General features: G+C 41.4%; 3 protein-coding genes across 4 annotated transcripts in view; 1 reads left to right on the top strand and 2 right to left on the bottom strand.

Moving 5' to 3' along the window:
• LOC112572316 (arrestin domain-containing protein 4-like) overlaps positions 1-4,731 on the bottom strand; it is a 5,644-nt gene extending 913 nt beyond the window's left edge. The window contains exons 1-5 of the mRNA XM_025251926.1: positions 4,286-4,731; positions 2,783-3,110; positions 2,114-2,259; positions 1,693-1,841; positions 1-1,397 (exon numbers count right to left, since the gene is read on the bottom strand). The exon at positions 1-1,397 is cut by the window's left edge and continues 913 nt beyond it. Coding sequence (XP_025107711.1) covers positions 1,704-1,841; positions 2,114-2,259; positions 2,783-3,002 — 504 coding nt within the window. The 5' untranslated portion in view covers positions 3,003-3,110; positions 4,286-4,731 and the 3' untranslated portion in view covers positions 1-1,397; positions 1,693-1,703. The remainder of the gene's footprint in view (positions 1,398-1,692; positions 1,842-2,113; positions 2,260-2,782; positions 3,111-4,285) is intronic.
• A 36,246-nt stretch (positions 4,732-40,977) lies between these two features.
• Positions 40,978-47,098, top strand: LOC112572599 (tigger transposable element-derived protein 1-like). 2 transcript variants are annotated; one of them, XR_003101036.1, is made up of 3 exons: positions 40,978-41,164; positions 44,035-44,143; positions 45,294-47,098. XR_003101036.1 is itself a non-coding variant. In XM_025252342.1 (3 exons), exon 1 carries the CDS (start codon positions 41,543-41,545, stop codon positions 43,337-43,339), a length of 1,797 nt encoding a protein of 598 aa, XP_025108127.1. In that variant the 5' UTR covers positions 41,236-41,542; the 3' UTR covers positions 43,340-43,384; positions 44,035-44,143; positions 45,294-47,098. The 2 variants fall into 2 exon arrangements, 1 of the variants encoding a protein (XP_025108127.1); XM_025252342.1 differs by lacking the exon at positions 40,978-41,164 and adding an exon at positions 41,236-43,384.
• A 10,689-nt stretch (positions 47,099-57,787) lies between these two features.
• LOC112571705 (putative nuclease HARBI1) lies at positions 57,788-62,715 on the bottom strand. Its single transcript, XM_025250924.1, is given in 2 exon segments — positions 57,788-59,764; positions 60,666-62,715. Coding segments are annotated over 2 exon segments (771 nt in total). The 5' UTR covers positions 60,912-62,715; the 3' UTR covers positions 57,788-59,239.
• Positions 62,716-63,583: the final 868 nt, after the last annotated feature.

Genomic DNA, 63,583 nt, shown 5'->3' with positions numbered 1-63,583 from the left:
CAGTGAAAACATTTCCATAGGAGGAGCATCGCAAGTCGGGCAACTGTGCAATGGCCGCAAGAGGATTGTAATGTGGAGGTGGAGGGTCGGGTATGATAGAAGACTGGCAATGAAGTTATTCACACACATACACATGAACACACACACACATGCACACACACACACAAAGGAGGAGATTGAGAAGAGTTGTAACTCTCAAGGGGCTGGACCCCTATACCACCTGCTGACACTTCTCTTATATTCGTGTACAGGTCAGAGGATGAGGTCAAAGCCTCCCTTCTTTTCACGATTATCGCACTTAACCAGACCTTGATGTGCAGAATCAACAGATGCTCATTATTAACCTATGTACATATGCGATCCCAGCCTGATGGTCCATGGTGCAGGTGTGAGACTGTAACATTTCTCTCACCTGGCTAAAGGTTTCCATACTGTCATTCTTGAAACACTTTCCCACCTAACCAAATGCAGTTTTCTCAAAAAGCATGCAATAATGTTTCCTTTAAACAATTGTTTGTAGTATTTCGTTTGACTCAACCATTATGTAATGTCTGAGTCAAATGGTATTTAACAAGTTTTAACAAGTTTTTGCAGAAACCAAATACGTGGATGCCATAAATAATTAAGCTTCTCTTGATAAGTCATTGTCATTAAAGGCAATGATATACTTATACATTCATTCGGCTGTCATTTTCGATTATTATAAATGCGGAAAAAGCCAATGTTGTATTGAAGCTTAAGATGTTGTGATCATGTCCACCATTACTGACGAGGAGCTAGCTGCACTTTTGGCTGTGTCGCTTGATAAATAGAATACGATCCCTTAAACCCTCCTTCCCTTCTTTCCTTCACCTCAGTTCGAATGAATCTCCATCGACACTTTCCGATATGGTGCCCCACCCACCACCATCACCCCCGTACCAGGGCAGGTCCTTGTGGCTGACGGAGTAGGCGTCAGCATGGAAACTGTCCCTGACGCCGCTGACGCCATGCACGAGCCGCGTTTCGATTGGGTGACCTCCGACCCACAGCGGGGTGCGCGCCACCAGATCGTCCTTGCCGGCGATCTGCACGCGGTATTCGAAGAAATAAGAGATGTCGATGATGCTGCAGCCCTCGAGGTTCGAGTCCGGAATGAAGGGAGGCACGTGCATTTGAACGTTCCGCCATCGTCGCCCTCGCAGCGTCCGGACATCGAAGACGTCGACGCGCTTGTTGATGATCTGGCGGAAGACGATGGTCTTGCGGCTGTTGTGGGCGCGGTACGTGCTCTCCAGCACGATGGCCGCTTGAATGTGTGTGATGCTCCGTGGACTCCAGTTGGACACCTCGGCGTTGATGTAGATGATGTCGCCTGGGATGGCGGCGGTGCGGCTGATGTTGCACTGGAGTTTGATCTGCGGGGGAAAGTAATAGTGACCAGGTGAGTGGCGAAGGAGAGTGGGAGTGTCACCTGTGTACTGGCAGGTGATTGTGGAATTTGATCGGTGTGGAAGGATCGATGAGAGCGATGTTTTATATAAGGCTACTTCTCCACGAGTATCTGACCTTTTAGTCTCTCGGGAAAAAAATCAGCGTGGGAGAGGAGATGAGCACAGCTCACAAAATAACTGACTCACCTCACTCTCTATCCCAAAATGACAAGAGATGACTTTATACACTCTCCTACAAACATGAGTGACGTGTACTTACCTCCCCTCCTCTCAAGAAGCCCACAAACATCTTGCTGGCTTTAGGTCTTTGTCGGCGAAAGTGTCGGGGGGCAAGGCGGGTCTCCGGAAAACCATGAACGGTTCGCTGGTGACAGTGGCGCTGGCCCCGTCCTCCGGGTCCAGTATTACCTGCACAGGTGCAGTGAGTATAGCAGGTATTTCTCTTACATCAAGATGGAATGATTGGTGACAGGTTCACATGTGAAATTGAGCTTTGAATTCCATCAAGTTCATCACACGCCTACGTCACGTAGCAGGCAACTGGCCTCATCGGGTGGCCTCGGGTATGTATCAGCGAGCGCCACCTTGACAAGTGCTTCAGAATGAACCTTACTTAATACCACGTACACACTGACAAGAATAACGCCTCACGTCGTAGCAAGAGTAACACCACCACGTACCTTGGCAACGTAGCTGACGCTGCCGTAGATGCCGGAGTAGGTGGACGGCAGGTCAGGGGGCAGCTGGTAATAAAACGTGAATTCGTGGACACCCCGGTCCAGCAGCAACGGGTGGTCAGCTCCTGCGTCCACCATTTTGATGACGCCTGCACGTGACATGCTGGTCAGTTGGTGTTTTGTGAGCATGCGCAGGAGCAAATGTACCGAAAAAGGTAGAGAAGGGTTGGACGGAGAGGAGTAGCTATGTGTCTGCGTGCATGGCGGCGCAATTTCTCTCTGTTTTTGGATATTTTAAGTCTATTTTGACTATAGCTATTTAATATATTTATGCAACATCTAAACTTTTATCTAAGCAGCAAACTTCAGCTTTAATTTTTTATAGTCTTACTTTTACGTTCTACGTACGTGGTGAGAACGAAATGCATTATTAGACGTAATAGTGTATGTGAACAAGACGCAGATAGACATAAAGGTAATAGTAAATATGATGTTAGATACGTGGACAAGACAACAGTGCACGTAAATAAGAAGCAATTGTTGCATAGACAGGACGTTTATAGCGTACGTAAATAACACGTAATGGGGACGTAAGCAAGGCATAATGGCGCACTAAATAAGATATAATGGCTACGTAGACGTAATAATGTACGTAAAAGATAAAGTGCGGACCTTGCAAGTACACCTCTCGGGCGCTGTAGATCTTCTTTTTGCCAGGCACCTCCCACGACACCGCGGCCCCGCCCTGCACGTGCAGCGACATGGTGCGAACGCGCAGGCTCATGCGCAGGTGCAGGAACACCTTCCCGCGCAGGACGTCGCCAGGCAGGTAGAACTGCTTCTCGTCGTGCTCATCGTAGTCAAAGTGCAGCAGCAGGTCCTCCACGGACATGTTGACGACGGTGTGAGTGGTTAGTCGGGTCTAGGTCTTGCCGTATGCCTCGAGCTTTGAGATGTGGAGACAGAGAGTGGGGGCGGGGTTGGGAACAGGGAGAGGAGACTGGAGAGACAGAGAAAAGATAAAATAAAATGAGTTGTAAGGGACATGATGTCAGCGAAATATACTCACACACCAGTGAAATTTCCCAAATAAAGTGATGCAGTCAAGCGTAGCATGAAATAATCACTTGCGTGTTTGTCCTTGCTTGTGTGTTTTTGTAAGTGCACGTGGGTACTTGTGGGTACATAGTTACATCTGTGAGTGAGTGTATGTTTTAATTTTTGTATACGTGGGTATGTAGTGTGCATAGGTACTTCTGTGTGTGTAAGAGAGAGCGAGTATCTGTATGTGGAAGACCTGTGTATACTTCAAAGTTTTTACTTTTGTGTACGTGGGTGGTGGTCAGTGCATGAATACTTGTGTGTGTGATTGGGTATGTGCGTGTTTATGTGTTTACATACCTACAGAGGTTTTTACCTTCATATAGTCAAGTCTTACGTATGCATGCAAAACATGAACATACTTGTTTATAATTTTGAATTTTTACAATCTCACGAATTGTGGAGGAGGCAAGGCTTGAAAACACACCTCCCATTATTCTGATGGTCCTGCTCACATTTGTCTTCAATCTTAAAATCTCACTTTCCTAGGAGCGCGGGAGCCGACAGAATACATTTGATATTATTCCCATTATCTCCATTTATCTTACATTTTACGAACATTGCATTCCAGCTCACATAATATTCACATCAGTTTATATCTGGGAATACTAGAAGCACAGATGACGATGATGATGGAGAAGATGATGTAAGTGGTTCAAATACACAAATGATCTATCAGTGTTCACTACATATCATCATCACATGTCACATCCGTTTGTTTCAGCAGTCAGTAATGTAACCCTCCATTACACGTTACACATATCACACTCACTTTCTCTCAATGTTGTCATCGTCATCAGTGACCACGTGTGCATGTGATGACGAGAGAAAGTTCCTGAGCATCTGTGTGTGTGTGTGTGAAAGTGTTAATATAACTGTCTCCCCACAAAACAAATAAAGAACCCACTAAAGACACCCATGACAGTCAAAAAAAAAATTAATGAAACAGTGTTTTGCTATATTGTTATTATCAAAGTCTACCTGCCTAAACAAGCCTCTCGCCAAAAGTAAACAAACCATCTCATTAATTGCTAACTCAAGCTGTTGAGTGGAGGAAACACAAGCGCTCCCTACCTTGAGTGTCCTTCAAGTACCTGTCCACAAAACCTCAAGCACACCAACTACACGACAATCTTCACGACTAGCCGACTGTTCTCTTTAAAAGCTTTTCGTCCATCGCTGACACTGAAGGATAAGACTGGCTTGGCGTGGAGTCAGTGAAGATTTGATATGTATCCTAGGTCACAGCAGACATGAGAGCAAAGAGGCAACAACTTGCCAGTGAGAAAGGCATTCATTTGGGTGTGATCGTCATGCGTTCCCACAGGGCGACACTATCTTTAGCTCAGCCACTTTTAAACGGGGGAGACACCTACTCGCGTATACAGTTGGGGGGACAATGGCGCTCCTAGCTACTACACCCTCACACAACCTGCAACGTTTGAAAGGAGTGTTCGTGGGTGAGTTGCCGGAAGTTTTTCTCGTGTCTTCGTTTACCTCTGCACCTAGACCTGCAAGTTTCTGCCCCATTCGTAGATATTACCTCCCCTTAGTTGGTGCTTGTCTCCCTTGACTTCTACATTCTGGCGATATATCGTAAAATTCTTCTTCTTCTGACTTTAAATGAGTGGAGAGTAGAAAAAATGTCTGAACTAGTCAAAATAATTAGACAGTCTGTCTCTTTGTCATCTAACTTTTTAGAAAAGTAATACAAAAGTTTTTATTACTGAAGAGGAATTTTTAAGAAACATAAACAACAAATAAACTGTGTGATTCTGCAATCAAACGTGTGTTAGACCTTGTGTTGCGCTGGTTGTGTTGTTTGTTTTATTTTGTTTGTAAGTTACTGATCACAACACCGCCCCTGTGTGAGTGTTCCTTCCCCGGATCATGACTCGTGAACTACACTCGGTCTGCGCAACCCTGTTGACAAGGACGAAGTGTGCCCCGCCCTATTCAGGGGGTCAACTACTGAGGTAGGCAGGTATGCCTCATTGCAGTTGAGGTGTGCAGACGATAACTGTTGTCAGGGGAGACGGGAGAAGTCAGGTGTGTGAATAGTGTATAGGACGCACACGAAAGCACAAGAAGATTGAGAACTACACTCCTGTTGTCCAAAAGCTGGTTGTGCCCCACCCTGGGAGTTCCAAAAGTCACTCGACTACCACACCACGCGCCCAGACACCTCACACGTGGATGAAACTTTTGAGAACTTGACATCTCTTTCCCTCTCTTTTTTTTTGTCTCTGAAGAGCACCCACACATGAGAGGACACACACACTGATACACACGAAAACACACGCGACAACAACACACACGCACAGATACACACACACGCACGCGGAAGGCACGTTCTTTCCTTGCTGATCCACAGGAAAACCTCTTTAAGTGTATTCAAGCGGCTAATTAATACACACTTCTTTATAATGACTTTCAAACACGCCCCAGCGCTTTTAACTATTTTCGTGAGATCAGAACACCTCACGGCTTCCTAAACTTCCCGGATGTCAAGAAACTATATTAATTTACATTCATAATCCACCCTTACTTCACACACGTTTATATATGACACCAAAATAAATGAAAATTTAAGTTTATTTACTCGTTGATTCGAAAAAAATATAAATCGTAATTTTTTTTAAAGGCAATTCACACAACACATTACGCAAGAGGCCTTATGTCGCGGGGAAAAAAAATGCCAAGGGAAACAATTTTGGAAACAGTTTTTTTTCATGTCATGTTTGAGTAGAGTTTCTTCCCTTGAATTTTTCCCCTCGCTCCCATTTATCTCGCTGCATCCGTCAACACAATAATTTCTCTTTTTATCGTCGTTGGTGATAATGAGAAAAAGGAAAATGCATAGCTGCCATCAATATAATTAAAAAGTTCGAAAGTAATAAAAAATAGCTATAGGAGAGGCAGTCATTCATAAGTAAATTCTGAAATATTGTAGGTGGGGACAAGAACCCCTACTTGCAACAGTCTAGTCTGGTCTGGCCACGTGACTAGACACAGCACTTGTTGACTTTCCTTCAAGGTACCTCTGGCGTTGACCAGAGGAAGAAATGACTTACGAGCTTGGAGTGGACTGGTCGTCTGTGCAGGACCCCAGTCTGATCTCTGACATAATTATGACATGTGTGTGTTTGCTTGTCTGTCTGCCGCCATTTTGTCAGTGTGTCCTTTGCTGCTATCGAGCAGTCTGGCTGTTCGTGAAGACTTACTATAGGACTGCTTGTCTCTCCGTGTCTCAGTGTTTCTCGTCTGTGTCTGATTTTTGTTTGTATGGGTATCGTGTCTCCAAATCCCAGCGACATAGCTACTTTTTCTGGAACGTTCCATGTTTACATCCTTCAGTCTCATTGTACTGACTATTCCAGACATGGAAGTTGCTGTGGGTTGTCTCCGTGTCATTGCTGGATGTTGACACAGTGTCGAACCCCACCTCCCGCTACGATCCTCATCAAAGACAGTCTCAGCACACTTAAACACCACTAACCACCTACAACCACCAACCTCTGCCAGCAAGCACTCAGCAAACCCACAGAGCTGTTAGCAGCTCAGACAAGTAATTCAGTTGGTAACCATAGCAAACCGATCATTAATAGATGAATACTTAAAGGTAGTTTCAATTCTTAGCAATCCTGTACTGGACTTTAACCACAAATGATGCAGACCTGACTACTACAGCAAAGTAGGTAGGTAGGTCCAGCAACAAAATACAGTGATGAACTACTCAGTTTAGATGACCGATCCTTAATAGATAAATGTGAGGCAGCAATAATCGATAGTAAGAATCGTTATGGCTTATTACTGGTATTGAACTAGTACGACTACACCACTCTCAATCATGTAAAGCTGAGGCAAACACAGGTGATTGTTTGCGCGGGTTTAAACTAACACTTGCCGGGTGCACAAGCACTCAGGTGACTAGGGGCCACAGCCTGTCGATGTTTACCCCATAAATAGTCTTCGTTATCCCCCGTCCCTGCTGCTTACACGTGCTTTCAAGCGGAGGGTGCGAGAATGAACACCGGGTGTGTAGATGCAAAGGCTTGTGTATGAATGCTTTTATCGACATTTCCAATGGCGCCCAGTGTGTCCCACGTGTCATTGTACCCTGGCCTGCGTCCTCGCCACCCGGCATCTGGCAGCTTTGCTTTCCGAGGAAATGAGCTCCCAGCATATTGTGCGTGCGCGCACGTGTTATATGTAAATGAGTTGATATCTCATGTGCGCACACATTTGTGTGTGTCAATATGTATGTATGTGTGCATATATATATATTTTCATGAAACCATAATATATAAATGCGCTCTGTCTATATCTGACTATACTATATGGATTATATATATATATAAACATAGCATGTTCGTGTGTAGATGTAAACATATGTACGTGCTAATGTTATTGCGTGCAAACATTTTAGTCTGTGTGCATGCAATTATAGAAGCACGCGCGTGTGTGTGTGGGTGTGTGCGTGTGTTCCGTGAGTTGATATCTCATGTGATCATGTATGTGCGTTTTATAATGGTGTGTGCACATATCAGCATATATGTATGTGTATATATATATAAAATCATGAAACCATAAAACATATAATGATGATGATGAGGATAATAATAATGATAATAATGATAATAATAATAGATATGTGTGTATGTAGATTGTGCATGTATATGCGTATATAAACAAATCAGCATGCGTGTTGTGTGCGAAAATATCGCCATTCGAGTATTTGCGTGCGTGTGTAAACCACAAAATAAGAGTGCTGATGTTCGTTTGCATGCGTGCATATCCGTATGTTTGTGAGTGAGGAAGTGGTAGATGTGCGTGCGTGTATATATGATAACCGTTCACCCACCCATCTATATATATATATATGAAATATAGGAGTGTATGTGGATTGTGCTACACGATTAGAGGTATGTATGTGGATTGTGTATATGATTAGTATAATATATTTGGTTGATATATATATATAAATGTATTCATATTATACATGTATCTACACCTGCATATTATTCAAGTGTCTATATAAATATTTGAATATGCGTGTGCCTGCGTGCGTCAGTGAGAACCGTTTGTATTTACGCAGACAGGAAGTGACCTCTACCCATGTTTGTTTTCACCGAAGGCTTTGTAAACATTGTGCACACCTGGGGCCGCCATAAATAAAAATAATGTCATCAAAAGGTTTCCAATAGCGACAAGCTTGCCACGCAGTCGGCGCGCACTTCATGTTCAAGACCGTGAAAAGATGGCGGTAAGAACCTTGGCTGTGAAAAAATATGTTGTTGTGATTTCCTTTGTCTTCCTTGCCACGCTCGTGGAGCTCCTGTCATATCATCTTGCCACTGCCCACACAGTCATCTTGATTTCATCATAATTGGGGTTTTGTCTTTTTACACATTAGCTAGATACATTCTTACATCGATCCCCCACTCCCCCAAAAATTCGTCTGCTTCCACGCCACGAACCTTTATTTGTATCATCGTCATCATCGTCGTCGTCGTCTAGTTATTGTCCTCGTCTCACTTGCTTCTTCCAACACGAAACCTCTGCGACTTTGTCATCACTACCTTAGCAGCTGAAAGAAAGAAAGAAAAAAAACCTGTTGCCGTCTGACATGCAAACGTTTCATTCTGGGTTGGCAAGGAGTGGGAGGCATTGAAACTCTTTTAAAGGAGAGTGTGGAGGGCTGTGCAAAAGCAAGGGAACCAGTGGTTCAATACCGTAATTCTTTTTCCTGGATATCATAATTTGGCAGTCAGCCTGTGGACCGCTGATTGTGCTCGTGTCACTCACAAGTCGTTCAGACGCAGGTGAGCATGACAATGCCCACACCTTTCGAAACTTTAGTCTCTTCTCGCCAACCCTTTCCTCCTTTCGTCGACGACGCAGCCAGCATCTGTTGACCAAACTCTTCGCCCGAAGGCATACCGATAGCATCTCAGTCTCACTCCCCTCCCACCCCTATCCCCACCTCACCCCACCCCCACAACAACGACAACGACGCTATTAGTTTGCAATCAGCCATGCGGAAAGTATTGAACTTTCGCTCAGTGTAGCTGTGGCTTCTGTCTGCGCATGCGCACTAAACAATATGTTGGGAGGCTGGTGGTGGGGAGGGTCAGGCTTGAAATAAACCCTCGGACCGAAGACACGGTTGGACGCCAAGAGACTTTTCCAAAGTGGCGGCCTTATTACCTAGATTAATCAAAGGAAGTAAGGTGCGTTTCTATGCTAACAATGATTGATAGATTCCACCCTGCGTGGGCCAGGGGGATCGAAGACAGAATTTGGGGAGGAGGTGGGGAGAAAAAAGGGGGAAGAGAATGGTGGTGGGATGGGTTTGGGGGGAAGTCTCCTTGCTTAGGAAATCGATGAGTCAGTATCGCAGGTTGCAGCGGTGAGGGAGGGTAAGTTGAAGGAGATCGGAGGAATGAGGAGGTGTGAGGAGGTGTGTGTCACAGCCTGTTGGTGCGCGTGTAGCCAGATGTTGAGGTGAATACGATATAAGGCGATTATACAAGCTCCCTGTACCAGCCCCCGGGAGCTGACTGCAGCAACACAATACACGTCGTTGTTGCTCCAAGAAGAAGAAGGGGGTGCTGCGACAATTCAAGGGTGGCGAGGGGAGGGTGAGCACCCATCCTAACCACCCACCCTGAGAAAAAGTACGAAGAAGCGCGACTGTGTTGTTGAGACTGTTTTGGCCCGTTCAACGGTTCATGGCCATGTGGAAATAAATATTATGGAACAATCCTCGGCGTCTATGACTCATCATGGATAGATGGACACAAACAAGAAGACAAACATGGAAACCTGTCAACATGCATATTATCTAATAAACGAAAGTCAAGCTTCAAGTAAAAATAATTCAATCGTCTTTCTGTACGTACACACAAACATCCACTTGTCGTGTACGTTGACTAGTTGGGGGAGGAGGGTTGAATTGGGGAAGGAGTGTCGAAGGTTGAAAGGAGTAGCCGGTCTTTTTATATTATCTGACAATATTTATTTCAAATAACTTTTTACATGAAAATAAATAAATTTAGAAACTGAAATACAATAAATGACAATAAAGAAATTGTTAGTTTGATTTTTTTCTTTAATTAAATCGCGAGTAAAGATTTGGACAAAGGGAGACAACAATACATGCAAGACACACCTATAAATATCTAAACATGGTTTAATACGGGGCTAGCACACGCACACGCACATACACACATATAATTTTTTCCACATCATTACAGCAATCAGCACCAAGCCCATCTCACCAAGCTCCTGGCGTTCAGCCAGTCAAAGATATAACGATACGATCTGCAGGTCGATACCGATTCGAGATACGTAGCGTCGAACTGTTATCTGTGAGCATATCAGCCATTTGTACCAAAAAAAAAAATTATCGCACCATACACGTCAGCAAAACAAAACGAATGCCACCATGCTGTGCTATTGTCACAGTGCACGATGTCACGCGCGAAAAGGTCATCAGACTCTGCAACAAAAGAGCTCTCACTTGTCGAAGACGCGTAAAGTGAGCAGAAGATGATGGACGGAGCAAGGCAGCTGGAAATAAGATGAACATCGCAGAAACCTGCAGCAGGTGTTGCCAACCACGAACCTGCATTTCCGTGGGTACTGTTTGTAGGCCTCAGGTCCTCACAGCTTGCTGTCACGTGACTGGCGAAGACAAATGACACGCATTGCATGTGAAGTACAATGCACCCGGCATGTCAAGCTGAAGTCTGGGTGCGTGACGCTTTGTTGTCTTGCCAGCGTGACCGAGTGACTAGACTCGCCATTTGATGTCAAAGAATGTAGTTCGTTATGATGTCATCATGCCAGCGTCACGCTTTGATTGTTACTCGAGTGCCGCAGCTGAGTCACCGGCTTTCTGAGCAACAATCAAAAAATGAGCCAACACCTTTCGCACCTTCACTTGGCGAGAGTTCGGTCGTCAGCTCCATCACTCCAGATGTTTTTTTTTTTTTTCCTTCATGTCTGAGCAGTTCAATGGACACGGTTCTGCAGGTCCCCGCCTCTCGATTTTCTTCTAGCGACATGAAACGACTACAGCATAGTCAGCGAAGGAAATATTGTCCTTCTTGGAGTCCAACCTTTGGTCGTTGTCTGAAACCAATCGCATTCCAACAGACCATACTCTAAAGTTCTTAGATACCTAATGTCAGAAGCCATCTACTAAGACCTAGACCTGACACAAGACTTCAGTCGAAACCTTTATGACACAGTGACATTCACTTGAGACCTCAACTGACACAAGACCTCAGTCGAAACCCTTCGGCTGAAACTCATTTGACACAAGTCCTCAACTCAGAAAAATCAACTGACAAACAACCCTAATTGTGACTCATTTGACACAAACCCTCAACCGAAATGTTTGCGGCACAAGCCCTCAAGCTAAACTTAATGACACAACACTTCATTTCACGAAACTGAAAAGACACTTTTTCCCTAAAAGAAAAATAAAAGCTCTATCACACAATCTTCCTCCCCCGCAACATCTTCTTGCTCCAGGACATGTGCACTCCCTCTCTCTCTCTCACACACGGAAAAAACCACTGATACAATAGGTGGAACAGAAATAACATTAAACACTCGTTCATAAAGGATGTCAGCGGAAAGAAGAGCTGCTGAGGCAGTCACCACACATCACTGACCCGGCTTGTTATTCAAAAAATTAAATTATGACCTTAAAGTTTCGTGCATGACCCAATCAGCATGTCATGGCGCATGTGTAATCGAACAAAAAGTAGATGACATGTCACATTTGCATGCGAAGGAAATTTCAGAACATAATTAAGCAGACAAAGAAGGAAACCTTGTCTTAGGCGCAAAGACGCTGGAGGACTCATTCCAGCGCTGGTGCAAAAATTCCGTTAAAACTCAGGTGTCTGGGGTCGGATACAAAGCTAGTCGGCAGTTTCGCTCACCTGTCGAAATCTCAATAGCAAAAGGTTATGGTGCGAGCTTAGTGACCGCAGTAACTTGCGGGAAGCCAAGAGAAAATACCGGTGACAAACAGGTGGTAGCTGCAGGATTGGTCTTTGTGCCTCGGTGGCTGTTATCAGGCCCCGGAAGTCATATATTACGTGACAGTTAATGTCCGCCGCCTCCTTTTGATGTCGCCCCAGTAGCGCAGTGGTGAAACAGCGATGTCGTGAAGGCCGGAGGGTCTAGGTTCGAATCTCACCTAGGAGCACACTAACGCTTACCTTTTAGATGTAACACCTGATCCTTTTCGTGGTTGGAGGTTTTCTTCTGTTGTCTCCGGTTTGTGGACACTAGAACATTCACTTGCTGTATACATAGCAGTAAAAATACGGGAAGACTTATTAGTTTGTCACTTACTGTGGTTTAGGTTGGCCTGTGGATCCCTTGCTGGAGGTGCAGCACCACTCACGGCTCTCCCTGTAAACACACAGCACATGTTAGTTAGGAACCAAGCCATGCAGAATCAAGCCCTGAAAAATCGTTATCAACTTTGGTTGAACCTTCGGAACAAAATGGCAAAATGTCCTTTTGTCACATAAGATCATTAAAACTAACTGTCGGTGCTTAAAATTGATTGGCCGTTAAACGTAAAAACGTGGGATTGTGAGCATTTCTGTATATTCGGATTTAGCAGCTCTTAGTGCGCAATCCTGTCAGCCATCTACATCTGGAAGTAGATTTTGAGAAGTCCGCTAAAGCCAATCGACCTTTATGAACTTGAAACAATTCAGCTCATAACCGTTTTCTTTGCCAGTTTTTTTTTCATTTGAAGATTGATCTTACCTCATCCCTCCTCAACGAAAAGTCCACGTGTCTACTTGGATGCGGGCGCATCGTCCTCAACCTGTCTGTCCCCTTCTACCCTTCAGAGTTCAAGCCCGTTACGCAAAAGAAAGTTTGAAAACAAAATTCTCACCTGAGCACGTCAGGTGCTTTTTGTGGGGACTCTGCGCAGAATTCTAGTTGTCAGCCGACATCAGTCCTTCGTTCGCAAGGTTTAAAAAAAAACAACTCATTTTTACAGCCTTCGGAGGACTGTGCCTCAAGCTTCGTGGTCACGTGGTAACAGCGTGGGAAGTAAGAAAAAAGAAGGTTGTGACGTCACTTTATCACGTCACGTGACTAGTACACTGCTAACGTTTGGCGCTTTGCTATTTATTAATTTCTTACCCGGAAGTTGGATGGAGAGTCGGATGCACGGCTGGTCCTGCGGGAGGGGGAGAGAGGTGGGGACACACATGCGGGTGCAGCAACGTAGGACGACCGTTACGTGTTGAGGATCTCCCCGAGGGGAAACAAGCCCAAGACGAGGCGGGGTCAGGTGTGTGGCTTGTTGACAAAAGGTGAGCTGTAAAGACAGAGGTTCGGTGTCCACGTGATAGCTCTATGTGTGTGTTTGTAATAATAAAAAAAACACGTGTCTGTGTGTGTGAGAGAGAGAGAGATAAAGTGTGTGTGTGTGGAGTCAAATGAGTATTGTGTATCGTGTATCGTGTATCGTGTATGTGTAATGTGTATCGTGCACAGATTTCCATTGTCCCACGCACTTCGCGTGACTTCTCTATGACACGCCATCTCCAAATTGCGAGGTGTGTTGTTTTGTTTGTTTTGATTTTCTTTAATCTCATGTTGAAATCTGTCCGTGTAATGATTGTGCACACATCCATCTGACAGACCTGATCTCAGCCACACAATGCTAAACCTACAGCCAAACTCATTCGTCGCTAACAGCCGTTTGTCACACACGAGTGCTCTTCCCCTCACGGCATCACCTGTGAGATAAACAGCTGTCCTCTTGGCGCGTGCATGCACGCAATCCTCTGTGTGTGTGAGAGAGAGAGAACGAGAGAGACATAATGAAAGCGTGTGTTGTGTTTTGTCTGCGTGTCAACGTGTATACGTGGTTTGGTGTATGTGTATGTGCGTCATTATTGGGGGTATGCACGCACGTGCGTGAATGTGTGTGTGTGTGAGAGAGAGAGAAAGTACAAGGTTTGTCACTTTATGGCTGCTGGCAGGTTGATTGACATGTCATTGGCACACAGGTGACAAAGATCAAACACGTCCACTGTCAACAAGTGGCTTTAGCGACTGACCACAATGCTAGTCCACCACCAGTCTCCACACACACTCCGGGTGCGAGTGTACCCAACAACTCAACAATTCGTCTCAGAATATTTGTTTTACGTTTCTACTGTGGGTGGTCTCCCCTAGCTCGCCAGAGTTCCTTCTCCTTTGGCAATAGTTAAAGAAAACTGCGATCATACAATAGACAGCCTGCTTAGTCGCCACTTGAGAAGAATATCAACACCCACTAACCCACTCCACCCCAGAGCTCCAATAGAAATCGTTTTAGCAATTTTGGTTTCCTGTGGAGTGTGAATAGTGTTTAGGATATTGAGACCTTCGCCATCTGCAGCCCGGAAAGAAACCTCAGAGTAAAAGATCCGTTTTCATCTTTAAAAAGTGGACATAATACCTGCACAGACTAAACTATAAGGGAAGACAATAAAAAAAAAAAAGTCTCAGAAATAGATTGAATTATCTCCCTGGACCTCAACTTACCGTTATAGACAAAGCTCTGGAAACCTTGGATATATACTGAAACATTCCTTTTTTCCCCAAAACAACCTCTGAAGAGTTTTAGCCTTTTACGGCCCGAAACTCCAAGACTGTTACCACAGCGATTAATCTGCCCACGAGTTATTCCCCGTTTGAAATTTGTCTCCCTTTAAATACTCGTCGTTAAGAAATTTTCGAGGTGTTTTGGTGTTTGTTGTTGTCATTCTCCGCGCGCTAAAGGCTGCCGTTCACGGAGGTTTTGTGTAGGACCTTTATGTGATCAGCAATTAGTCTGCAGTCGAACAAGAGCATTCTATGTGTGATTGAGAGAGAGAGAGAGAGTGGATGTGTGTATGTGGACGTGCTTGTACTTACATGTGTATGCGAGCGCGCATGAGTGTTAATTAATTGTAAACAATAAGAACGAAAAAAGACAATAGAAGAGCAGCAGCAGCAACAACAAAAAACAAGAAGATAGGAGATAAGTATGTCGCGAAAAAACACGATGACAAAGACGAAAAATAGTAATACCAAAAAAGGGGAGCAACTCAACGATGAGTTACAGTAGTTCACAGACTTTCACCCTCATCATCCAATTCCCCATTCACCCTGTTTGCCTCCCACTCTTACTGTACCTCACAACAAGAGATGCGTGTCCAGTGTCCAGTCGTGTAGAAAGCAAGAAAAGACCGTGAAGCTTGTTTAACGAGGTCGCAGTGTGACCCCTGACCCATGGTCTAATGTCAGATGACCGGTGGTCCCTCAGACTCCAGCAGAACAGCGCTCTGCAAGAGTTTACACTTGAAACAACCACAGCTTTCATAAAAACTACTTTTCTAATATATATAGGTGTAATGCCTTCAATGTATTCATAAGCATATGCATAATTATACATACATGTAATATTGTCGCGCATAAATTTGCTTGATTTTCATATTCTGCTACATGTTTCCGTTTTATGAAAGCCTGTTGTTAACTAAACATTTATGGATAAACATGTTTGGCAAACGTTTGACGTGGCAGTTATGTACAAACTTTTCCAAATGGGATAAGACCTTTGTCCGTCTTTCTCCGATGAAGACAAGACAGGACACCTCAAGAGGAGCTAATGTCCTTTGTAGTGTACACGTGGTTCAGACTCGGGCAACTGCACTTTCGTCTCTGTAAAATAGTCTTGTACGTCTTTTTTTCCTCTCTTAATCTGTCTTTACTCTGCCTGCTCTGTCGTCCTTTTCCCTTTACAAGCCAGTCCAAATAAATCCTTCATTCAAGCAGTTATTGAGAAAGCAAATAATTAAAAAATGTGACAGGCCGCCTTGACGAACGCCCCGTTCAATCAATAATCGACACGCGAAATTCCATGGTATCTCCGCACACCGGCAGGCCCACCCCATAAAGAATAGACTAGGTGGCAGCAGCCTCCATGAAATGATGTGTTAATAATAATGCGCGATGTGAGGTGAGGACGCGCGACACAAAACGCTCGAGGCCATGACACTAAGCACACTGCGGCGAAGGATAGCCAAGGAGTATTGGCAGAGCCCTGGGGGTAACTGATGCGAATCACAACTCTCTTTCATATATATATATACATCAAACAGCCGGCGACACCACGCACCAGGTACTGTCATTATAATTTACGAAGACAAGGATATCATTTGTTTTTTGTTTCTGTTTATTGATAACTTTTTTTATAAGTGTGAGCCCTACCTCGTATCAAAAGAAAACAAAACAAAACAAAAAAAAAACAAAAAAAAATTAATGGTTTTTATGGACTTTAGTCCCAGACTATGCGATAAATGTTATGAGTTTGGAAATGAGGAATGGGTGTTACTAATTATTGCTGCTTGATTATTACAATAATTTGTGCTGTCTTTGAGTGACGAGAAAATATTATTGAGAATAAACTGGACAATGTTTTCATAAAATTACTTTTATGAAATATAACAATATTTTTAAGACTGCGGTCTTGTGAAAAAGGCAGAATGTTCACAGAAAAAAGTTCAGATAAATATAAATTTATATAAATTTTATATAATTTATATAAAATTATATAAAGATAAAAAAATAATTAAAAAAACACGAAATTTGACCTCCCTTCGATGTTATGGATACTTGATGCTAGAACCGAGTTCTAGATACTTGACTCTAGTGCAGAATAATTGATACTAGAGCACAATACTTGACACTAGAGTACAATAGTTGACACTAGAGTATAATAATTGATACCAGAGCACAACAGTTGATACTAGAGCACATCACTTGCTGCTTAGAGCGCAATACTTGATATGAAAGCACAATGCTTACTACAGTTCCAACTGATTTTCTAGCACCACTCGTCTGACACAAATGTTGGTCGAGAGACGAGCAGGTGACATAAAGAGTGTATGATCCATACCTGGGGGTAACCTCTGAGAGGGGGATACCCGTTTTGCAACACAGTGTGGCGAGAGGAGAGATAAGGAATTGTGACTGTATTCGAAACTACAGCCCAATATGTATTAAGCATTATACATTATAAATCAGTAGGTAAATAATAATAACAACAATAATAAATTGTGATTTATATAGCTCATAATCATGCTGACGAAGGAGCATGCTCACGGGAAGAGGAGAGACAAGTAGCGATGGATGAAAAGGAGAAGAGATAGAATGAAGAAATAAACGAACAAGACGACGAGCGAGGGAAAAATATAATAAACAATTGTTTACTTACATCCACAAATGGAAAGACTACAAGCACAAGTAATCTGAAGCTACAGAGGGTAACCTAAACACAGGATCTGGCGGAAGAGTTGCAACGTCCAGCGCCACGCGTGAAGGAAAGTCACCTGGCGAACAGCGCCCCCTGGTGGGCAACAAACAATCAAATCCTCAGATGCTGCTTCGACCTTGCCGGAGAGCTTTGGGGTAGGTATGGGGAGGGGGAAAGAGAGAGACGGGAGGACCAGCTCAAGTCCACGACCGCTGCTCAACTGACTCACGTCGAACGATCCTCCGACTACCTACCTCACGGTAGTCGCAAGATGGAGGACCGAGGGCTAGTGAAGGGTTGGGGGAGGTGGTAGTTGCGGTGGTGGACTAAGAACGACGAAGATGTATGATGAGGAAAAGAAAGACCCAAGAGGCTGAAGTTATTGAGGGTGGATGGGGATGGGGTAGAAATGGCAAATTGGAGGAGGAGGAGGAGGAGGGGGGGAAATACATCGCACAGTGAGATGTTGGTGGGTGGTGGGGGGCGGAAAGAAGGGGATGATGGGAAGGGAGGCTTGGCAACAGCTGGTGCTGAGAAGCGGAACGTGATGTGCGGGTGGGTTGCAATTCCCCTCCACCTCGCTCGCTCCCCCTTCCACCATCCCTTCCTTCCACCTGGACGCCAGGTAATCCTGAGCCTCTAGATTGATTTTTTTTAAAAATGCGCCACGCGGAGTCCTGACTAACCACTTCATTACTATCCGGACTGCGAGCAGAAAAGCCAAACTGTTGCCCGAAAGAATTCTGGTGGATTGATTATTATTGGGACGGGTGGAAGGGACGGGGGAGATATGGACAAGGAGTTGTTACCTCAGTGCTCTTTTCGAGACTCTCTCCCAATCTTGCTGTGACAAAGCTTGCCTAGTCCACAGGTGTGACGATGAAGATGTGGACATCCAGCAACCCCTAGTGAGGACAACAATACTCAGCGCAACATAGCATAAGAGCAGAGAAGCAATTATCTGTCTGTCAGTCTGGTCATGCTAACAGGATCACGTGACACCTGCTTCACCACTCCGTGCACACTTACTTCGTCACAAGCTTCAAAAAAGCAACGGCCTGCGAAACGGACATACTCGTAATTTCAAGATAGAGTTACTATGGTCAAAATGTCCAGACAAGCCCAGCAAAATACTCTAGTATATATATAAAAGATTACTACAGCCTTAGTCTCCAGACAAAAATTGTCTTCATACACGCCTACAATGATCTTCCAAGAAGTCTAGCAGGAAATATAGTTTGTATACAAGGTTGTCATAATCATGGTCGTCCGACAAGTTTACCCAAGAGCATAGTTCCTGTAGTCAGTATCTCCAAACAAGCCCAGCAATCTTGTGACAATAACAACTAACAATTTTCGACTATCCTGTATTTTGATGCTGGTGCCATCTAAACACCGAGGCAGACACCCTTTGAAGTGTTTGTCGTGTCGGGAATTTATTGCCGCACCACCCGGTGCAGCGCCAACGAGCTAACGGTCTGTTTCATCAGTCATCTGTGACTATACGCATCTTCAGCGATCTGAACTTTTGTCCGTTCAACCGTGCACACCCACGACAAACGCTCGTTGGAAACCCTAACATAACGTCATCATGATCTTAAAATAGAACTGAAGAACGCATACCTGGCAGAACTTCCAGTTCCTGTTGTCGTCTGCTTCGGGACTTGAGACGGGTGCCGGTCGCGCAGCTCACCTCGAAGCCACCCTGGCCAGGAATGGAGAGGGCAGTATGCATGATATGCTCGAGGTATACCCTAGACGAGTCTTAGAACACTGGACACGTGGCATATTGGCATGTCTGTGTAACCACCAGGTGACAACACATGGGCTGCAACGGCTCTGTATTGATTTCCACCCCCCTACCTTTCCCACCCTGCCCGTCTGCTCCAGGTCTACTAACCTCTACCCATCTACCCACCACCCAGTCTTAGCCCCTCACACACCTTGCTGGTCATCCACCCAGGTTGCCCCTCCCACACAAAGGCGCAACCATCTTAAGCGGTGGAGAGACTCCCGGTGGATCAATGTAGGGGAAAAAAAAGGGGATGGGAGCTTGTAAGAAGGGGAGAGGGGGAAGGTAGGGGAAGTTTTTGTTTATTGATCTGAGAGTCGCCAGGTGTACTCTCGGCGAGCGCACGTTTTCAAAAGCTGTGCGTGGACAGCTTGCTTGCAGCTCCTCCCATACCTCCTCCTCACCTCACCACCACCACCACCACCACTCACAGCGCGAAAATATATGGCTAGTCGCGACTACTCTTCGCAGTTACGATGAGTTATGCAAGGATGGAAATGTCTGGGAAGACCGCCAGTTGCAGCAAAGTTACAAAACCTGCTTTTCTCGGGTAGAATGGCGGCATCCAACGTGCTCACCCACTTGCACATGAGTCCTCGGGCCAGTCACCGCTGCTCAGAGTTGTGCAGCTGTCTAAACTTGATCATCGAGAACTTTTAATATTGAGAAGTTTATGGATCAGGCTGGAGACAGCACTGTGGCAACGAAGAAAAATGAAAAGTGGTTTTGTTAAAATTTAGACGGGACAAGCTAACATTATTTAGTATTACAAGATTTAATATTGCGAGAGTGGACTCAAAAGTTATGGGAGGCTAATGAAGCACACACACACACCCACACCCAACCATCCCACACACACACACACACACACACACACACAACACACACACACACACACACACACACACACACACACACACACACACACACACACACACACAACGCAGTGATTAGCAAGATATCTAAGACTACACAACCATCACATCCCCCAAAAGCTGGTTTTGTCCAAGCAGGTTGCTGCTATACACCACAAGCTTGCACATGTCCTGGCTCAGACAATATTCCTCATCAATTTATTCTTCGCCCATAATCTAGGGTGTGACTGCAGCTCTCACTCCGACTTCAGGGTGCGACGTCCACCCACCCGAATGAACATGCAATAAAGGTGTCACACAAAGAACTTACAGGGAAAACAAAATTGCGGGGTCCAGCACAGTTTCTATGCAGATTTCATCACTTGTCACAGTTTGTCAGCAGCAATGACAAATTGCCGGTGTGCTTACTGTACCAACACTAAGATAAGTCTGAATGTAGTTGTCAGTTGAAAATAGGGATAAAACAGATCTCCCTTGCTGGAAAAATAGTTTTCTGTTTCTCAAAAGGCCTGAGATGTGTGTGGTTGTGTGTGAGAGAGAGAGTGTATGTTGGGGTGTGTGTGTGTGTGTGTGTGTGTGTGTGTGTGTGTGTGTGTGTGTGTGTGTGTGTGTGTGTGTGTGTGTGTGTTAATGCTTGGTGAGATGTATGACTAATTTTTATTAATTTTTACCCACGTAAACAAAAGGACTAACATTGTAATGCCGTAACATACATACGGACGTTTGTAACAAAGAGGGGATAACTCACTGAGGTCGGTAATTGAAGTGGTGCATCAGTTATAATTTGAATTCTGCAATAAATCACGGATTCAATTCTCGTGACAATTGATGTATTTTTCTGAAAGTTTATATTTTTTCTCTTTGTTAGTTGTTTGTTTTGTTTGTTTGTTTTTTTGTTTGTTTGTTTGTTTGTTTTTTTGTTTTTTCACTCTGGATGTTTGTCCAACCCTACATGTAGCATTCTTGCATAAGTTATTGCTGGGATTAGGCAGGGTTAGTTTATGTTAGGCTATGGTTAAGGTTTGGATTAATGTTAGTTTGGATCAGGGATTATATTAAGGTTTGGGTTGGAGGACTATCACAACAGGTTTGTCTGTCCATAGGACTAACTTACTTATTCATTTCCTTTTAACTCACCTTCTACTGATTTATATTCTTTTTTAATTGCTTACTTTATTACTCTTAACTTCTTTTCTTTCCAACTTACTCTCTTACTCACTTATTCTCTACCTTACTAACTTTTTTCTTACTTTCATACTTCATTATTCACAAACTTATTTTCTTAATTTCTTTCCTTCTTCTGTACATACTCTCTTACTTTCATACTCATCCTTACTCACGCGCCCTGAGTGAAGACGGGTATCATTCTATCCGAGTACTAACACTTTCGTCTGACCAGAGCATATGTCGTCGTCTGATCTCTCATGGAAACATCGCCACGGCTGTTAATTTCCCCGCGGCTCTCTATTTAAACAAGTGTGTACATTTTACATATTGCAAGCTGCTTGCGATTTATAGCGGGCAGCTGTGGCCGAGCAAACAAGAGACCTGAGAGATTTTAATAGTGAAACACTCGGTAAACCGCAGCTTAGCCCTCAAAGAAGTACAAAAAAGACTGAGAGGTGAAAATATTCTGTGTGTGTGTGTGTGCGACATATTTTCGGCATAGATACCTAGAGATATAGGTGCACCAGCATATCGTGCTGGATAGTTTCTTATTTTTACTCTTAACAGTTTTTTTTTCTTCCCTTTCATTTGTTTACTTGTGTTTATTGCTTGTTTACTCGTGATAATTCGTCTTTATTCATCTCTTTCTTCGTCGTTCTTCGTGCGCCACTAGAGGAAGTGAAGTCACGTGTCTATATGTTAAGACAATAAACAAAGGCATTAGATCGACCAAAGTAATGTCCTGAACTTTTCCAAAGACTTTTTATTTAAAATATGTAAGACACAGACAATGTAATATTGAGCGTTGTTTCAAAGGTCTGACGGTCTGATACTGAAATTTATTCCGAGAATATTTACACGAGAAAGTCTACAGATGAATACAGACGGGGAGGGATGTGTGTGTGTGTTGTTGTGTGTTGTTGTTGTTGTGTGTTGTTTACTCGCGAAATACTGATTCGTAAGACGAGCAGCCTGCGCATCACAGAAGATCCAGCAGCAGACCTTACAAGGGAGATCACCGGAGGGCAAGGGGAGGGTGACATCGTTCAATCTTTTTGATATTAGCGGTCAAATGAACACAACAGCTTGCTGGAAAGACCACACACACACACACACCGATTGCACAAAGGATGGCCAACAGATGGTCAGTGAGCTGCCGTAGCCTTATAACCAATCAAAGATTGGGTGGAGCTTTTATCAGACGACCGGCTGGCGACTTATCAGAGTATGACAGAGAAGATCACTCACAGGGACTCGGAGGAAAGCAGATTTCGGAAAATGTCAGTCCAGGACATTTGAAAAGAGAGAAAAAGAAGAGAAAGAGAGAGAGAGAGATGTACGAACGCGCGCGTGTGTGTTGTGAGAGAGAGAGTATCGTGAAGTTTGTGAAGTATGTATGTTTGCAATGTGAATACTTTAACCGTATTAAAAGTAAAAAATGTTTTTTTTAAAAAAAAAGTTGAGTGAGGACTACATTCAGTTTTTAAAATGGTTTGAAGAAAAAATGAATAAAAAGAAGGAAAAGGAAGAACGAAAGAATAAAGGAAAAATGAATGAACAAAAAAGAATGACAGAACAAAGGAATTGCATTCATATGCTCTGAAAGACTGAATCATATCAAGAGGAAGAGGATTAGCCGAGGAGCAGCAGTAAACAGCATTTTTACAACTAATGAAATCGAGGCTCAAGTGCTTGACCCTCACATGACTTTCCTGCGACCATTAGCAGAAATCAGTGAAGAAAGTAAAGACTTTCACGGGAAAAAATGTTTTCCTCCACCGACCGCCATCTTGGAGTCTAACACTGCAGTCATGTTGCTCGACCAGCATTATATGTCACGTGACTTTCATTATGGCGCCAAGGTGCTTTGCACCTCGAGGTCAAAGGGTGCTATCTATAAATAACAATCAAGAGGGCTTTAGACCCAAATATACCCAAACACCAGACGTCATGCTTCGCCCTTTTCAATTTCCCCCCCCCCCCTCTATCATCAAGAGAGAGAGAAAAAAAATCTCTTAATCCCTGTGGCTGTAATGGCAAAACATTTTTATTGGAATGGTAGGGGGTGGCTCCTTATGAATCTGTGAAGCAGGTTCTTATTTTTGTGCTGCTATTGAGGTGTGAATAGCGCTCAGCGTGAACAAATGTTCAAGGGTCAACCAGAATGCATTTTTTTTTTACATGTTTGTGCTCAGGACGAGATAATATTTTAAAAGAAGATGTGGATAACATCTTCACACATACACACACATATTCCCCATCTCCGTTCTCGCGAGACAAGCCTCCAAAGATCAAAGGTCAAACTCTTGACGACACGAACGTCAACTAGTGTCCCCTAATTAACATATGATCCCAGCTTTTCCTTTGCCTGCAACCTCCACAGGTCAGCGTTTCCTGTTACAACTCCTGATGTCAGGATTTTCAGCGTTGTCAACCTTTTCTGTGGCTGGGGATATCTGTCGGCTTAAATCTTAAATGAGAACAGGAGGGAGGGTATTCAATCATGTTTGGAGGGACTTAATATCTCGCGCTGAGCTTCTTCGCGAGATTTGAACACACAAAAATACTTCTGCACTTTTTGGAGCCTTTAAAGTGCAGGGTGGGTGGATGGGCTGAGTTCAGGTGAGGGTGAGTTCAGTGCGTCACGGAAAGTCACTCCTAGAGTATAGGTCACGTGTTCATGCAGGTACGCGCGTTTCTCTTGTTCTTTTCATTTTCTCCGAATAATTCAACAGTTTCCACATGGCTGAGATCTTGCCAGTCCACAGATTATATCGTGTATTGTATGTAAGTGTGTGTGGGCATATTTTCATGAAAAATTAAAGTTTCGGCGCATGTTTCTGCGCATAAACCCTGGCCCAGTCAAGATTTTATTGCCAAGTGGATTTAACGGACACATCCTCTCTGTTTGCTCCTCGGTTATTTTAAAAAGATGAAATATAAGACATCTGCAGCCCTGGCTTATGATAAAATGTAATGAATACAGTAAATAAAACGCTACACGTTGAGATAACGAGTGAAAGCTCCCTTTCATCATTAATCACTAGCTTTTATTACACTGCGCTTCACGAGGAATGAAAAATGTTCACGTGTATAGGTTACGTTGATGCAGCGTCGTTCCTGGGTGGATTTCGTATTGATTGTGTACGTACCCGACTAACGAGCCTCCTGCGTTCAGCAACGCATGTACCCGCCATGGAAAGATGGTTGCTGGGGTACGGACAGCCCGCCGCGTGCGTAGCGGGCGTACACGTCACGGAACGCAGGATACAAGGATAACAGGTCTGACCGGCCTGCAAGTACCCGTGAAATCCAGGGTAGGTGCGCTCGTCTGTGAAGCAGTAGAGCACTGCGATTGGCTCGATCAGGCACGTGACTAGTTCACGGCTACTTGAGTAGTCAGGGCAGGTGAAAGGTCATCGCTGCGCTGCACTCCGCCCTTTCTGTGCCGAGCGTTAGACCTGGCGAACCACTTACAATTCACAGCTACTACAACAGCAAGAATGATCAATGTAAGGTCTTTATGTAGTATTCTCGATGCTAACCAGTAAGCGAATCAAGTTTCTGGAAGTATTAAACTGACATTTGAACTCTGTACGAGTGGGAGAAGGATTGACTGAAGAAGAAAACAGAAAACGAAACGAAGTGAAAACTCAGGGGTTGGGATACTGGCTGTGTGATAAAAGCAATGACAGGAAATGAAAAGAACATTAAAATGAAAGCATTGAAAAAATGGCTGTCTGTAATCAACACCTTGTTTGTTTGTTTTTTTACATGTTTGCATGCTGACCTGGTAAACAATCAAACACACGTATAGAAAATATGCAAAGAGACGCTAAAACAAACAGAAAGACAGGCGTGGCAGATGACCTTCCTCTAAGGCTCCTTCCACAGAACCAAAAACAGATATGTCTCTCTCTTTCTCTCTCTCTCTCTCCACACACACGAACTTACACGCACACACGCACGAACGTACACACAAGAAAAGAAATCTAGAGTACTTACTCCATCCGGCGCCATACGGCAGCAACCGACCAACCAACCCTCAACCAAGCAAGTTCAACTTGCGCAGCTATTACGGGTGGCGGGTATTTTGATGAGCCTCGTCATAAAGTAGATCAGCTGACCCACTTCTCACAAGATTATCTGGAACATCGTCTCTAAGTCCCGTTACACACCGTTGTTTCCTCGTGGCAGGCAGTCTCAATGTCACTTTGAACGCCACTGGCTCGGCGTTGACAGTCGCCTCCACTGCACTCAAACACTCAAAGCCGGGTGGCTCGATATTCTGGACACGCAACACCTTCCACAGCGAATGCCTCGGCATGGCAGGTAGAACGGCTCTGACCCGACTCTCGAGACCGACGAACTTTGAAGAGGGTTTGGCGGACGATAAAAAGCTCGATCGTCGATGGCTTGTGAAAGAGTCTCCGTCGCGTGGAACGAGAAATAATGTGCAGTGGCATTGTACCCCCTACCCCACCCGACCCCACCCCTAACGCCGGCCATTCGTAGAGAAGGAAGGGGAAAAAAAGGTCCAATAGGCTGAAACAGATACTTCTGGCCTTGGTTACTGGCTTCTGAAAGCGTCCTTAGCAACAATCATCCAGCTGGCACAGAATGGATGAGGGGTTTTGAGAGAGATAGAGAGAGGGGGGTATAAAAAAAGACGGGAAGGGGGAAGAGAGGAGAGAGAGAATGCGACAAGAACTTATGAAAAAAAAGTCTGGAATTAAAAAAGCTAGCTGTTGCTGTGTAGTGTATGTGGCGCCATATTAAACGGGCGATTTCTGTGAGTGAATGTTGTTGCAGTATTGAGTGTAAATGCCTTTTGATTGCAGGGAAAGCGCCGGGCGGCCACAGTGGGGAACAGACATAATCAGGGTGGAACTGTCCGCCAGTGGTTCATACATTCCCTCTTTATGCGGTGTACTTGAGTCCAAATGAAAGCTTTGGCTAAACTGGAAAAGGGTTCGATTCTGTCTGGTATGTGTAGACAAGAACATTGCAGAACACTGTTCTGTTTGATAGGTCAGCTCTCCAACAATTTGCAACACCACAGTGAATTGTTCGACCTTCTACACAAGGATCGGTTTTGAGCGAATGTGTGTAAATAAATTCATAGTATAGACAGATTACATAGTTTCAGAGAGATTACATAGTCTCAGACAGATTACATAGCTTCCGACGGATGCTTCTGTAAGTACATGTGAACTGCGAAAACAATTCCCAAGACTTTGTTCCTTAAAAATAGTTTGTTTGTGTGTTTGTGTTGTGTGTGTGTGGGGGGGGTTCGTGCGTGAGTATGCGTGTGCGTGTGCAAGTATATATATATGTGTGTGTGTCTGTGTCTATGCATCGACTGCACTCGTGATGAGAAGTGAGGTTACTCTACTTTTCTCTCCATGGATTTTCTCGATTTCTTTGCGATAATTCGATTCCAGAAATTACTACCCTGTGCACCTGGCACATCGTCATCACCATTATCATCATCATGTAATTTTATCTTCGTGAAAGATAAGGATTTTTTTTTTCTTCTTGGGGATTCTTGTTGATGTGAATAGGCCCTGATATTCTATATTTATTTTACTCTCCCAGATACTGTAATATAGTCTTGTCACTCACTCCTCCTCTCTTATATAGTATTTCAGATACAATCCAATGTACAGTTCTATGTCTCCAATCGTTCTTGATATAATAATAATCAGTAGTAGTAGTTGTAGTGCGCTGTGGGATTTTTATTTTTATGTTTTTATGGTGGGGAAGGCGCTACAAAAATCAACATTCAACATTATCATTACTTTACATTCTATGCTATGTCAGAACAGAAGTGTACCGACCTATGCAATAGTCATCGCTAAGGTGGACTGTTTCCTGCTTTATTTCTACATTTCTACAATAACAAAAGGTATAGCATCAACAGAGTACGGGATAGTTAAGATATGAACAAGGGTAATAGTGATTCATATTTATGCTATCCATACCTAAAGTTTTATAACATTATTTTAAGATAGTAAAAGAAAGATGGGAAAACATGCAAAATAAATAAAAATAAAAAAACCGGAATATAAAATAAAAATAAACAAGATAAGCAGCAAAGAAAGAAAAAAAAAAACCTGACCATTCCAGAAACAAGTACAGCTGAAATTTATGGATGGGGGTAAATTCTGAAATACATTATTGCCGCTGAGGAGTTCACATAGTAACGCCTGCTACACTCCTGCAAGTGAACACAGCTTTCACATATTCGCACAGCTCCCTAATCGGTTATTCCTTCGACGGACAGGATCGCTTATTGCAATTATTGCATTTGCATTCCCGATTGTTGTACCCGACACCGAAAACCTAATGTTCAGTCGATCGCATAAAATCTTTCCCTGCATCCTGTTGAGTCCTCCGGCCTCCTAGTTTAGAGAACAGGAGACAACTTTGTTACGAATACGCGTGAATGACATGACATGACATCAGCTTCATTGTCTGGAAGCATTTAAATCACATAAATAACGATTCTGATGTGAGGACAGAGGATATTTGAGAGGCGGGACAGAGAACAACCTGGCGCCGTAGTCATGGAGCCAGGGCAGATCGTTGCCCTGGGGCAACATGGAGAAACTCAATTACAGGCGACTTGTTTACAAAGATATAACGCAGTATCCACACAAGCAGATGTTGTTTTTACCCCTAGAGCAGTAGTTATAAAGTAGTGGCAAATGTGCCCTGGGGGTAAAGAGACATGAAGTGGTGACCGCGGGGTATGGACACAGTTTTATAACTTCGGAAACAAGACGGTTTTCCTGGAGGTCCCGAGTTTGCCCTCTCACTTCATAGCTACGCCCCATAAAGAAAGACTGTTAACAAATTTTGTGAGAGAAATTTCCTGCTCTTGATCTGGATAATAGATATGTCGACGCCCCACCCCTGCATTTTAACAGCATTTTAAACTAGCCCAGCCGTTGTATCTTGACACCTCCGTAGAACTTTGGTTTAATACATGATTGTAACTTTGTGGGTGCTTCTTACATATAAAAACACCATCGTGGATTGACTGAGGAGCTATTTGTATATGAGAGAGAGACAGACAGACAGAGTGTGTGTTTGTGTGCACCAGTTCAGATTGGCTGTGAGTGGTTTAGAACTGGATATTTACTCACCAGGAACACCGCCGAGCATTGACTGAGGATACCAATGAATGTACTAGTTGGGACTAGCTGTGAGTGAAACACGACTGTCTATATATATATATAATGCATATAATTATGTGCTGCACCATTTCGGTTTGACTCTCATCGGCTAATTCAAGTGTTTATTTTTTATTCCCTTGAAATAAAGGCGTTAGTGGAGAAAGTCGGAAAGAAGAACGGCAAACAAAGAAACAGAAGCAATTATATATTAAAAGAAATAACAAATAAATTCAAGAAAAATAAATAGAACAAAGAAACATAAACTCATACATAAAAGATTGAAATACATGTATCAACAAGAGTAGAGGCTACAAGAAGCGGACAGAAACAAGCAAAAATCTGGGAATAAATAAAAATGGAAAAGAACCTTGGGTTGTATGGCCACTGAATCTTAAAACACATAACAAATACACTTTGCACTTCATGTTGCACGCAGTAGGCCCATCTGTTACAAACATTATCGACTGGGAGAGTTGACTCAGCTAGGATCGAACTTCCGTGAAGTCGTCTGAGTACACCCCATGTCGAAATATTGGTAACTACAAAGAAACTGCTCCTTGCGATTTCTGAAGACTGGTCGCAAAAAGGGTACTAGTGAAGCTTATAGGGACTATAAACAAAACTTCAATAAATGTTTAACTAGGGCTTTAAGACTGTAGAGGTAGATTTTTAGAAACTATACAACGATTTAGCGAGTATACAACTAAAGTTTTATTTTTTTTTTCTAATGACTAATGACTTTTAGTGCAAGATATCATTTCCCAAAATTTGAGCGATTAATCCCTCTGGAAGTACACGCTTGCAAACATTACCAAGCACAGAGGTCAGGGTCGCTCATGGACACGTTTATGTTGTCAAGGCTTCAGCCAATGGGAGAGCTCAGACTGTATGTTAATTTGTGTACAAATGTGTCGTCACGAGACTAAATTCTTGTGCTTGTTGATCTTGAGAACGAAAGGGGGCTATTCATTCATATTTTGGGAAATAGTATCTGACACTAAACTTCATCTAGTCATAAGAAAAAAATGCCCTCTATTAGACCTTTAGAGGATTTTACGACTAGGACCTACGACATTTTTTTAACTGAAGCCGAAGTATTATCAACAATATTGTCGCCTTTGTTAGCATCTCGGTGGAACATTCAGATCCACAAGCCTATCCTTTTACTACACATTGAAAGGAAACCTACATCTGAGTCATAAATCTCATAACCAAGAGGGTGATACTTTGGACAAGGGCCAAGGCTGCTTTGCATATCGCTGCACCCACGTCACAGCCGGTGCGCCATGGGTGCGCGTGCGGAAAACTAATGAGGGGATGGGGTTATGCACACGGCCCTCAAGCTGGCTTCGCCCTGTAGAATCCGACTTACGCGCTTGTCAATCGATGAAGGAAAAAAAATTAAAAAGACTCGGCTATTCTGAACCTCGTTACACCCAGCTTATGACTCCAATCTATTGTGGCCAGCTAGAAATGACATTTCAACAAAATTTTATAGAATTTTTTTTTTTAACCACGGCTGTGGCAACAGCTGCGTTTGATTTAGGATTTTCTTAACAGGACACCTACTGCTGAATATGTGTCTGTGTTTGAAAAATAAAATATAGTCAATATAGTAAATATAGTCCAAAGAAAATCAAGTATTCGTTTTTATGTGTCCAGTTAAGAAGGCCGGAAGAAATTTCTTGTACATTTAGCAAAACATTCTTAGTTTCTATTTTTATGTAGTCCATATATCCATCTCTTTCATTATCTTCATAAAAAATAAATGAATTTATTAGAAAGAAAAGAAAAGCCGAAAGTCGGAAGAATGAAAGATAGAAAGAAAGAAAAATCAATGCTCAGCTAAATTAAATAGGAATAAATCAAGGTAACATATGTGGGTCTAAAATAATTTCTTTCCTATTTTGCGATACGTGTCATGTCCACGTTTTGTATAATACAAAGAAAAGAGAGTAAAGAAATCCACCCCTCCAATTTTGGGGGGAGCGGGGGAGGTGTTGTGGAATGAAAACAGTTGTGTGCCAGATTACAGAGAAAATTACCGACTGGTCAATTAGAGCGTGAACCCGAAAGGCACAGATTAGCATATCAGCTGTGACATGGATCCGTTGCCCCGGAATCTGAAAAGAAAACATGATTTATTATTCGCACTCAGTTTGCGATTATAGGACTTGGGGGGCGGAGCTTGGCACGTCATCACGCGCAGACCCACCCCTTCGGGCAGTATGCAGTGGAGCATTCCCATTGGATAATACCCGCTATGCAAATTGTGTTTGTCGCTGTGTCGTAGTCACGTGACAGGGTTCATCGACCCAAAAGGTCCAAGAATGATCACTCCAGACATTTGTGCTGTACTATAGATGGCGGCGAGGTCGATAGTCCAGCACAGCTTTCCTTTGGAATTAGACGAATAAAGAAACTGAATATCTATTCTCACCTCTCCCCCCACCCCGTACAGGCCCTGGCAAAAAATAAAAAAATAAAAAAAATAAAAAATCCTGATCTTGTTCAGACTGATTCGTTTCCTATTGGGTATGTTCAGCGCGTTGTGTGGTGTGTTCATAGTTTTATACCTCCTCTGATTAAAAATGGCAAAGCAATATTCATGACATAGGAATCGAAACTAAAAAGGCAACGAATATGAGAACAAAGTGCACTAAAATCTAAAATGAAAAACACAGTTATCAGTTACTACAAAAATTGACATGAAAATCAGGAAATAACTCTTATGAAAAAAGGGAGAGAATTAAAGGAAAGAAAAAAAAAAGAAAGAATAAGAAAGGAGGGACGGGGATGGAGAAAAAGAAAGAAAAAAAAAGAAGAAAGCTGGAAAAAGAAAGAAGGAAAGACAGAAAAAACGAATGAAATAAAAGCTCACATTAGAATGTGTTCCTGCACCATGTTCACATGTCCCTTGAAAATAAAGGATGTAGAGTTTTTGCTAATCCTCGATCGAGTCTAAATCTTTTCCAAGGAAGGAAGGATAGAGGCAGATTGCCGGTGAACTCATCCTTAGGATTGTCTATTGACATTGTGGTCACTATAGAATACTGTTGACAATGTACACTGTACAGTAGGCACAAGTTACCGCAAGTAAATAAAGTTCAGACATAACAGAAAATTGCCAGAAAAAAACCATGAGATAAAAAAAAAGACCACAAATAAACAACTTTGCAAGCTGTTGCTAAGATTTTTGATTAAATTTTGGTGCGATTAGCGAACAGTGGTTAACAATTATAGCAGTACCTGACATTAAGGTGAGGAGGGAGAGAGAGCAAGAATTGCAAGTTGTTTAGGCTAGAAAGTGCTTCCACCTAGCGGCGAATTATGATGAGAGAGGGAGGGTAAGAAAACAGGAGTACCCGGAGAAGACCTCCGATGGCCGGACCTGCGAAACAACCGTACAGCTTAAAATTTTCCATGTGTCTGTTACAGGTAGCAGTAGTATAGTTCTGCCAGGTAAGAACTTTCCTCCCCTTGTCTTGTGATTTCCTCTTTTTCCTGACACCAAGGTCGTGTAAGGACTGACGACAGCAACAACTACTCATCTATGGCGGTTACTACCATCCCCATACTAGAGATATAAAACCTTTTTTTGTGCCATCTTCATATGGACTGTAACGGGTCTGTGGAACTCTTCATTGTGATGTTGACTAAAAAGTCTCATATACTTTAATTATAAATAATAGTATTGATACAATTGAAAACTACCCTGCTTTGGAAAAAACAATAATGACTGCATTTTCTACAATGAAATCATTGTTATAAAGACTACGAAGAGTTTAAAAGACGACCTTTTACCTTACGTTAGGTTAAGGTTTGTATATGAAAAAAGCCGAATTAAGCTTTCAGTTTGAAAAAGATAGGGAAAAGCTCAACAAATGACTAGATGAAGCACAGTTGCGGTCAGTGACATTTCAGCTCTCAGCAAGAAACAGGTTCCACTTGTTAGTTTGAATAATGAACTAATTTGAATAATTCACATGAAAATATTGCCGTCAGCTCATTTTCAACACACTTTCTGCCTATAACTAATTAAGATGACTTGCTTAGTGTAAATATGTCGCAGTTGTAAAATACGACTTAACAATTTAATCCTCCTTATTTAATCCGGGTTAGATGCATTATTAGTTTTCTTTTGGTTTAGGTATACATACATGCATAAATACATTTCATTCGTACATGACTCGTGTTACTCCTTCAAATATGTACACATGCGCATGTGAATTCGTAGTACCCATACACAGGCACACGGAATTATTCATGCAAATGCAGATACACAACGCCGAGCTTGTAAGTTTATATACCTACACAATGCATAAACAAATACACGTGAATGAGTACATTATTAGGACTAACGACTAAACGACTAAGATAATCTACCAAGTGGGTGTGCAAGGACTACAGTCGATGTCTGTACAACATAGAATCCCATATTGCACGCATTCAGACGTCGATCTCGACCAAGTTTGTAAATGTCCTCGTCTACCCGTACCAGTACCCGTATCAATATTTGTACTGAAAGCTCTCTGCATACGTTTTCACGCGCCTTTTGCCCTCCGACAGGCTCGAGGCTGTTTTGTAGTGAGCGTCCGCAGGCATTTCAGTATAGAATTTCTCACAAAAGCATATTTTTCTTACCTTGAATATGTCTCGTGCTAGTCTCCGTGCAGGTGAGCTGGACAGCAAACAGTGAAGGCAAGACGGAGAGAAAGATGCAACGTCTGGTTTAAGTCCCCTCCCGAGTCCGAGTCCGCCATGTTGTCTCCACAGTCCTGTCGGACAGTGGTGTCGTTCAATTTCTCCTGACCAGTCAAGGTCCCAGACAACAGTTTCTTCTTTGTAAATATCTGAATCAGTTCGCGTGGCTGCATATATCTCACGGAATTCTCAGAGTCACCTCCCTTTCTCCCCTACACAGGTGACTCTTGCTTTGGAAGGCAACACCTGAAGAATGGGAATATCAGGTAATCCCGAGCAAGGTCCGAGGGCCATTCCAAACTCTTCTCCTGATCACACGGTTTCTGCTCAATTGTTGATGCTGATATTCCGCGACTGAAAGGAAATTAAAATTATTTTCGCCGGCAATAGCTCGATATCAAAATCCGCAGAGTTTTCAAGCAAACTAATTCCCGCTTATAAATGTTTTATATATATATATAGCCTTTTGTAGTATGGGTATAAAGTTGTCCGTCTTCGTTGTCATCTGCTACACATACTCCAACAGCGGGACCTAATTCGTGTGTACCTGGTGTATGATACCAGTGTTTTATTCATCTTGACGCCATCATGGCAGTAATAGTGTGGCACCTGTGAGACGGAACATTTTGTTGCTTCAGCCTCAACCTGTCAGTGAGACGCTATTCTTTCTTGCACCTGTATGTCTTACATCGAGGCTGGGGATTTGAGACCAGCTTCAGGTTTGAATTTCCTTTATTTTTTTAACACTCGCATTTCGCAAGCACTTGAGTATTCCTTCCCATCTTCTGTCCCACCACCTTTTTTTTTCCCTCCCGTTTTCTCTCTTTTTCTTTTTTCTCGTTCCCGAAATGCAATGTCGAAAAGAATACGTTGGCCTGGCTATCCCTGGCTCTGGCAATAAGGGACGAGGCATTTGAATGAACTCATTGAATAGGCACTACTCTTGTGACTGTGTTTTTATGCCGCGAAAAAAATATATTGGAGAGGCGTTATGTCTCATGAATCGCGTACAAAGCAAACCATCGCAGATGAATTGCCTTTCGCTTAACACTCGAGGTGAAGCTCTGCGCGGACTTTTGTGCGTATAATGCTTTTCAAAAATGTAGGACTACATGGCTCTCATTTCTCTCAGTGCGGACAACTCAGCCAAGGGGTTTTGTACGTGCGTGTGTGTGTGAGAGAGAGAGAGAGAGAAAATCTGTAATTTTAATTTCCTGCGATGCGCTAAAGTAATACTAATAGAGAGAAAATATATTTCAGACTATTATTTTTTCTGTTTTGGCGATTTAGCTGACTTTAAAGGACCGGTGGGGTGCTACATTTTTTTTTTCTCGTAATTATATCAGGTTCAGAGCGAGATGCTATTTCCCCAAACCTGGGTAAATACAATCTTTCTGTCATTGAAATACAGACCTGCAGAAATTCTCATGTACACTAAGAACTATACAGAAGTCAAGATTGTACATACATGTGCTTAGCGTGTCCGGGCTTCAGCTAACTGAATATGTATCGTAAGTATTATGTTAAGTAAACAAGAGACATCGCGAGTTTGACCAACGGATGTATGGGGATGTCTTTAGACAACAGAAGGGATGTTTTCACCTAGATTTTGGGAAACAGTCTCTTGCACTGAGCTCTACGCAAGCACAAAAAAAATAGTTCACCCTACTAATCCTTTAAAGTTACGCTTTAAAAAGTGATATATTTTCAGGTCACTGCCAATACAGCGACGATCAGTGACAATAGAAATTTAATCTTGCGTAGATCCTTAATGGGAAACACACACACACACACTAACATGGACGCCCGACACATAACATGTGTATAAAATGCCATATGTGATGGTGAAAATGTGCATCAAGTAGTTGCTGTCAGCTTGTTCGGTTCATTTGAAAAAAAAAAAAAAAAGCTGTCATCCAGGACTGTTCCCCACAAAATGGTAAATAAACTAGACTTCGTGGAATATCCATTTGAAGAACATATTATGAATGTGTTATGGTGTCACAAACAGAAGTAGTACACCCATACAACCCATGAGCAAATACAAGCATCAAGATTATATTTTTCATCATCACCTGTTAAGAGTGTCAGCGTAGCTCACTGTGCATGTCCATAGTCACCGACCCAGTGAGAAATACAACCAACCAAGCATACAATCAGTCCTGACAGAATTTAAAGCCATGCTTCAATAAAAATGAAAAATGAATTTATGTTTCTTATGGCACTAAAGAACTCTTCCTTAGGTGAGTGAGTAGTGAAAAGTGGTTAGTAGTTCACACCTTAATCCATTTATGCCTCATGTTCTATTATTAGAACAAACTATTTTTCTCTTCAAATTTTTGTTTCTTGCATATCTGTTTCGTGTATAAGGGGTGTCCTGGGTAATGAGTTGTAGTAATTCTATTGTAGGTTGGTAGGTAGGTTTATTTTAGTTGGAAAGTGCTTCCACCTTGCGGAGATTTCGCACTATGGGGGGAGAGGGAGGGGGAGGAAACCGGAGTACCCGAAGAAACCCCTCCCCGATGCCCAGCCCTGTGGACAGGTGTCACATACATTAAATGCCCTGAGATGAGATCTGAACCCTAATTCTATTGTTGTTGTTATTGTTGTTATTATATATTGTTTGTTTATGAGTGGTGTCCTGTGTAATGAGTTGTAGTAGGTCTATTATGATTATGATTATAGATCTTATGTTGTTTATGTATGATTGGTGTTCTGTGTAATAAGCTGTAGAGTCTATTATTATTATCATCGATCTTATATTGTTTATTATGAGTGGTGTCCTGTGTAATGAGTTGTAGTAGGTCTGTTACTATTATTGTTGTTGTAGATCTTATATTGTTTGTTTATGAGTGGTGTCCCGTGTCTTAAACCTCTTTGTGTGCGTCATCTGGACGACGTCATTCTGGAGAAAGAAAGACGTCATAAGGAAAGAACGTTGAACGTGTCTGCTTGAAGCTGCAAAAAGAAGACCGGTCGGTCGGTAATCTGTGAACATCGAAAGAATGACATTCTGGTTCTGCCATCCCGGGACGTGTTGTCGACGTCATCCTGCAGCTTTTTAAACAGTGTACTTTCTTCGGACTTCCTCCATTCACCCAGCCTGCAAGAACTCTTGGGTCCCTCATGGGACCTCTTCGGGAAGAAAGTTGGGTCCCTCTCGGGTTTTGGAAGCGGGACCCTAAGGGGACCTCGTAGGGAATTCCCAACGGGTTGCCATGTTTTCCCACGAAAGACCCCACCCACCTTCCCCACCAAAAAAACCATTGCATACCCACCGATCGCCCATGAGAAGTCGTGTTTTCCCATCAAACTCCAATCCCACTCCCCTCTTGCTGCATTCCTCACCCTTTCTCACTTTTACTTACACTGGTACACAGGCTTGCACACCATGAAGAAAACATTCAACAGCTTTTCAAAAATCTCGTTTCCTCACAACGCATAAATAGTAGGCAAGAGATATTATTAAACAATTTTATTATTTACACCAAAAAAAACTATTTTAACAGTTTACATTATTTAAAGCATTAAAGTTGTTTTTGAACATAAGCATTCATCCAATTATTTACATAAAAATTGCAGTCAATAATTTTTTACCCCATGAAAGTTATTTTTGAAAATAATTATTTATAACATAAAGTCAAACAATTTACATAAAAGATAGAAAAATATGACACCAAAAATCGATCCATGAGTGGTGGAATCCCTGTAGAAGAAAAGAAAAAAGTTACAATGCATTTACATATTTTTGATTTTTGCTATGTAAGTAGAACTAACCTCTCACATAGATGAAAGCTTAACTCTTTTCTTTATGCACTCAACACGGGTGGCCGATTTTGCCCTGCTCACTTGTTACGCAGTATTTACATTGGGCTTATGCATTGTTGTAATTTTTTTAGGCCTTTACAGCTCGTGGTTTAAAAGAAAAAAATTAATAAATAAGATAGTTTAGGCCTTTATGAACACAATTATCTCCCTTACATGACGAAGGACGTATGTTTGAACGAAAGTCTCGCCGATATTCTACACTACCTGTCCTTTTCGATGGTACACATTGCGAACATCATGCATCTGAAACGTCGAATAACAAAAGAAAGAACATCCCAGAGGATATTCCTGCTTCAGATGAAGGAGAATTTGACCATGAATGGTGTAAAAATGGTTTTCATCTGCTCCCGAATTTTTTGTTTGAAATGTGTAAAAAAAAAAAAAAATTTTTTCCAAACTTCACATAATATACCAAATTTTGGTTGGATTATCATAAAAGTGAGTTCACGAGCAAGATTACGGTAAAATTGTTCCACTTCTACACATTTTGATCTGTCATAATCAATTTAAATTGCTGTTCTATCTTGTTTAGTTATTTTTTTAATAATTTTTTGAAAAAGGGTAAATTCATGCGTACAGGGGGTTTTGACCGCCTTTAGCCTTGTGTAAAGAAAGAGTTAAAGCTTTCATAAATCTACTAATTACTAGTGAGATTACAAGAACTTGAACAAGAGTGGAATAAAAAGATTTTTTAAACGGTAATGTCTTGATGGCCATTTGTGTGTATAAGAAGTTTTGGATAATATCTGAAAGTAACCAATTAATCTTTAGTACAAAAAGTAAAGTAAATAGGCCTACTGAATAAATCCACGAAGAATAAAACAATGCTCACATTAATAATTTTAACTTGACAAACTCATTTTTGTAATTCACTCACCATTAGATGGCATCACCCTTCGAATCATTCCTCAATCCATGTCTCTTGGACTGCAGCTGTGCACAAATAGAAATTGTAAGGTAGACTTAAATGCTATTGTACACAATATAAAATTTGTAAATGTAGAGAAAATAATACTTAGATTCACTATTTTTTTTAAATTGTTCGGAAACTTGTCCTTTTAAGTTCATATTGACGTACACCTCAAAGAAATCAAAACCAAACAAAAACTACGCACCAATTAATATACTTCTCAGCTGAAGTGACTGGAAACTTTTTCCCCTTTGGTTCCACTGAGCCAGCTCTGAAGAAAGCAGCCGTTTTAAAAATTCTCCGTGCACAAGAGGTGCTGAACCTGTTAAAAAAAAAATCTTTAGTTGTTTCCACCATGTAAAATACTACAATACAATGCGAAATAAATTAATTCACTGGATTGGATAAGTTTAATAGATATAATGCTGAACCCTACTCCACTGATGAGGGATCAATGGTTGCATGATGAATATAGCTACAAACCAGACCCAGTCTCTTAAATAAACCCTAGTGGGACTTCAGAGAAAATAATGGCATTAAGTGACTCAAATCACCAAGTTAATTAAGAGTTTAATCAAAGCTGTTCTTTATGAAAGTAGAACAATTTTAGTGGTCATAGTTAATAGACACACACAGACTGCTCATTTTGACACCATGAAAAGCAAGTGACAGAATTATTTTATAAATAAAATCTATGCATATAAAATACTACATTATTTTGTACTTCATAAAATGTGTATTATTTTTAATAGAAATATTACACTGACCACACATTCTTGTCAGGAGAGTTAACCTGTAAGCCGATGCTATGCCTGCCTGTTTGTTAAATGGTTTATCAAGACTGTAAAGCATAACATACATATTAACTGATATATTAGCTAAAGCTAAAGGTAACATTTAAAAAAGGTGTCTAGTACTAACACATAATACTTAAATGACATACCACTTTTGTTCTAATTCCTTTCTTCATCAGCTCCTCTTTCCCCATATTTTGAAGAAGCAGGGTGACCTGATTCAGTTTGTGAACTACATTCTGTAGTGTTTTTGCTCTGCTCATCAACTTTGCTGAGAACTCTGTTCAAAAATGTATTTGAAATCAAAATGTTACTTTTAGTCTTTAAAGTAATGACAAAACAAAACTATGGATGTAAGTCTATTGACAATTTTTTTTAATTAACAGAAAATGTTTAGATGGATATAATAAGGATGTGGCATGTACACCATTAAAAACACAAACCTGTGCTTCTAAGTGATCCTGATGAAATCAGAGGGAGACAAAATAAACTTACTGGTAAAATTCACTGAGCCAGACCTAGTCAGTGTGATCTGCAATTAAAGATTGTTATAATTAGTTCTTTTTGTAAATCATGTAAAATAAACTGAAAAAATGGCATGCAGCATTTTAAAGACAAGAAAATATGTGATCAGATAAGTGATTGTTAGAAAAATGACAGACTTTGACAAAGTTCATTGCATAGCATTGAATTTCATACATTTTGTTTTAATTTCAAAGTGTATAAGTACAAAATAAAAATTCTTTCTTTGCTTTGCATTAATTTTCCAAAATTTTAGTTGTTCAGAAAGCAATTAAATGTGATTATTTGTTGCTTTCCCTAGAATGCACCAAGACGGACACAACGTTTGGTAATCGCCGCACCACTGTTATTGAGAAAGCAGACGACGAATTTCAAGCATGACTCAATGAGTTCATGTCATAATTTCAACTTCGAAGTTAATCATCAATAATACGAGAGATTGTGTGTGTGTGTGCTTTACCTCTTGACTAGTTAATTTGAACCATCATGCACTGTCCTCTTGCTTCTGCCAATCGTATTCGCGCTCAACATTTCGTTTCTGTAATTAGTAAATACGTGCAATTAGTAGGCAGAGATACGATTAATCAATTTGATTATTTACAACAAGAAGGATATGGTTAAACCATTTAAATTATTTAACGGCACATATAGAAGACAGCGTCATGTAAAAGCGAGTTGCTAGCGATGTATATGTGTGATAACTGCCGGGTACAACACGTGAAACATTTCACAAAAGCACTACAATACTTATATATGATCATAAATTATTCATGACTATCCACTGTTATAAAAGTATAGTTGTTTTTAATGCATCTTTCACTTAACTTTATTAAGACTTACTTCAGAAATCGGCGGTGTTTCACTTGAGGATGGACGTACAGTTCAAAATGTCTGCCCGCCGGTCAAAGCTGAACCGGCCGATGTGATGTGACCTCTGATTAACCCCGTACCATGACTTGTAGCTACACGCGGCGATGGGGAAAGAGGGGGGAGGGTGGAAGGATGCGACACGATCACGTGGCTACCAAATCGAGAGCGGCTGAAGAAAAAAAGCGCGATGGACGCGTCAATTTAGGATCGAATTACACGCTTCCCATCCCAAAGTCTCACTTCCCTATCGGGGCCGTTCAAACACCCAAAGCCCATGCAGGCTGGGCAAAAGATACCGAGGAAGGAAAGAATGTGAAAGTGTTCACTGTCGATGTGGAGTTTGCCTACCTCCCCTCCCTCCCAACCACCACCACCAAAGCTGACCATCTTTCTACGCCACTGCTATCCTCACATAAATCACAGAAAAGGGGAAGTCCAGACTAATGTGCTTTTATTGATAAGCAATGAGATTAAGACCATTTTAACTTTTACACAAGTTGATCAGAACCTCAGCTGTAAACACTAACAAACGACGCCATAACTTTTACCCCCTCCAGAAAGGTTATGACCTTTATTTGCATATCACGTGATACGCAACGTGCAGCAACTCAATAATATCTGTGGTACGAATTAACCGACTTCTCTGATATCTTAAGTCTGTAGTAAGAACTGTCTGCGACACAGACATTTAATTATGATGTAAGGCCGTGATGTGCGAGATCCACATTACCGGAAAAAGTGAAACGGAATCGGAAGTTTGTTGTCAACGCATGTGCAAAGACTGTATGACGTCCTGCAGAGTAAGACACTACCTCTCCATGTGGCGACTTAACGTGCTTGTATTCAGTATATTATTTGCTAGACCGTGCATGTGTCCACCGCGAATTTTTAAGTCGCTGCATCACAGCATGCAACAGCAAATATGAAGAACGGAGTATACGTGGCACAGAACAAATCTACACAGCAGCATAGGTAATCACGCCAGCAGTAAACTATTTTAAAAAGTTTCGAATCCGAATAGTCAGATTTTGATGTTAATAATTGAAATTTATACATATGTTGCAAAATTATATTGTCAAAATTATTACAATGACATGTTTAACTTCCGCTGTTCTACTTCCCGCGATAACTTTTTAGAAAATACCTTAACCCGTTATTCGAACCGCTAGCTCCCGCCTTAACAAATGGCGTCTTGATCTGAAAATAAAACTTGTCGCCGAGTTGAGTTAAGCTTTACCAAATGCGTCTGCTCCGCCACTACTAGAGACAGAGTGCACATCAAACTAAAAACTTTGCTGTGTGTTGCATAGGAATTTGTGGTGGTATACGAGAGTTCAAATCGTTTTGACCATGAGCCTTAGGAGGTTGGAGAAAGTTGTGCCAAAAATGAAGAGACCAAGACAAGCCTATACGTTGGAAGAAAAAATTGAAATAATCAAGAGGATGGAAAGGGGGGAAAAACCCAAAGACATTAGTCGTGCTCTACACGTCCCTTCGCCTACGATCTGCACGATATACAAAATGCGTGAACAGATCCAAAAACAATACAATGAAGGCAACATCGGGGCTTGCACACTGTATCGTTTGACCAGGGCGCGCCATACTATTTTTGATAAGTTAGAAAATTATCTGGTGCAGTGGATTGACGAGCAGAGGGACAGAGGTGTACCCTTGAGCACTGTGTTGATACGGGAAGAGGCCATGAAACTTTTCCGTCACTTAAAGGAGGAGATGGCTGCTGAGGGTGACACAACAGTAAATGAACTAGATTTTAAGGCAAGCCCTGGCTGGTTTGACCGATTCAAGACTCGGTCACATCTCCGCCACATACATTTGCATGGGGAAGGAGGTTTTACTGAAACCACTGCTGCTACTTTTCCAGTGATGTTGGAGAAGATTGTTAAAGAAGGCGGTTATACAGCACATCAGATTTTTAACATTGATGAAACGGGTCTGTTTTGGAAACGGATTCCATCCAGGTCTTTTATCGCACAAGATGATGCTCGGCTCGAAAGACACATCAGTTCAAAAGATCGCATAACGGTAGTGCTGGGTACTAATTGTGCTGGTGATGTCAGACTAAAGCCTCTTTTGGTTTATCATTTGGAAAACCCTCGTGCCCTTAAGGGTATAGTGAAGTCATCCTTACCTGTGATGTGGAGGGCTAATAAAAAAGGACGAGTAACTCGGGACTTATTCTCTGACTATGTCTACTCATACATGTCACCATTCATCACTGAGTATACGAAGGAAAAAAACTTGGAAAATAAAGCTCTCCTGATCATTGACCATGCTTCTGCACATCCACCAACTATTACGGACTTATGTGAAAACATCCAAGTTGTCTTTCTACCTCCAAACACCAGCTCATTCTTGCAGCCTATGGAACAGGGAGCGGTCCATGCATTCAAGTCGCATTACATCTACCTCCTAATGCAGTTTCTTGCAAGGGCTTCAGATGTAGACAGAGAAGCTTCTTTGACAGAATTGTTAAAGCAGTTCACTATCCGGCAGTGCATTGAGTTTATTGACCAAGCATTTAAAATGGTGTCTCAAGAAACCATGAACGCTGTCTGGAAAAAACTGCTTCCGAAATTTGCAGCAGACATACTCTGCTTTGATGAGATCATTGATGTGAAACAAAAGATTGTTTCTTTGGCCCAGGAGGCTGGTTTAGATGGAGTGGAGGCTGATGATGTAGATGAGCTTCTGTCATTGCATTCAGAGGAAATGGCAGAGGAAATACAAGAAACAGAGAATCCTGTTAGTCAGTCTGAGGAGGAAGAGGATGGGGGGAGTGATAGAGTCCTGGACAGCCAAACTTTGCAAGAGATTCTAAACATGTCTGACTGCTTGGCCAAAATTGTGACTGAAAAGGATCCAGACATGACCAGAGGTCTCACCTTTAAACATGCCCTCATGAATGCTGTTGAGTGCTATAAAAATCTTTATGAGAAGAAATTCAAAGCTCGCAAGCAAGTGCTGATACCCTCATTTTATCCTGGGATGGCAATGAGTTCGAAACAAGAAGTTCCCCAGCCTTCCACATCAGGTCTTCAAGTCAGACAGAGGAAGAGGAAATTATCAGAAACCCCTTTTGTCACATTGGAGCTCAAAGTTGAAAATGTCGGTTTAGAGGAGATGTGACTACTAGCTTTGGTTCTACATACAAATACCGCGTCCATTCTATTAGTAAATAACTTTTATTCTGTTCAGTGGTTTATTATAAAGTAGTTGCAATTTTATATTATCATAATTTTGCTGACATCCTTGATTGATATGTAGGCTTATGTATGCAATTTTTGGAAAGTGTGATTAAATACAAGATAAGAATCATACCCATTACAATAATAGAGGTTCCTGCTGTTCATATGTTCGCTATCCAAACCTTTTTCCAGAATATCGCCAGTCTGCAAGGTTAACCGAATTTTTGTTCTGGTTGTGATGTTAATTTCAAACTGAAGCTTAGCATTCTGTCCTCTTAGCTTTGTATATTTTCCCCTTTTTATTATTTTTACTTAGGTAAGGTGATGTGGAATCTATGATGTCTTTCATTATCAAAAGTGATTTTATTACTGCATGGGTCTGTAAAGGAAAATTTAAGTAATTTTCTTGAAATCTTGTCCCACAGATTTGGCAAAATATAATAAATACAATTAACCAAAACTAACTGAATGTGTATACTTGAAATCCTTCAAGATAATTATGTGTTATCTCTTATCAGCGCCATACATCAGAGTAATGTTCTGCCCCTCTGATGGTGTCTCAATCCATCATTTTTAGTGGAGACATTTTATTTTTATTATTTTGTGGTGTTACAATTTCCTTTTCTTTAATTTTAGGTACTCAGCAGCTGGACAGCACCTTGTGTGCCAAAAGAACATACCATGACTAAGTGTGTATTAAAACACATAGCAGCAAGACGTCTGTAAACTACATGACTGACAAAAGGTAATGTCAACGTTTGTATGCATGTCACCATTCTGCAGTCAGCTCAGAATGTATTTAAAGGGAAGAAATGCTGCACAAGAAAACAGTGGGTTTTGCATGCAATGGTCAAATCCGAGATTATCATAAAATATTAATTCCTTCATGCACAAGGTTCAGATGTGATTTTGTTGGAAAATAAGTGTTTTGATGCTAAATAAATACATTGTTCACACTGACCTTCATTTTTTCTTGCAATGATGCTGAAACCGACTCTTACTTATCTACAGAACGATCGCATGCTGTATGTCATTGGGAGCAGAATTCTTTCCCCTAGTTCACTTTATTTTCTCAAAAGCTCTAAGCAATAAATAGTCCCAAAGCTGTTTGCCAGTTTTTTTTTTTGGTCACCTTTCTTTGAATTATTCATGGCTATTGGCTTTTTTGGATATGATATGATCTGATTGGTGTGCACTCTTACCAATAACTACGTCCAATTTTATTTTTGCCCATTCGGTAGTGATGCGCAGTTTAACAAAATAATATCTGATTTATGAGGAGAAAGAATAAGTATTAGTGGGAGGAAATAGTCTCAGAAGTAAAAAAAAATGGAATGCAGTGGCAAAATTTTTGTGTTGTATTATATTTTATCAATCTCTAATGAAAAATCCTTAAAAATAATTGAAGTATAGATTTTCACTTGTTGGAGTAACCTTAAAGTGTTCTTTCCCTTTGCTTTGATAGGAAGAAGTGATTGTCTCTTCCTTTGTGAATAGGTATTGGAAAAAACATGCTCTCTTCAGTTTTACAAAGGGTCTTGCATGCACATAAAGCAAGAAGATTGTTTGGTCTTTGTTAAGGAATACAGACTTTTTATTTTATTACTTGACTCCTTACAAGTTTTTGTCGAAACTAGCACATTAATATGATGTGCTTGAATGCCTGTATGTAAAGTGCCTTGAGTGTGGCTGATGCTGGGAAAAGGTGCTATACAAATGTGCTATTTATTTATTTTATTGACTAAGGACAACCTGAAATCAGGACTCAACACTCAGATAAAAGTTGAAATAAATTGTGTTTTTATGTGCATGTATTTGAGTATAGTAGATTGTTTTGTGGATCATACAGATCTTTAAGGGTGAGCTTGTAGCTTAAGTTTGTAAAACTGTTGCAGATCATTTTGGCATGAACAGTGGAATGCCACATGGCAAAGTAACCTGTACCTGCAAGATCCTGGTGGACAGATGGGACTTATAAACTATGCAAGGCTATGTGCAGCCGACCTTCAGTTGGAGCTCAGAGGAGACATCATAGGGTAATTATGCAGGAGACTTGGTATTCTAGATGGCATGTACATTCTCATCCCTGGTGCATCACAGTGGAAAAGATACATGATAGTTATAATTTTCTTACAGTACACCTGTACATGAGAAATAAAATCTTTTCAAGCCCACATAGTAGTCATCTCAACCAAAGAGAAGCAAAAGGCTAGAGCAAAACAGATATCTACTCCAGGAACTTGTTCATAAAATTTGGGCAAAAAAAAAAATGTTTGCAACGTATGGTGTATATATATATAGTACAAAACTGCTTTTATGTTAACTTGCAGAGTGTTCTATTCAGTGAGGATTGGGTTTGTGGTTATGTTTTAACTTATTGACTGACATTAAGGAACAGTTGTGCTTCTGTCATCGTCACTGAATGTTTCTTTTTAAGGAATCTAGCATTTCTTGTATGTTGTCACAACTCTTATATTATTTTAATGTTTTGATGCCACTGGATTATGTTTTTATTTAGATGTTTGGCTGTTAAAATACTGTTAAATTTCAGCACTTGTCTAATTGGTTAGACAGTAATTGAGACAACAGCAACAGGTTTTGTTTTTCTGGACAGCCTGCTGAATGGGCTTATGTTTTGTTTTTACTATGTAAAACAAAAAACTGTTAACTATCTTTGTCACCACTATATAAGGTTCTGTCTTTTGTACATGCTCAAAGCAGTAGATAACTAGAGAAAGACAAAAGGAAACTTTACTATCCATTCCAGTTTTGCACTGCTGGTTTTCAGGGCTTCTCCAAGGGACATCATTCTGTGTTAAGTTATTCAATTCTGTACTATAATTTTAAATGCTGAAAATTTATTACTTTCAAATCTAAGTAAGTCCAAACTTATTCTGATATTCCATTTTTCCATTTAATTTTGCATCATCCTTCTTGTACACATAATATGCTCTTTATACATCACAGCATTGCACTTATATACAAACATTTACTCAAATCTTGATACAAAACTAAGGTGTCATAGTTGATAGATGGGCAATAATGAGGTTAGAGTACAAAAACCAGCAAATGATCTAATGGTCATCACAAATTCTTTCAGTTTCAAGCAAAATTTAGATATTGCTGTAAATCTGTTCTGTTTCTGAGATTTATAGTGGGTATTTAATACAATTAGCATTCGGACAACCATTTTTTACACAAGACTTCTTTTTATTAGACAAAAGCAATTATTTTGGTGATCAAAGTTTCCGCAATTTTGGGACAAAATACTATCCCAGCCTGCCATAGTTCATCGGCCCCAAAAGGACCCTTTCGGGCTGAGAAATGGGCTCCTTTAGGGAAGTTACACTCCCAGCCCGGCTGGAAATGGAAGCAGGATCAGCATCGGCTCCTTGCAGGGTTTAGAAGAACTTACACACCTCTCGGCCCTTCAAAGCCCCACCCTAAACCTAATTAACCTTCACCTTGTCCCAAATTTCCCTCTTAGCAGCATTGACACATTAGAAAACAATGTTACATCTTTCAGACATTTAATTGCAGGTGCCTTCGTTCACTCTTACTCTTGGTAAACACCAAAAGACAAAAAAATTGGCATGATTCAACAATTTATTATATACAAGCAAAATATAAACATGGTTTTAATATTTATTTACAACAAAGAACTTGTCGCAAATGCCTGAACCAAAAAAAAAAAAATCATTACAATCTTCAAAACAATTTATTATACACAAGCAAAAAATAAACATGGTTTTAACATTTATTTACAACGAAGAATTTGAGTCTTCAAAGTCTTCAGGCTAGTTGTCACCAAAAAAAAAAACTGAATAAAAAGCTATAGCAACAAGTTAGATAAAGACAATTTTAATTATTCTAAACTGACTTGAGTAGGCTTATTCTAAGGTTCTAAATAAAATTTGGCTAGATGTAAAGAAAATAATATTACAAGTCACTACAAAAATCAATTGGCTATGTAACACATGGTACAAACATTATCCTTAATAAATACAGATTTTTATACAGTTCAATGCATTCATATATAAGACCACTAATTAAGATCTTTCTTATGCGGGTGTAAGTGATGAAATTATATTTCAGTGCAAGTTCAAAACAAAACATCCTTAAATTATCAAAAATTATAAATAAAATATGGAATAACTTCATTAATCAATTGATTTTAATAATACGATAAAGCAATCATCGTTTAAAAATTTAACAACAAAAATTGCAACATACCTGTGCACTCGATCCCTGTCATTTTCGAGAACAAAACCTGTAAAGAAAGCCACAGACCCAGGTCTGTTACGGTATTTTTCTCTTCTGGGGTCCCATAATTCCTGGTGGCTTTCAAAAAGCTCAATTAAATACCAGGTATTTTCTTCATTCAAATTTCCAAGCAGGCCTATGGCTTTGGCGGCCATGTTGTAAAACTGCCCTCCAAAATAGAGCAACTTCTAAATCAAACACGAGGAAAACCTGGTTTCCTTCCGGTTCGTCAAACGCGTTGTGCGGTATGCCACACGGCAAAGCGGCTTATTCACAAGAAAACGAGGCTGTTTCACAAGAAAGCAGTTTTTGCCAAACCACGTGTGGCACCACCTTTACAAGATTCCTCATCAGAAACATCTCTGCATTCTCTACAGTTCTATGAGCTCTTGATGATCTATAATCAAAAATTCTTTGTCTCCTCTCCATCTCCTCAGGATTTTCAAGTTCTAGGTGACCTTTCTGAACAGGAATGATTTGAGCAGAAATCGTTTTAAGGGGAAAGGCATCACCCCCTACAATAAAGTATGGGACAGGTGTAATACGGCCCAGCAGAAGCACAGGAATATTAAGTGTGTTGTTATCAAGGGCAATAACAGAAGTACTGTCTCAGAAAATACCAGCATCACCTGCCCCTACTGTTTTGGAACAGTTGTCACTTGGAATAGGATGTGGCTTTCTATCTTGAATGCGATGTTTAGCAAGCCTTTCCCTCCTAGTAAAGGGTCTTGCAGTTTATTGGGTTATTGCCATCATTCCAGAGAAATTGGAAGATAGCTCTTTCTGTTTTTTCAATATAGTGAGCTAGTATTGATAATACTAATGTTAAATACCACAGTTTGGACAGAACTGCAGTGTTTATGATTTTAGCTTTGTTATATAGCGAGATTGAATGGAGTCTGAAAATGTTGAGTTGCGGGGAGATTTTTGTAAGGACTGGGTACCATACGTCATCATGACTGGGTACCATACGTCATCATGCAAGACATCACCAAAAGGCACACCGTATATTTTTAATTTGTCTGGCAATGTAATGTCTGGAGGCTTATCTCTTTCCCTCCTCCATTTCCCTACGAGCATGCCTTTGGTTTTTGTGAGGTCTTGACGCCTGATGCCATGCTGTACTTGTAGAAGTACGCTATCATCCTTCTGATTGGTAGTTGTTTAGGAAAAAATTACTGTTTTCTGAGTAGGATAATATTTTGCACTGTTCTGGTTTGCCTGGTAAGGAGATTCCTTTGATTAGCTTGTCCTGTCTTATTTTTATAAGGACTGGTTAAAGTTATAGGATGTACAGCCTTGTCTGACTGAGCTAGTTATTTTGAAGGGTTCTGACACATGTTGGTTGACGATTACGCTGCTGTGTATGTCTGCATAGATTGAAGATATTCACTTTAGGAATCACAAGTTGAAGCCGAAAGCTTGAAGTGTTTGTAAATAAGTATTGGTGGGAAATTCTGTCAAAGGCATTTTCCTGGTAACTTCTGTTGTTGCAGTACTCTTATGATGTCTTTTATCAGGTGGCAATTTTTAGTCATTGACCTATGATGATGATGATGGCGATTTGTAATGCGCAGGTATCCATTCCGAAGAATGCTCATTGCGCAGGAAAAAAAAAGTAAAAGAAGACAAAATAAAGTGAACAAATATATAAAACACCAGGAAAAGTAAAAAATATAGACAGAAGTGTTTCTTGGTAGCTTAAGACTGGTTTGAAAGAAACAGATGGGTTTTAAGTTTTTTGCGAAATGTGGTTGGTGAGGTGATGGTGGAGAGTGACGATGGCAGAGAATGCCACAGCTTAGGTGCCGTGTTTTTGAAGGCCCTGGCTCCAGTGCGCTTCATAAGGCCTTACGGCAAAAATACCCTACGAACCTTGTAAAATATAAATAAATACCTGGAGCTTCTGGAGTGTGTTCGAGGATGATGGCGAACGATTACTGTGACGGTTGTTAGATGTTAGAAGAACTGACCACTCACCTTGACGTCTCTTTCACAAAACCGGTAAAGGAAGTAGCAATTTCCACCGAGAGTTATCTTCTCCACAGAGAAGTCGCCCACGAATAAATACACGTTCATGACGTTCCCTACCTGGGATTACTTATGTTTTGTTGTTGTGGATGACTTGGTGGAGGTGGAGGTGAGGTTTGATGTGGTTGCAGAGTGTTTTTGTGAGTATTTTGTAATCTGTGTTTAGGAGCGATGTGGATCTGTAGATTACCCTGTGTTGGGAGTTAGTGGGGTCCTTACAGATTTCTATTAGAGTTATTGGTGTGCCTATATTTTCTGCCACCTCGTTATCGATTTGCGGGAGGTCTTTTAGGAGGTTTTCTTGAGTTTCAGGATCTGTGGTCTCTGCTATGTATAGTTTGGAGTAGAATACTTTGAAGGAGTTTAGAATGTCACTTAGGTTTTGTTTGAAATTGCCCGCCTTGACCTATAATGTTGGTAATGATTTTCCGTTTACTGCATTGCAATTCTTTTTGGCAGAAGAAGGTGCTAGGTGTTTCTTGTGTTGTTTCTAATAGTATTCTGGAACGGATTTGGGCGCCTGTTATTTTCTCTTTGTGTAGCTGTTGTGGTCTACTTTTGATGGTGTTCATTACCACCAAATTTCTGTGTTCTAGCACTGGGTATTAGGGCTAAGGGCTTTAATTTTTTTTTGCTCTTTAATTTCAAAGCTCTTGCTTTGCTTTTGCTATGTTGGGTTGTTATGTCTTTGATTCTTTTTTTTTTTTTATTCGGTCCCACCAGTCGAGAAGAGGGAGGCCTTGTAGTTTAGTGTGGTTGGCAAAGTGTAGCAGGCTGTTTATTTTATTTACATTATGTCTTGTAAGAGTGATATGTTGAATTTCCAAAAGCCTTTACCTACATGGGTTTGTGTCGGGTGGGAGATCTCTATTTGGTTTTAGTCATGATCAGAAAATGGTCTAGGGCCTATACAGTCTGAACCTGTGGTGCAAACATTTTCATAGCTATAGCTTAATTGCATCGATATAACTTTACCGAATGAGTTAATCATCAAAGTACTACAGGACATGGTCAGCAGAAGAAGTCTACTTTTCTTTTGTACTTACGCAATTCTTCAGAAAGCTCAAAAGCCCCGTGAACTAATTTCAAGGATTTCCATGGTAGATCGTAGCAGTGCAGCTGAGGCAAACAATTATCTCACAAAAATATCGAACCTGGAAGAAAATACAATTACTAATCAAAGCCATCATGAATATACCAATAACATGGTATCATATATCTGGCAGTTCAGTTCAGTTCAGTTCAGTCCCTTGCCCGGTCTGGGCGTAGGGGGGACCTTCCGGCAGCGGCAACAGACATCTTTTCTGTTGTACGTCCATGAGTCCTTTCAGTGGGCTTCGGTGAACTTGGTGGCGCCCATCTCCTCTCCAAGTATTTGTAATGACGTGCAAAAGAACACGTCAGCCCCTCACAGCGTTTGGCCCGCCAGCAGAAGCGGTTACCGGGGTGTGGCTAGGTTAAGGACCTGGAGCCAGCTGTGAGAGTTGATTGCCATGTGAGGACCAGTGCTCCCATCTGTCCCAGGGGACACTGCTGCCGGAAAGTCAAAGTGCTACCTCTACATAGACACCCCAGACACACATCTGGCAACCTGTATGGAAAGAAACCTGGAACCTTTTCAGAAATAGTGATACCGGAGCTGAGGGAGAGGGCTGAGGGAGAGAAGGCAGACCAGCCACTGAGAAAACGGAATAAAGAAACTTCAGCTTGACGTTACACTCACAATTTTAGCGATGGTCTTCATAAAGCGGCCGTTGATCCACAGTTGGTGCACTGGATTATGCAGCTGTCATTCCACCCATATTGCCAAGAAACTATAATCATTCTGCCTATCAAACAGTTACGGCATATTACTACACGTAAGACTTTCTTTATCTGTGATATTGAAAAATTTTTGTGAGTACAGGACGGCACAGCGACATTGAATGCCTTTCTTTTTTTTTTTTTTTTTTTTGTTCCTTTGCCCAGTTCTTCCATCGTATGCGCGCAGCGTAAGAGGCGCGATGTGTACGCACGCGCTTGCTGATGTTTTTCTGCCTCTTAGCTCGGGCGGCGGCTTTTGACATTGTTGATGTTATGATGGTAAGATTTTAAAGCCGTTGTTAGGGCCGCCTTCGATATCATGTGACGAGGCTAAGCCAATGGAAACACGTGTCTAGCGTGTGACTATGTGCAGGACGACTCTTGAGTTTTTATTTTATGAATTCAGGGCTCACAGATCTTGTCAAGCTACTATATAAAATGCCAGAAGTCGCTAAATAATTCTGTGCAGTTGCTTTTAAGTACAATTGAACCAGAAGATGCAGAGTGCTAATAAAAGCAAAAACACGAATAGTTACAAAGCACTTCATTAGCAAAGTCACGAAACTGGGTAAAAGTATATTCTTGTAGTCTGAGTGCTCAGTGGAAGAGGGAGAAAAGGCTGGTCAGCTTGATGTTATACTCACAATTTTTGCATTTGGCTACAATTTCGTGATTGCTCCACATGTGGTGCACTGGATGAATGTAATTTTGTAGGTTTGCACTTCTCCACTTGATTAATTTCATTTTCCCCTTAGTATACTACAGAGCTGAGAATTAGTTTGACTTGACGCGATGTAAATTTGTTTTGAGAGGAGTATTTAGGAAAGTTGATGTTTACAATCTGCGATTTCCTCCACTTTTTCCACCTTATCCGTGCCGCAAAGGACACGATGTTGGAACGTTTGCGTTGGTTACCACGGGGATGTTTCTTACTTGCCATGATGTTTCTTGGCCGTTTTCGGATCTTCGATGTCAGGTAACGAGGCTAAGCCAATGGAAAGAAGTGTCCAGCGTGACCAATGATCAGAGACTTATCTCAATTCGTATGGGTCACATGTATTTATGGACTGATGTCTGTATGCCGAGACGAGACTCACTCTCGGCCTCCATTTTTCCATGTTAATAGCTTTCTCAGTGGAAGAGGGAGAAAAGGCTAGTCAGCTCGAAGTTATACTCACAATTTTATAATTTTGTTATCGCTCCCCATTTTTCACACTGTTACTCCGAAACGCTCCTCCGTCTGCCGAGTAATCCATCCTTCCGCCTCGGCCTTCTGCAGTGCAAGATTGTACTGTTCTTCGGAAAATTCTCCAATATCCCTCTGTAGTTCTCTTTTCAGGGATGCGTTCGTTCGTTCGTTTTCTTTTCAGGGATGCTTTGTTGACTCTGCGCCTGTTCTTGATTCGCTCGACTGCTTGGACGATCTGTAAGCTAGTTGGTCTTGAAGATATTCCGGGATCCATTCTTGTTGACTGGATATGCTGGATGGTCACCTGATTCAATCTCCAGAGATGAAGAGCCAGAGCAATAGCTGAGGCCTTGGATGATCGTGATCTTTCTCCCTTTGGAGTTGAACCTGGCTGACATGAGTCGTGGGGAGACTGGCTCCCATGCTACTAGCGCTCTTGCAGCCTCTGGTGTCATGAGAACTGCTACTCCTTGTGTGTGGTTATGGTCAGGGTCTTCATGTCCGGAGTAGATAATAGTTTCCCCTGGCGAAAGTATGGTCATGACTTTCTCAGTGGAAGAGGGAGAAAAGGCTGGTCAGCTTGAAGTTTTACTCACAATTTTTGCATTTGGTTATAATTTGGTGATGGCTCCACAGGTGACACATTGGATGACGTAATTATCAGAATATCCATTTTTCCATGTTAATAGCTTAAGTCTCCCTTCAACACATACGCGGCAAACCACTGATCGCAGAATTTGTTTCATCTGCGCATAGCTAAATATCTTTTGACATGACTGCACAGGGATGTTGATGTTGACTATTGTAGTTTTTCGTAATTCCCTCCACTTTTTCCACCTTATCCGTGCTGCAAAGGACGCGTGGTTGCAACGTTGGCGTTTGTTACCAAGGGGATATTTCTTGCTAGCCATGATCTTTCTTGGCCGTTGTCAGATCTTCGATGTCAGGTGACGAGGCTAAGCCAATGGAAACACGTGTCTAGCGTGACCAATGATCAGAGACTTATCTCAATTCGTTAGGGTCACATGTATTTATGGACTGAAAGACATTATGAAAATTCGACACAGATTTCGTTACAAAATTGTAATTACAAAACAAATTCCAACACGACTGTTTGACACCCTCCTGAAAAAAAGCAAATAGAAACGGAGCTGTCTATATTTTTGTTCATCACAGTTTAAGTTGTACCAAAGATACTAAAATAGGCTGTGGGAGATGTGTCAACGAATTTGATGTAAACTAGTCGGCGATGCAGCGCTACCTGGGAGCTGTGCAGCTCAGTTAATTACATACATTTTTAATTTATTGTTGTGTACCAGAGTCTGCATGCGTCTTGAGTGTGGTACCATTACCAGTGTATTATCCTTGAAGTTCTTTTTTGGTAAATAATTTTTCTCCATATAGGTATTTACTATCTTTGTAGTACTTATTAGTACATGCGCTTTGGAATTATATAGAGTTAGTGGATGACCTACACAAACGCGAAGCTTTTTTTAATCCTCATCAGAATTTCTTTGTTTCCTGGGTATGCATCTAGATAGACTCAAAAGTCGATCGAATGGGTAATTTGTTTTTTACCTCATGTATTATTTTAATTTCCTACAATCAATAATATCTGTGTGTGCGCGCACACATGGGTAAAACAGAAAGAGAGGGGGACTGAACGAACATCCCAGCCTGCAAAATATCATGGGCCCCAACTCGGCCTTACTTGGGCTTAAGATGTGCCCTACTTGGTGAAGCCACTGATCGGGTGTCACGACCTAATGTCGGACGTGCGCATTCTTAAAGAATAAGAAAACAATACGAGATCACCTAAGTTCAGGACGTCCGTTTAATATACACACAAAACTTCCAACATCACACCGTACACAACTACAATTAACACAGCACACTCAATGAAACTGTTAACTTAAGACGCTCGCAGGCAGGTCTGCTACTGCTAACATCATCAAGACGCTCTCTGGCAGTCTTCTTAAACTGCTAACAAAATCCAACTACAACTTTTCTAAGCACGTTAATACATTAAAAAATGTCACAGAATCTTCACTTTCACACACACGAAGAGTAACTTTCGATCTCTCTAAAGTTTGAAGTAGAAAGTCTCTCCTTCGTTAACAAAATAGTTCAACTTACTGTCTGAGAAGGTGGCAGACGTCACTGGCGAACACACAATATTTTTCCTTGGTGAACAGTGTAGCTTACTCTTTCCAGTCCTTCATCTGCCATTGATGTAGGATACTCTCTCTCGATCCTCAGCGTTAGGAATGTTCCTCCTGCGAACAACTACCCTCACAACACTGGACGCTTATATTCTTTTAAATATTCTCTTTTAAATATTCATATGGGGCTAATTAATATTATTACATCACATGGAGGTAGACAAAGATATTAAAACATCACTTTACATACCTTGTCTAGGCAAGGAATTATACTGATTCCGCACTCTCTTTATCTCAAATTACATTCGCCTGTCTTAGTTGACAACTCGTGTGGGAATGCCCGACTCAATACTTTTTTCAAACCCTACCGATTTGGTGAACATTTCACTCACACATGCATGCTTTTTCTGACATTCTTCCTTTCCACGTATTCTGGCCATTCGTCGCTGTTCCATAACTGCAACTGGCCACTTGTGCAGATAGCGCACACGGCTAGGCGTAATAGCTTATTAGAATCTTCCATGTTTAAAAAAAATTTCTTTCGTAGATTCTTACCCGTCGTTGGTGGGATCGACATGCCTTCACATGACGGCCCGGGAGGATTTGCATCCTCTTCTTGCCTTTTGGCGTTCCTGAATTTGTCCCAATGGACTTTCGCGCCATTTCTACCTCGTTCGGACATCATCTGCTTTTGCTAATTTTTGCTGTTGCTTTTTGTCCATTTTTTTCTTTTGATTTTGACGCGACTGTCGTTTTTTGCTTGCCATTATTCGGGCGTTAAGTTTGGCTTTAATGACGTTGCCTCGATATCATGTGACGAGGCTAAGCCAATGAGGAAACACTTGTCTGAAGCGAGGCATGCGAAGAGAATGTACTGAACCTAACAAGAAATAAAATACTACAAAGTTAAATTTAACAGTTGAGAAACAAATGAAACTTTTAGGTTCAAATTATTATAGCTTACAAGTGATGTGGATAGTGGACTATTTTTGTTTGATATCCCTCCTACCCTCACACGACACTGGACGTATCTCCATAAAAAAAAAAACACACAGGCTGGTAGACGATACCAGGCTCCCAGGCCCTCCGGTCGTTAGAGATCCGTTTCGGCGGGTCCTCCTTACTCGTCCCTCTACATAAGCTCCTTTCAGTCAGTTATGACCACTCACCAGTAGTTGAGTTAAATTGCTGATGTCGCTCACCATCCCTGTCCTTGGCACTAAATAACCATTTATGTGCCACACTATTTATTTCCATTTCTGTTGCTTGTGGAAACATTCTCCTGACTGCATCTGTAATTTTAGTGGAAAAAACACTTTATAAAAAGAAAACAATCATCAAAGTTCTATCCTTTGATATAAATGAGAAATAAAAAGCCCCAACAGAAGCTATAACATCTCTCTACCTTGCTGGGAAAAAACACCATGGTATGCCTCCAAAATTCAGCAAACTACTATGACTGTGAAGTAGTTTAGAAAAAATTCTCTTACCTCTTTTGCATTTACTAATGAATCAAACATCAAACTGAGGTATCTACTGTAAGCCATTGTTCTTGGAAAGACTAAAACATGCTGCATCAGCTGAACAAACAACTTAACATTTCTATTTCTTTTCTATTTCATTCTCCATATGCCTTTACAATGATACTGATAAAGTGCAAAACAATGCCAATATTAAATTTTCACATATTGGAAATATTTTCCACAAATACAGTAGAGCTAACTCACTCATCATCACTCTTCTTAATCTGAGTACTTTGAATCCTCTTTTCCCCTTGGCACCAGTGAAATTGTACATGACGCATACCAAAGTGCCAACGGTATTCCCCACCCACCCACCGGATACAGGAGATACTTAATCTGAAAAGTAAAAATGCTATAATACTAATGAAAGAACATTTTCTTTTCGTGGTGCGGCCCGCTGACTGGCTGTTACTTTCCACTGCGGCCCACATGCTAATATGAGTTTGAGACCCCTGCTCTACTGTGATCTTTAGTTTACACTGACGTGTAATATACGTGCAGATCTAAAATAAAATTTAAAATATAAAGTCAGGTGTGTACGTATCTACAACGTTGACATAAGGGAGGCAATCACTTCTTCAGAAACTTCTCTGCCTGACTTATCTCTCACTGTTTGGTGTCTTGTTTCTTCACGTGTGTCCAGTCATTTGAATGGAGGGCATCTGAATATTCCAAGAAACTTCTGAAAGATTGATCTCCGGAATTTCAAAGAGACGCATAAGTACTGACAAACGTGAATATCATGGATGTCAGACGATAACCTGTTCCAATTCAACGCTTACACTGCTCCTTGTTACAACGATGTAGAAACACGTTCGCAACTAAAGGATTTTTTTCTTTCTTTCTTTTAATATGTTCGAACAATTTTAAGCTTAAGTGTAAATCGAGGGCTATGAAGGTAAAGTATTTTACGAAAAGACATTATGAAAATTCGACACAGATTTCGTTAACAAATTGTAATTACAGAACAAATTCCAGCATGACTGTTTGACACCCTCCTGAAAAAAAGGAAATAGAAACGGAGCTGTCTATATTTTTGTTCATCACAGTTTAAGTTGTACCAAAGATACTAAAATAGGCTGTGGGAGATGAAAATTTTGTCTAGTCTGCAGCCTACCTGGGAGCTGTGCGCTGTTAACGCACTTTGTATTGGGTACCAGAGTCTGCATGCGTCTGTGAGCTTGTGGTCCATTACCACCGGTGATAGTTCAGCGTGACCGTCTTTTCCTGTGTCTAGGTTGCCTCCTATTTTGTCTAGTTTAGAGTTTGTGATGCAGATAAAGTCTCCCGCAAGAATTTGTGGGTGAGGTGTGGCTAGTAGTGGGGATAAGCGTTTGAAGAAGGTTTTATGTTCAAGCTGGTTGTTAGGGGCGTAAATATTGGTGATCTGTATTGATCTCAGACAAGTAAAAACTCTGATATGCATGGCCACCATGAAACTTGCTCTCTTGCACATAAAGGGGACGTAAATATGGAGAAACTGGCCACATATTTGTCTAAAAATGAGTGGAATTAAAGGCATTGTATTCTTTGCACCATATTTATGAGCAAAAATCAACTTGAAAGTAAAACAAGAGAAATAGCTAGTTTTAAATTTTCCGGTACAAAACTGCAACCAGCCTGGACCATTAACCACTGTTCACTCCCATGACCTTGAGTGGAGATAGCTGGTGGTCGCCCCCATAACAAACAAAGACATAATAATAGATTATAAGCTGTGTAGCAACCCTGTGGGTTCTGCAGGTTTTGGATACCTGAGTGGAGATAGCTGGGCAAACCCAGTTACAGCACAGGTACACCACAACGGTGCTACCTTGCAGAATGTCCACACAGCACTACTCTAGCCCATGCCTTTATAACACTTGAGTGTACATAAATGGCCATGGGCTCACAACATACATTAAACAAAATAACATCGGTGTAGTAACACAATTCAGAGCAAATTTAGGGCTCACGGTTTTTGCAAAATATAGAGAGGCTTCTTAGAACCTAAGATCGGGAGGACCAAAAAGTTGTAGTCCTGCAGCGCTAAAGCCCATTGCATAAGGCAGTCATTTGTGGTTTTAGCTCACCTAAGGTACATTAAAGGGCAATGAACCATGTCACGTGTAGCGACGAATCCAGCCACTCCCAGTGCCCAACAAACGACACGCACACGAGATAACACTACAAATACATATTTAATGAAAATAAAAAACAACACCCCCCCCCCCCCCCCAAAAAAAAAAAAAAAACAGATGCCTCACAGATGGATGTTACCTAAACGTACCCACAACTCAAGACGGTTCCGTTCTTGCAACAGAATTACAGTTAATATGTCTCCGTTTCCACAACGGAATTACAGTTAATATGTCCCCGTTTCCACAACAGAATTACAGTTAATATGTCCCTATTTCCACAACGGAATTACAGCTAATATGTCCCCGTTTCCACAACGGAATTTCTCACACCGCCCAACCTTCCTCCCTGGTGGCCGTTCTCTCTCTGTCTTTCTCCATTTCCCCCCCCCCCCCCCCAAAAAAAAAAAAGGTCAACGAAATTGCAATTGCGTCAGACTTTAGTGACACAACAGCTCCCCTCTAGGACTAAAGCTCAGGCTTAGGCGACATGCGACAAACCATGTCAATAAAGAAATGAAATGGCTCTCCAAAATAATAGCGGCACTCTTGTTCTGCGGTAGAGTACTGCCACCTGCTCCACTCCTGTTCAACTGAGCGATCCCGTGGTATCGAGGTGCAGCTCAGCAGGCACGGTCTATAGGCACCTTATGGGAAATGTGTCTTTTCACAGTCAATCTTTTGAGTCAATGCTTTGTTGGTACCAATTCAGACATACCTGTCAAACCTTTAGAAAAAGTTATTGATAAGTCGCTAGCAAGCCTCTTTGCCAGCAGCAGCTCGTCCCCTCTCAGTTATCCTCCTGGCAGCAAGTCTCTGCTCCTCCTCTTCTGAATCTGATTCATTTTCTGAGGAATCAGAGTCTGATTCACTTTCAGAATCACATGGCACATCCAGCTTGAACTGTCTGGCACAGTTGTGTAACATCACACATGCTGTGATTACCTTACAGGCTTTCACTGGATGCAGCCGAAGTCGTCTAAGACAGTGCCAGCATCGTTTCAACACACCAGTGGCCCTCTCCACAGTGACACAAGCAGAACTGTGGCAGTAGTTATAATTCCTTTTCTTTTGTGTCACGGGATTGGGATGAGGAGTGAATAGCCAATCCCTCTGCGTGTATCTGCTGTCCCCCAAGACTATGCCATTTAGAGGTCTTCTGGCATTATTTCCAAATGACTCAAAAATGTCACTTTCATGCAGGATGCGGGAGTCATGTACACTTCCTGGCTATTTGGCGATGCAGTTCATAAATATAAGGTCAGCATCACAGATCACCTGCAATCGGCATTCAGCACAAGGTGACCATGACTGTTTCTGCTATAAATTGATGCTACAGGCCCTGCGAATTATATGTAGATCCTTTTTTTCAAGTAACATTTGTAGATACCTTAATTGTACTGACAGTGCGTTTTTGTTGTACTAGTATAATTTTATAACACCTTCTCTTGCTTATAGCATTACACGTCCTACAATTATTAGCTGCCCATACTGTAGATATGTAACACTGCTACACAATTTCATGTATATCGCACTATAGTGCACATATGCATAACCCCTTTTATCACAGTCACTGCATAATGGAAATCCGAGTGGCCTGAGTTTTAAAAAAAAAAGTAAAAACCCACCTAGAAATGAAAATTTAATGAAAACTGGTCCAGCGGCCATAACTATGTTACAATCAATGCTGCCACCTAATAAAGCCATAGATTTCTTTTACATTTATGATTATGTTGGTGGGGTGGGGTGTAAATACACAAACACACATGATGTGGAAAAGGTGGTGGGAGTGGCAAATCAAATCAAATCAAATCAAAACAGACTTTATTGTCTGTCGAGGAGACCCAGACAGAAATTTTTCTTCGCTGACAAGGGCAGGCATACATGCTCATACAGACTTTTAACACACAGGAGTAAAGATACAAGTAGCTTGGATCTCCGAAACTTGAAGTCTCCTGGGAGACAGTTCCTGCATGAGGTCGTCAATTACTTTGAGGAATGGCAGATTTTTCTTTGTTACTTCGTACGTCTGGTCCTGACTTTGACCTAGCTCTTCCTTTGCGTTCACGTGGCTCCTTTTCCGATTTTCCATTTTAACACTGCGAAGGAAGTCAATAAAACCTTTAACAGTTTTCAAAATGGACTGATATGAAATAGACATACAATAAAAGGTGTTGACTTGGACGTTGATGGTATGGTATCCCTTGCGCGAGACAAATTCATGCTCTTGCTCAGTTGGAGCCTGAATCCGAATAAGGGTGCCGTCAATGAATCCTATAACATTGGGAAATCCGTATGTGTCGTTTACATGTCTCTTCATTACATCAATGTGGACTTGAGAGGGCAATGCAATTTCATTGCTCGCTCGCCGAAACCAAGCATCGGCGACTCTGGACACAGTCCGACTTACAGATACCGCATACATCCTGAAAACTGGATGACGCAAATTATCTGAGTGTTACAAGCACTTGTAGCAAAGGTGTTAAGGCACCTTGCCGATTGGTGACAGCAATATCGTATGCCTCTTCATCGGTCAGAGTATGTCTGCACGTCTGAAACAAAATTTTCTATACAGTTCCCATGTCATCGAACACTTTGAACGGTGTGTTCTATCGTGAAACACCCGATTTCGCCTGAACAATCGGCGTTGTCGCAACTGAAACACCATGAAGGCCACCATTTTTCCTCATGAGTAGAGAGTTATACAGCCGCGGAACCACCGATAACTTTATATGCGAGAAGCCAGACCGGAGAGCTTCTCCGGGCTCCCGTGCATACGAATTTTTCGCTCCTATCCACCCGGATGAGCGCTACTACCAATTAGACCCCTTCTCTGGTCTACATGTATACAGGGCAGGATAGCACTAATAAATATGCATTCATCCTTCTGATTGCCTTACCATGGGAACTGATGACGCTAAGATTTATAATTGTAATATTATTTGAAACGTCCATCTTTAGATCTCAAGGCATGTTAATAATAAAAAAAAATGTATACTTACAAAGACATTCATTCGGTACTTACATTTTTCCAGATAAAAGATTGGTGATACTGCACCACACAGTGAATATTTTCATCGCAGTTCATACAGTAGAGACTATTTGGTCCACAATCAGGACACCATATAATGTCTTCGACTTCACTATTGCAAAAGGAACACTGATTTCCTGCAGGACTAACAAAGTTCGGACACCATATAATATCTTTGACTTCACTACTGCAAAAGGAACGCTGATTTCCTGCAGGACTAAAACTTTCTATTCTAATTTCAACCATTTCATCTCGTATTTCCTGCCACACTTCAGCTTCACAAATCTTTCTCTTTTTGTGGCTGCTGTCTTCAGTCATATCTGGTATATCTACTAACACTGCAAAAGTGCAAAGTAAGCAAAGGTACAGGTTGAATTAATGAGACAAAATGGTTACTAACAGTGTATAATTAAAACTACAAAATTGATAAGTTCTTGTAAGATAAAAACAATGGTGCATTTTAGTGAATGATGTTAGTTAACATGGAAAACAATATTAGAAAAAAATTAAATCATGGGACCACTATTTTGTAATTGCTTTATTTCACGCTTGTTATTCCAGTCATTCACGCTTTATTATTGTGCTGTGCTGTTGGTTTCTTTAATGCCAAATCTTAGGATCATTTGGCCCAAGAGCTATTTATTGTTGAATGCTACCAGAATAACTAGTTTTGCTTGGACCCATTCTCCACAACATGTACTGAAGAATGTATCTGAAAAACACTGAGTTTATCTCACATAAGATCTTGTTCTCATTACTCAAAAATGAAAAAGGAAAGAATAACTTTATACCACTTTCCGTCTGTAGAAATCTGGTTATTTGCTTCTCCGGAGGTTGGTTTAACCGACCTTTTTGGTTACTCTTAATAAAATCCATAATCTGCTGTCCAGTATATCGCACCTTACGTCTCACTCCCGTCCCTTTTCATTCGTTACGATGATCATACCAACTGGTTGCCACTTTTTTCGATCAGGCATTCTTAGTTTAGGCCCAGAGTGTCCCAGTGGCATTGCCATAAGGACTGAATGTAGGCCGAAAATAAAGATTTGTAGTCTGATGAAATAAGTGATCGAAGTTTACCAGGGGACTGACATGCAGCCTTGGCAGCCTGGTCTGCTCGAACATTGCCTGGGATACCAGCATGGCCAAGAGCCCAAATAAAAACAATGTCCTTATTTTGCTGAGAGAGTGCTGCATGAATTTTATGAATCTGGACCACAAGGGGGTGGTCAGAATCATTTGAAATGAGGGCTTGAAGTGCAGAAAGTCTGAAATAATCAAAAAGTTGTGTTCCAAAGAGCGGTGAGCATGCTGCAAGGCAAGCAAGGTGGCATGAAGTTCTGCTGTGAAAATAGAACATTCGTCTGCCAGTCGGACTGAAATAGCCCGTTGTGGTTGGCAGGACGGAATTGCTGCCGCAGCGACTGGGCCACCACTTATAATAACAACACCTAACCTAAGAATCAAGATGCACCTACCGAAGCAAATAGTAACAAATGTAAGAAGACTGCGGAAATATTACTCCTCGTCTTTCTGTTTCGGAGAGGTGACATCTTGCGACTTCTTTACATTCTGCAAGACCGCCCCTTCCCTGTGCCTGGTGGAGTTCGCGATCGTGCAGTCTCTGGTCAACGACGTGAGGAGGTCGGGTCGGTAACAGAAGCACAGATCAAACAGTAGACACAGGGGATAACACAGATATACAAAAAAGACGAAACTGCAAGTCCAGTTTTTTTGTATTTTATCAAGTGCTTCCTGAAGCAGTGTGTACAAAATACACTGTCAACTACCCCACTGGACAAGAAAAGGGGTTTTTTTTCCTATTTGCTCAGTAGGGGTGGACTTTATGTTATGCTATGTTATGCATCAGTGCAAGATATAGTCACAGTCTAGAAATAGTTATTTCAATGAAAAGAAACCTCACATGATTCACCGCATGCAGAAGTCTGGCTTCTTTTAAAGCAAAGCGATTTAAGTCATTTTTTACTTCTGCCAATTCTAGCCATCTGGAGAAATATCGTCAGATTCTAAAAAAAAAAAAAAACACGGCCATGGTTTCCTCTCGC

This window comes from Pomacea canaliculata, linkage group LG9, assembly GCF_003073045.1.
Source record: "Pomacea canaliculata isolate SZHN2017 linkage group LG9, ASM307304v1, whole genome shotgun sequence".
NCBI lineage: Eukaryota > Metazoa > Mollusca > Gastropoda > Architaenioglossa > Ampullariidae > Pomacea > Pomacea canaliculata.
The sequence above is the reverse complement of the archived record's forward strand: the minus strand, read 5'-3'. Positions and strand labels throughout refer to the sequence as shown.

Bases quoted from the DNA above. Each gene is read 5' to 3' on its own strand.
- LOC112572599 (XM_025252342.1), top strand. From the start codon at position 41,543: ATGAGCCTTAGGAGGTTGGAGAAAGTTGTGCCAAAAATGAAGAGACCA.